At 33.5% G+C, this 72,089-nt stretch overlaps 5 protein-coding genes across 7 annotated transcripts in view; 1 reads left to right on the forward strand and 4 right to left on the reverse strand.

Annotated features, from left to right (window-relative positions):
• Window positions 1-3,408, reverse strand: part of LOC128177951 (neuromedin-U receptor 2-like) — an 11,991-nt gene extending 8,583 nt beyond the window's left edge. Inside the window, exon 1 of the mRNA XM_052844885.1 lies at window positions 3,366-3,408. Coding sequence (XP_052700845.1) covers window positions 3,366-3,405 — 40 coding nt within the window. The 5' untranslated portion in view covers window positions 3,406-3,408. The remainder of the gene's footprint in view (window positions 1-3,365) is intronic.
• Window positions 3,409-9,109: 5,701 nt separating this feature from the next.
• Window positions 9,110-38,820, reverse strand: LOC128176536 (ribosome quality control complex subunit NEMF-like). Of its 2 annotated transcripts, none has more exons than XM_052842945.1 (31): window positions 38,665-38,820; window positions 35,131-35,199; window positions 34,554-34,656; window positions 34,307-34,432; window positions 33,421-33,566; window positions 32,228-32,295; window positions 30,774-30,863; window positions 30,596-30,669; window positions 30,364-30,431; window positions 30,013-30,151; window positions 23,771-23,896; window positions 22,956-23,116; window positions 21,735-21,851; window positions 20,523-20,586; window positions 19,399-19,487; window positions 19,176-19,279; window positions 18,378-18,440; window positions 17,528-17,698; window positions 15,542-15,600; window positions 14,100-14,455; window positions 13,175-13,262; window positions 13,018-13,058; window positions 12,219-12,432; window positions 11,834-11,911; window positions 11,359-11,539; window positions 10,618-10,667; window positions 10,312-10,365; window positions 9,952-10,055; window positions 9,665-9,708; window positions 9,490-9,569; window positions 9,110-9,328 (listed from the first exon to the last, which is right to left on the reverse strand). In XM_052842945.1, the coding sequence occupies exons 1-31, from the start codon at window positions 38,718-38,720 to the stop codon at window positions 9,251-9,253; spliced, it is 3,261 nt and encodes a 1,086-aa protein (XP_052698905.1). In that variant the 5' UTR covers window positions 38,721-38,820; the 3' UTR covers window positions 9,110-9,250. The 2 variants fall into 2 exon arrangements, with proteins under 2 accessions (XP_052698905.1, XP_052698904.1); XM_052842944.1 differs by having other exon boundaries at window positions 10,618-10,691.
• A 15,910-nt stretch (window positions 38,821-54,730) lies between these two features.
• On the reverse strand, window positions 54,731-66,715 carry LOC128178406 (delta(3,5)-Delta(2,4)-dienoyl-CoA isomerase, mitochondrial-like). Its single transcript, XM_052845547.1, has 8 exons — window positions 66,579-66,715; window positions 65,387-65,546; window positions 64,356-64,444; window positions 58,185-58,312; window positions 57,615-57,728; window positions 56,940-57,082; window positions 55,159-55,309; window positions 54,731-54,994 (listed from the first exon to the last, which is right to left on the reverse strand). The coding sequence occupies exons 1-8, from the start codon at window positions 66,646-66,648 to the stop codon at window positions 54,899-54,901; spliced, it is 951 nt and encodes a 316-aa protein (XP_052701507.1). The 5' UTR covers window positions 66,649-66,715; the 3' UTR covers window positions 54,731-54,898.
• Window positions 66,716-66,869: 154 nt separating this feature from the next.
• On the forward strand, window positions 66,870-67,958 carry LOC128177044 (retinol dehydrogenase 14-like). The gene has a single exon (XM_052843559.1). It carries the CDS (start codon window positions 66,936-66,938, stop codon window positions 67,893-67,895), a length of 960 nt encoding a protein of 319 aa, XP_052699519.1. The 5' UTR covers window positions 66,870-66,935; the 3' UTR covers window positions 67,896-67,958.
• Window positions 67,959-70,878: 2,920 nt separating this feature from the next.
• The window catches only part of LOC128176435 (uncharacterized), a 2,507-nt gene continuing 1,296 nt past the window's right edge, over window positions 70,879-72,089 (reverse strand). The window contains exon 2 of one of the 2 annotated variants that reach the window (XM_052842758.1): window positions 70,879-71,805. In XM_052842758.1, the coding sequence (XP_052698718.1) occupies window positions 71,174-71,805 (632 nt within the window). In that variant the 3' untranslated portion in view covers window positions 70,879-71,173. The remainder of the gene's footprint in view (window positions 71,806-72,089) is intronic. The other variant, XM_052842759.1, reaches the window with a different exon arrangement.

The following is a 72,089-nucleotide window of genomic DNA, read 5'->3' on the forward strand; positions in this document are numbered from 1 at the left end:
TATAAAAGTCAGCTTTGTGGATTCATGTACAAAATACACGGACAATGTACATGTAGTAAAATAGATCCTGTATAAAAAGATTTTTTAATAACTTTTCCACGGATATTCTTATGTTGAAATTGAGCCAATTTTGTAAAAGGATAATTATATAGTCATGTCATATATAAAGCATTGCAGCTCTTAAGAATATATCAAACATATATACAAGACAGTGGGGCCCAAAAATTGTCCTAGGGCCTCTGTCATAGTATTTAAGAATCAACTATATGTCAAGATGCTTTCATAAAAGTAATTCCAGCTATCATAACATTTGAATTTGAAAATGAATTGTAAGTTATTCCTATTAAAATAGTATCCCTTCATGTCGCCCCAATCTACCCCCAAAGTTTATGATTTTGACTTCAGTCTAGTCTCTTCCTGATGATACTTTCACCCAAGTTACAGCTTTTCTAGTCAACTGCTTTTTAGGAGAAGACTTGAAAAGATTTCTTTTTATATATTCCTATTCAAAAATTCGATCCCAATTGTTGCCCAACCTTAACCCCGGGGATCATGATTTAAAATAAACTTCAATCTAGACTACCTGAGGAAGCTCCATACAAGTTAATTTTAAAAGCTTTTCTTGCGGTTTTTGAAAAATACAAACAATTTTTTCATAATTCCTTATTAACTACCCATGGAAGAGAGCATCGGTCCTTTTTATGGCAAATTTAAATCTTTATCCAATGTTGTTTTGTGCCAAGTTCGGTTAAAATTAAACCCGGTGGTTCTGAAGAAGTCAAAATATAACACGTTTACAGACGGACAGACGCCGGACAATCTAATGATCAGAAAAAAAAACCACTTCTGCTTTCAAATCAGATGAGCTAATATGATGACTTTTATTGAATAGTTTGGAAAGAAAATTACTTGCTATAGTCGAAAAAAGTTGTTTTTCAAGACATTTGCCAAAAGAAATGGTCGATAGGTTTAAAAAAATGTTAATGACATATTTTCTCACAAATGTATAAATGTAAGAGTGATACTAACATCCGCTCCAATTACACACCCAAAACGACTGAAAGCATCTCACTGAGTCCAATGCTTTTTATACAGGATCCATTCTTCTACATCGAAAAGCAGCTACATTAAAAAGCAACTTTAACCTTAAATGTTTATGTTCTAAATTTTTGCAGTTTATAGCTTTGAAGCGTTAAGTTTTTTTGCGACAAATGTGTTCAGTACTGTAGAAAACCTTCAAACAACTGTGAAGTTAAAGTGTCATATATCATATTAACTTAGATATGGGCTTTAATTTATATTTTAAAAAATCAACGTCTTTTACAACATAACGGATTTTTCTTCCTCATTCCAACTTCAACTATTGGCAAATTGCCAATTTTTAACCGCGTTTTCCAAAGGAAAAATCCGGTTATTGAAATGGTGAAAATGGCGGGTGGGTCGGAGGGCGGGCGGGCTGCCAAAAGGGAACCCCTATTGTACGGATGACTCCTCCGACAGTTTTAAAGAGAGGAAGTTGTTGTTTTGCAGATCAATTGTACATACACATGTATATCAGAGCTGTGCATATTATTTGAATTATGATATTTGATAATTTTTGGAAAAAATACCAGCTGTTGAACATAGTAATTTTCTCGCAGAATATTGCATAAAGGGTACCCCTATTGTACGCATAACTCCTCATATAGTTTTCAAGATAGGAAGTTGTTGTTTTACAGATCAATTTTACATATATCAGAGCTATGCATATTACTTGGATTTTGTTACTTTTAAAAACAAATACTAGCTGTTTAACCTAGTCATTTTCACGTAGAATATTGCATAAAGGGTACACCATTACTCTGGTTGGGTTGTGTTTATCAATTCAAGGTTGACAAATGGATTATGGATACTGTTCACAAAAAAGAAAACCCGGTTTGCTGTCACATTGACAGCTTTTCTCTTGTTCATTATTATGTGAAACATAAGTACCATAGTTCACATTGTTTTTTGATACTTTAATAAAGACAACTTTTTGTGATATTTACAAACATATGTTATCATTTTACTGTTTTTACCACTTTTACGTATATTTTATAAACATCGTATCGTATATCCCTGCCGCCATATCAACTCTATTCTATTTCAATATTCAATATTTACATTCACTTTCTTTCCCCTTATCAAATTGCATTGATTGGTTTGAGTGATATTTACGCATAACACAGAAGACCCAATCACAAAATCTGGCGCGTATGAATATATTCAGTCTTCCTTTATTATTTCCCGGAAAACATGACCGACTCTCTTCGCGACTTCAAACCGGATCACGACCTCATATTATACATACACTGATTGATATTTCATTGGTGTAAATATATTTTCACAGTTAAATGAATTCAATTGATTAATGTCTTTTTTTATATATGCCAAATGTAAATTCATAAAAATACATACTTAAAGTAAATCCACCCTCCTGTGACGTCATACATTTTACATAAACCATGAATTCATTAAAATTCTTGCAAGTAGATTGGTAATTTCTAAGTTATTATAGGTGCACATCAAAAACTGAAATCAGTGTTTACTTGGATATATTTCATAAGCGTTTTTCATCCTTATATTCGACATAATTCAATATGACAAAGGGAAATAACTCTTTTCTATTTTTCTCTAAGTGATATATCTAAATGCTATAATTTTTCTAATGTAAACAATTTTTTCTCTTTTTTAAATTAATTTTAGTTTTCTGGCATAGTAAGCAATAAAATTTAAATATATAAACAAGTATCCATCCACTTTTATTTAATTTTTAAACAAGAAAAAGTGTGATTTTCAGATGATAATTTCAGCCTTTGGTTTTTATTACCTTACATCTTAAATAGTATGGATACATATATATTTTATTTATTTTTTGATGAAATTCAAGTCCAATAAGTTAAAAAAAGTTAAGTTTTTAAACTTTGAACCTATAATTTTATAGGTACGGAGTAACCTTAAAAGTAGAATCGTGTAATTATAATTTAAAACGCTGTGGACTATTTTTGTCAGCATATTTCGGCTAGCTCTTCCGTTAATTGCGCATTACTCGTTGAAAAAGACAGAAACTTTTAAAAATAAATCATATTTGCGGGAAGGGAATAAATATTAAAAAACGTAAATATAAGCATTGAATCATTATTTTTTGAAAGTTGTGGTCTCATAACTGCAACGGTGTGTGCAAACAAATTTTCATAACGCGCTAGCGCGCGTTATTCAATTTTTATGCACACACCGTTGCAGTTATGAGACCACATCTTTCAAAAAATAATGATTCAATGCTTAAATAAACCGCGAGCAATACCGGTATGTAGTGAATATAAGGAGTGATAAAAACATCAACTTACCTGAGTAATGTCCAAGACAAATACATATGTGACTTGTCATTGACTAAAGGATTCTTCTTACAGAAGACGTAGAAGCAACGCATATATGCAAATTCTGGCTTTGTTCTTTTTCGACCGAAAAGTTTATTATTCGGGTATTGACACGGAACTGAATCGATGTTCATTTTCTCTGTTTTCAGATTTCCTGCAATCTATGCAATTACAAAGATAACGGCAACAATACATGTAGTAATGAGACATTTCGGACAGCGCCAGATTCTTTTGAAAGAAAGTCTTCAATCAAGCACAATTGTGCTATCCCAAAGAAAGATCGTGTAATGTGTATCAAAATGTGAAACTTGACATAAAAAAATCGGAATCGTAATAGAATAGATTTACTAACCTTTTTTTTAATACGTTCGCTCCTTTGATGACCATCATGTCATCATAGACTACAATTTCTGGTTATCAGTTCCGCCCTGATTATAATGTTTTTCCCGGAACAATATAAATTTATTGTTTCCCAAACAATGTTAAGTAACTCTCACAGATGGTATGTATAAAACAATAGACCGGTCGCCCATATCGCTCACTTGATAAAATTCGCATGTAATTTCTAATGTATTTCTTTCTAAAGTTTCTTATCATAGCAGAAAAATATAGACCAGTAATTTTCTCGATCTATATGAATCCAGAAAAGAATCAAGTCAGCATTTCTATGCTTTTTAATTACTTTTCAATCCCGAGATAAATGAGACAATGGTCATCCCCCCCCCACCCCCTACATACATACATTGCAACAAAAATATCGTAACCTTCAAATGGCCACAAAATGCAGCACGAAGATGAAAGTTTAACAAACTCTCCAAAAATACGCTATTATCGGATTATTATACTTTCATGTTAAATATTGAAATCTGATCGGTTTAGACGAAGTTTATATCCCGTTCTATTACCCTCAGCGTTAGCAACACAGTTTGCAACGGGTAACACAACGAATTGTTATATGCGCGTAACTTATGCGTGTACGGTTCGCCGTAGAATTCGCGTCATTCCTATATAAAAGCGGTAAAGTTTTCTTTAAAATTAAGACATTCAGTAAAATAAAATAAATAGTGCCTGTTTGGGAGGGTAACAGTTGAAACTGACACCCCCTCGAAAACGCTTCGCGTCGGTTGACAATGGTTTTCTCAGGGGTATCAATTTCAAATATTACCCTCCAAAACAGGCATTATTTTTATAATGTTTGCCCTTATACTTGATCAAATTATTCGTCTAAGAGTCACAGATTGAAAAAATCTTCATAAGAGGTGAGGAGACTATGACGTATGACTACATTTTGCTTAGATTATCGATGAAACTAGACTTTGACCCGTGCCTGCACGGGTTGGCATTGCATTTGATATCGGACATTTACGAAAAAGATACATCGACACACCGTATACTATTGTTGACATTTACATAACCAAGCCCTAAGCCTATAATAAATCTATTAATTTCACTATACTTTGCTTAGTGAGAATAATCTAACTGTGTCTCGGGACATGTCTTCCCATAGTTAAAATGCCTCCCATATACCCGTAATCTGTTGAAGGAGTTTTCGTGGATTATTAATTAGCGAAGCTTGATTGAGAAAAAATAAAAACAAATTGGTAATCTTCAAGTACCAAATGTGAATGATGTATAAAATATAAAACAAACGACAGTACTCTTCCGATTTCTCGGTATTAAAGCCCCAAAATTCGAGTCTATTATTTTAATATAGTAGTATAGATATTCGCAACCTTAGCAGCTTTGTTACAAAGGGTAAGACTGCATAAGGTTGATGTTATATACCATGGGAACATTAAACGTACATTAATCTTAATTAAAGCAAACATCCGCTGCATCTTATGATGTTGCTTTGTATCACTAAGCAATGCTTCATCAAATTAGATGTATCTCTACAGTACTAAATTTGATGGCTTTGTCTGACATTATGCATGAAGTTGACTTTTTTTGCTTAATAAAGTTCGTAATTAATTGAGAGAGGCTGAGCAAACCTACTTAAGATGACCTATAAACAACATGCAGTCTAAAGACATTGCAAGGACTAATAATGAGTATAACAAGCAACCCTTGTAGTATCATACTTTTTTGACACGGCACTAAAGGCTTTGTTTTTAATAACGTTCGAAAATAAGGTACACTGAGCATGTATAAGACACAGCTATACTGATCCTATAAATCGCTTCTCCTATCCAATATTTATCTAATGAGAAAAACCATGAAAGACACAATGAAGGTAAAACACATATGAAAGGAGAGATGTACCGATATTACAGTGTTTACTGGCATATCACGCAGACAACCAAGTTTTTATGCGGATTTGGTATTAAGAAACATTTTTCTTGATTATTACAATTTACTTTATTTTTACTTATAATCCCTACTGTATCTTAATTTGTTCAAGATGTTACAAGAATAACTGCTTAAATCCGTAAAGATAATGGTGACATACGGACGCAGCCCACGTTCTTAACACTCAGAACTTGACTTTAACTAGTAGACAAAATACGTATTGCAAGGAACAAAAATATTATCTTATATTAAGTTACGGTACGTTTGCTATTGCACAGGTCACAGGTAAACTTGCTGAATTTTGCACACTCCTACAGCTGTACCAATTTTGTATATTTACATTTAAGAAATAAACAGCAAGTTAAAAAGTTCACCGGGGTATGAACTTGGTTAGTCACGCGATCAAATCCTGTGAAACCCAAAGGACTTCTAATAAGATCTTTGTTCAAGTACTTATATTTACATGTACATTTGAAAAAGGCAAACCGTTTAGAACTGATAAAATTACCGAGACTTTATGTTTACAATAATCCAAGCGATAAGCGCGTGCAATGACCATTGTGGAGTAATAAAAAAGTTCACACAGATTTGAACGTTTTCGCTATTCAGTAGATTCTTAAAAGGAAACATATTTGCAAATGTAAATATTTGCAAATATGTTTCCATACCTATAGAATAGCGAAAGCGTTCAAATTTGTATGAACTTTTCCATGATTTCACAATGATCATAGTATGCGCTTATCGCATGTCTTATTGTAAACATAAAATCTCGGTAATTTGAACAATTCTGAATAAAAAGGATGCTTTGTTCCAAGGTTGGTTTAATTGAGGCCCAGTGGTTCTAGAGAGGAAGTCAAAAATGTGAAGTTTCAAGACGGAGGGAAGACGGACAACAGGTGATCAGAAAAGCGGTTCAGGTGAGCCAAAAAGATAAATATGTTATCTGAAATACACTATTCAATCATCAATACTCCAGCACACTAAACTCTTTATTGATTTCTTTTGACATCTCTCTGAAATTTAATTTCCCTACCGACATAAAAAGTTGCTAATTTGCACGGCAGTTGACGATTCAATCATAATATTTCAAAAACCAGGATCAGTTTTTTGAGGCAGACTTCCCAGATGCTTTCAACAAGTCTCAATGTTACCAATCAAATGATTAAAACAGAAACTTAAATATTATAAGGAACATTAAACTTATAACCAACTCGCTCAAAATTTGACCCAAGTGACAAAACAGTTCTTTAATGTACAATAAATACAAGAATAAAAACAAACATGGAAAAAGGTTGTGCAATTCACATACGATTCTCCCTAACCTGGAGCTGATAAAATGAATTAAAAAAGGGTTTTTTTTTTTTAGACCTAAACAAGGATTTTACTTTTTCGTTCACCAAGGTCACTCGGGTGACCTATTTTAATTGGTCTTCGTGCGTCATACGTTAACAATTTTACATTTTTAACTTCTTATAAACTACAAGGCCAATCGATACCATACATGTACTTGTTTGAAGCATCTCTAAAAGAAATAGCACTCAGGTCCTCATGGGCAGCCCAAATTAGCAACAAAAAGCCCAGTGGCCACACAGCTCACCTGAGCAACAACAGCCATAATTTAACTCTGATCAAATCAGCATTACAGTATCTAATTCAAATTATCTTGACAATAAAGTAAAGAGGATCAAAAAGTAAAAAAAAAAATCTTTTGATTTTTATCCACACATCTTAATGTTAGATATCAAGCCCCTTTCCTCATTTTAGTATTTTTGAGATGATTTTTCTCTATTCGTATTTAAAAATCCCCCTTTTGCGGCCCCACAATTCACAAGGGATCGAACCGTAAATTGATCAAACTTAAGGTACTTCACTACACCGAGACTTATACTTTTTAAGACACTACGTCACAAGATGGCGATTTAAATTTTTTGTTAAACTGTTTGTATCAATCGATTCAGATGTATATCGTAATAGCTCAGTGGTTAAAGTTTCAGGCTTGTGAACCACAGGTCATGAGTTCGAATCCGCCAGGGGCTCTTGTTAATGTTTACCGAATGAATTTTATGAAAATATCATTTTTTATCTAAAATAACACATTTTTTTCACCTATTTGACAATATACTTCTTATCCATCATGCTATCTATCATAATCGAGTAATTTTCTGCTGATCTGAGAAACTATCTCAAGGTGTAGTGAGGCACCTTAAATCTGCACAACCTGTGGTTTCACGATAATTTCAGCTTTTCTAGCTGAATGCTTTTCCAGAAGATTTAGGGTTTTCTATATATGTTCCTATGTAAAAATTCGACCCAACCCCCATTGTGGCTCAACCCTACCCCCTAGGATCATTATGATTCCCACAAGTTACAGCTTTTCTAGCTAACTGGTTTTAAAGATTTTAAAAGGTTTTTCTATTAATAATTTTATATAAAAATGTATCCCCCTATTGTAGCCTTAATCTATTCCTGGTGACCATGATTTGAATCAACTTGAATCTACACTTACCTAAGGATGCTTCCACACAAGTTACAGATTTTCTGGCCAGATGGTTTTTGAGATAATTTTGGAAAAATAACAAATTATTAATAACTCTTTTTAAAATTATCTTCCCTTTAAAGAGGATGTGGCCCTTCATTTGAACAAACTTGAATTCTCTTCACCAAATGATATTTTGTGCCAAGTTTGGTTGAAATTGGCCCAGTGTAGTTCACTTAGGTGAAATAAAAAAGGCTGAATTTTCAAAAATCTTTTCCCCTTTCACAGACATTGAAAATTTGTTTTCATATTTATGATGTCCATTAAGCCGTCTACTAAAGTTTTGAAATACATAGCCCCTGTATCAAGGGTTCAAGTCCTAGGCAGGGCGGATATGGCTATATAGTGAAACTGTATTAAATATTTTAAAGTCTTCTTCTCTACTCCAATTATATATGTCAATGAGAAAAACTAAATACAAAAGAACATAGTTTTAATGTTTATGAAGCCCTCAACCAGAATTGTGAAATTCATTGTCTCTGTATCAAGGAATCAAGCTCTAGGGCGGGGCCAATATTGCCATATTGCAAGATGATTATGAGGTAATCAAATGCAGTTCGGGGAAATTGAATCCAATAGAGTCCATCGAGCTGACTGTATTTGATCACCTCATAATATTCAGAGAATAATTCCTTATTACCTATATTTATATAATTTTCAGCAATTGTTCAATTAAACTATTTACATTTTTTCGTTATTTTCATTTTGTATGTTTAAGCAAACCCCGTCTCGCATCCCATTGACCCAACCGCGTCATTGATGAACTGTATTTAACTATTCGTTACAAAATCAATTTGTAGTGTTATCATAAAAACATTTGACAATGTAATTATTTTAAAATAAAAGGCAAACCAATCATAACAGGTTCATTGTAATATTAAGACAAAGACTTATTTTACCAGTTTAATAATATATGTAAACAGTTTCATCTTGTCCACATGTTTTCAGATAATCTAGTAGATGTACACATGAATTCTGTTTTTCCCCACTCAAACAAATTTCAGTAGAGTGTTTTTCCTAAGGAATCCTTTTATTTTCCCTTTGCCTTATGAAGATTAGGAGCAGAGACTTTCACTTTGCCCGGTATGTTACGGCTTGTATCAGCATCCTTGGAAAGAACGGAAAATGAGGTCAAAAGATGGTCAAGAAAATGTGTGATAATTTCAAATTAACTGCACATTGTAACATGATCTTTTTCTTGTTTGTAAATAACTGTTTAACATGGCTTTTGATGTATCATTCAGAGGATCCTAAATACCAGTTACTTACCTTTAAAATGCGTACAAGGTCACGCTCCCTTGGTGTCGTGGACTTTTCATGTGCAAACATATTAAGAGCAAGTTTGGCAGCTAAAATGAGAGACAATAATATGTACATGTACAGGTAAAGCTTCCTATTCTATAAAAACCTTTAACTGTATGTGAAATTGAATTATTGATCCTACCTTTTCCTCGTTTTGTGCTACCAGGCATAAGTTTCACTTTGAACCTGTGAAAACAAAACATGAAATAAAAATAAAGGAAAAAACTGTATCATATTATACTATATAATCTTCTAGTAGGTACACAACTTCTAAAACTGCACGATGACTCTTTTTTTTGTTGAAAGGTTAATTTACAATGATCATACAAATGGACATGTCGATTTTGGGTGTGACCATGTTTGAAAGGCCCTAGCCCATTACAATAAGTGAGAAAGTGATGAAAATAAAACAATGTAGTGAGTACTGACTTGTAGTTTAACATGGTGCTGTAGGGTGCACACACAGGAATGGCGTACAGTAACTCATCCTCCGCCACAGGGCAACCCGTCAGCGAGTCCAGCATCATCACGTCCTGCAAAAGTACCCCAACAATACAGAGGCATACGCCTAATGATGATTTGTCATGCATTTATTATCTATTACTTATTGATCAAATATAAACCCCACAAATCAACTTGTTTTCAAAATACCACACAAAATTTTGAGATTTTTAGGCATTAAATACAAGGGCTAAAGAATGTCCTTTTTCACATTAGGGATTTTAACCTTTTCTTGAAAATGTATTTTTTTTTAATAAATCAAAATACAATAAAATTTCTTTGACATACATCTGGTTTCAAATCCTCTTCCTGTTTTTCATCATCAGAGTCATTCTGGGCTTCCTGTGTTAATTAATGAAAAAAAGTTCTCTTAAAAAATAATTTTAAACAAAACCTTACATACATCCAATCAAAATTTGTTTTAAGACCATTTCAATAGACATATCATTTGATAGAATTCATTTGTCTTACAATATTTATACATAAATATAAATTAAGTGCATGCATATACCCTACTTACATCAACAACTTATACTAAATTGACAATGAAGAGGTCTCAGATACAGTTTACTTGTTTGCTTTATGAATAAATACCTGCTTCACTGTAACTACAGGTATTTTCTCTTTTTCTTCAATGTCTGCATCTTCAATGGAAAAAAAATCAGGAACTAAAAACAAACGTGAACTATGTTTACCCAATGCACATGTTCTTCAAACTCATAAAAGGACACACTCTTTTGGGATGTCCCTATGCCATGGACAAAGGGATGTTAAATAAAAAACAAAATCTAAAACATATTTTGAAACACATTATTTAATAAAATGTAATTTTCTGCCAGTTTATAAGTGTTCATATATTTCTTACCATCTATAATGTATATTTCTTACAACCAAAGATGATTTCCGCAGTGTATATTACATGTACTTGTATATTTCATACCATCAATGATGATTTTATTGGCAGCTTAATGCATGTAAATTTCTTATCATCAATAATGATGTGGACAGTATCTTTTTTCATGTATATTTCTGACTTTCAATGATGATTTCTGCAGTAGGTTTGTACATGTATATTATATTTTTTTTACCAGCAATGATGATTTCTGCAGTGGGTTTATACACAAGTTTTTTTTACCATCAATAATTATTTCTACGGTAGGTTTATACATGTACATGTATATTTCTTACTGCCAATGATGCTTCCTGCAGTAGGTTCATACAGGAGTATTTCTTACCGCCAAAGATGATTTCTGTGGTAGGTTTATACATGTACATGTTTATTTCTTACCGCCAATGATGATTTCTGCAGTAGGTTTATACATGAGTATTTCTTACCATCAATGATGATTTCTGCGGTCGGCTTCAGTATGAGCTCCACTGACTTGGCCTGGCCTGTGCCCCCCTGTTGCTGTAATTGCTGTTTACCACTGACCGGTCGCCCAGACTTTTGCTGACCCTGACTCTGTCCTTTCTTCCCCTTCTTCTTCTTCTTCTCCTCTTTCTTTGAACCTGCTGACTGCAGTTTTGGGTGGTTTTTTTAATAATTGCAAATTTTAAAAGATAAATGCATACATATACCCTTTTTTTAACTTCAGAAGAAAAATCTATATACACATGTTCATTTTACTTTCGTTGTGTCATTAAATTTTAAAAAAAACATAAGAATTTGAAGCACATAGTATTCCCACAGACAAAGAAATTTAACTCTGTTTGGTTTATATTTCACTGATTATATTATGCAGTTCTATTGTGATTTCAGATCTTAACATGCAAATTATGAAATAAAACAGAAGATTAAACACGTTCTTACAGCCAAGATTTCCATTCGCAGTTGTCTTTCTTCCTCATCTTGGTCTCCATATTTTTCTTTTATCTTTTTTAATTTATTCTAAAATCAAATTCAGATGGGAAATCTCAGTATATATAAAAAATTTAAAGCCTTTTAATAAATTACCAGAAAGCCCTGAATTTTTCCCGAAAATTTATACGCCATTTCCATTGTATATAAATCATCCATGACAACAATGTATATGATTACAAAATATATTCTGAATTATTAAAACTATTTTCTTTCTTCTTCCTTTTTTTAAAATCTATTTTCTTTCTCAAATTCTACATAAAATTTTATTTTACAAGGGTTTTCATTTATTTCTATATTATATACATGTAATATAGATAAAAATGCCTGGTCTTACTCTCTGTCCTCTCTTAAACTGAATCTGTGGCTGTTTATCTACACTTTCTTCATCATCAGGATCCTCCTGCTTTGGTTTCTGTTTAGACTGGTTCTCCCTTGAGTCCTTGACTGGTGGTTTGTCCTTATCTTGATGTAACCATGACACCCTGTCTTCTTCATCTGCATTGCTGTCTGTTTGCTGGTTTTGTGATTTTTTAGCCTTTTTCATTTCTCTATGTAAAAAATTATTTCAAACAAAAAAGTATTATTTCTGCACATAATTTATTCAAAAAAAGGGGAGGGGGTGAGGTGTTGTATAGGTAAATCATAAATGTTCTCCTTAGAAAATAAGATTCCCCCCCCCCCCCTCCAATAATTATTGGTCCCCAACTTTTATTTTTTACCCAATGAATAAAATGAAGAACTTAAGAAGGTATGGTACATCTGTCTCGATATTAATGAGGATAGTACAATATATTTAAAATACTTCCAAAATACATCCAACATTTTAAAGCATATTTTTTTGGTCAAATATTGAAAAATTTCAAATTTTACAGTCCTTGACCAAAAAATATGCTTTAAAATTTTTGGTAAACTTAAGGCAAAATTATAAAAATCCAAAACTTTAATACAGATTCGTAGTTGTCGCTCTGACCCATTGTGCTACACATTTAGGTAACTTTCAGGAAAGGAAAAGTTAATGAAATTATACTTCATTTTAATGTTTATTTCAATTGGAAGTATGTCACAATATGGAAGTGTTCTATACCACCTTAATTAAAATTTGAATACAAGACTCAATCTTGAAAAAAAGTTACCTTCTTTGTTTTGCAGAAAGTTTGGCTCCTCTCCCTCCAGTCTAAAATTTCAATTAAACCACAAAGTAGTAAATGTGCTGCATGATTTAATTCTTATTTTAAACCTGATCCTTTTCATACTTTGATATTTCAAAATTGTTTCTGAATGCATTGTTACCTTTCCATCTTGTTCTGCTGTTGTCTCCTTTATTTGGGGTTCTTCAACACTGCCACTTGTGCTGCTCCTTTCTCTCTGTAGCTCAAACCTAAAAAAACAAACCACATAAACTAAATGTACCCATTAAAATATCACCATTTAGCATTTTCATTTTGCAATTTTAAATCATTGAAAGAGGATGGTCATGATTTGAAGAGAAAAATGTTAGATTTATTTTTGTTTACATTGCTTTGCTTTGGTATTTGAATGCCAGTTGTTGAGTTATAAGTGAGATAAAAAATATAACGCCCAAAATTCTGTGTTAGGTAAACATGGATTGTTTCATGTTTTTTTAGGTTTACGTGGGTTGAATATTATTATGTTGGTAAATGTTCTGTTTGTCTATTTGCTGGAATACTGTTAGTTGTTATTCAAACTCAACTATTAAGACAATATCTAGTGTTTGTCACATTCAATTTTGTTTTTTATACCTGGTATTTTTCTTACTGCAGCACTGAATATGTAAACAAAAACATGGCCTGTCTAAAATTGTTTACATAACAAAGTACCTTGAGCTCTGTACAGTAAAATACGGTTATAGCGAACACGCTTATAATGAATTGACGCTTACAGCGAAGTGATTTCATTCCCAATGACTTTATTACATGTTGCAAACTTGACGGATATAACGAATTACGCCATAACGAAGTAAATTTGTCCGTCCCTAGGACTTCGTTATTAGCGTGTTTTACTGTATATCATTTATAACTCAACAACAATCACTCAAATTCAGTTGATTATTGAATACACCTAATATATAAAGCACTGCTAACAAAAACAACAAAACTAAGAAATCAAAATTTTTTGGCTCCAATTATAATGAGGATCCTTCAATTCTATTTGAAAATGTACAGTGCAATCTATGTTACAAGTTAAAGTTACATACTTGTCTCCCTTGACATGCTGTAATGATATTGATGTGTCTGGAAAAGAAACTTCTTCTTGATCTGACTCGTCTGTCTTCTCAGCATTTATCCCCTGAACACCATCACCATTGTCATTTTTACTTTCACTTTTATTGTTCTCACTGTCACTTTCTTGCAGTCTCTCATTGTCTTCATTGTTTTCACTTTTGCTGTCATTTTCACTGTCACTATCACTGTCGGTGTCTATGGTAACACTGTTTGTGTCAGCAGTGAGGTCACTCTCTGTTGCTACAGAATCTGTCACTGACATGGTGTCATCATCAACTCCATGGACTTTCCTTTCTCCCTTATGTCTCTCTATGCTATCATCTTCCAACTGATAAATTTTCAAAATAAATTCATAGGAATGATAAGTAAAAGGTATAAAACATAATATGTTATGAAATGCTCATTTCAAAGAGAAAACCTTTTCTATACTGCTATGAATTCATCAATGTCTTTGGTCATCATTTTTTGAACATTCAGAAAAATTCAGTTTCAATAATACATAAAACCATGAAAGGGAACAAAACAATACTTGCCATGTTTTTATGGCCAAAATTTTAAGATCAGAAGCAGCAAAATAATACCAGGAAAATTATGAAATCAGAATTTCGTGCAGATATGGCAGAAGGATGGGGGACAAATTGTGATCAGAAAAATTCACTTCAGCTTTCAGATCAGGTGAACTAAACATTGGTGTTAAACATATACTGGGGTAATAATGAAATCAGAGAAACCAAGTATCATTATCTTCTGTTTTTTGTTTGTTTTTGTTTTGCTTAACAACAGATATCAATTATATGTATATGCATGCATAAGGTTTGACATTGAACTCCCAATATTTACATTTTGCAGTGTCTTTTAATGTGATATCACAATTGTAAAGAATCAATTTTGCAACGTATATTCCAATATATTTCATCAATGACTATTATAATACTTAAACATACAATAATTGAATTATATAAATATAAGGAATCATTCTCTAAATATCATGAGGTGATCAAATCTCTCATTGAAGGGCTTTATTGAATTTGATCATCCCAGACTGTATTTGATCATCTCGTAATACATGTATTCAAAGAATGATTCCTTATCCATTAAATAATTTGCATGCAAGATAAATCATTCTTTCAAATCCATAAGGTGATCTCATACGATTGGGATTGATCAAAAATCATAAAGACCTTCAGGCTGTCATTGATTTTTGATCACCCCCAGACCACATTTGATTACCTCATAATACTCAAAGAATGATTCCTCATTCCTAAATTTAAAAACAATTCACAGATGTCATGTTGGCAGCTATCAACAAATAAATTATACAAAGGTTCATCCAGAGGTCTTCCTAGATTTGATTACCTTTTGTAAAGGTTTGATGACCTATGAATCAGGACATTCATTTTCATATAATATTTACCTTAAAGAGCAATCCGAATCCATACACCAGATGAGTGGGTGGAAGATAATTCTTTTTTCCTAATAATAAATGTACAGTTCTGTAAGATGTCACATCCACATACACCACTTTACATGTATGCACACAGTTTCTTTTCAAACTTTATTTTCTATAATTTCTATTAATGGTAAATACAGACAGGTATTTTTTTCATAAAGATTAAATACAATTATTTATTTATTATCAACATGCACTTATGTAGGACTCTAAATTAAAAGAAAATTAACAAATATGTTAAAAACCTTGTTTTTTTAATGTGTTAGAATAAATCAAATATGAAATAAGTACCGCCAGCCACCATATTTAACGTTTTGCAAGTTGAAACCTTCTGTATTATTGGGTACTTGAGAGTGGGAAATAAGAAAGGGTATTTATAGTCACTATCTATACAACAAATAGTCAAATACCCTGGTAACTGTTATAGGATAATTTTGACTACCCTGGTAAGCACATACAGACATCATTGAGATGGTGGCCATCTCAAAGGGCTCTCTTAAATAATGGAATTAGAATGAAAACATTTTCCAGTTGGCATTAAACTACAATTCAAGTTCATTGCAAACCCTATACCTACTGACATGATTCTTTTGGTTTAATCTGAGCAGCAAAATTTAGCCAATAGGAAATAATTTATGGACAACAATCACTGGATTTTAAAGAATCTAGGGCTAGGGGAAGAGTAGATAGAATGTTGTATCATTAAATAACAGATTTAACGATAGAATTCGTCCCATAAACTCACTTCGTAGCAAATAAAAAAATACATCGTGCTGTATCTTATTGCCTAAATTTTCATACCATTGGTCTTAAATACCTCGTATATTGTTGCTCTTTTATAGTCCCATTTTAACACATTAACTGATTTTGCAACGAAATCAATGTCATTTTCAACATCACGTTTGAAAATTCGCAGTTTATGGTTGCCATGTTAATGATAAAATCCAAGACATCCCGAGTGCGATTTCCGACAAAATGGCAGGCAAATTCAAACATGTATATTAACAAAATGCCTTGGTAGGACTCATTAAATGGATATTTTGTAGACTTAACTACATGTGCATGTTCAAAAAGGTTTGTAATGTAAAAAAAAATGTTTTTCCCTGCAGATTATTTTTAACAGACTAAAAACCTATGCGAAGCAGATCCGCTTCACGGCTGCTACATTGCATGTATATGGGACAAATTCTTACTGTGACCTTAGCATGCTGAGCGTAGCCTGGTTACGGTAAGATTATTCTTTCTACCGGAAGAGTATTTATGCCATGAACAAAGATTTTTTGCTCTGTCTGATATGACCTTGACCCTAGACTTAGAACTTCATTTAAGATCACTGCACACCCTTTGACCAAAGACACTCTGTGAGTGATCTATAATCCGAACTAGACCAACACAAAAATTATAAGATCCAGACAAGACTTTTTCACATAACTCTGCTATGACCTAAACATTTTACCTAGAAACTTGGTTCAAGGTCACTGCACACCCTTTACCCAATGGCACTCTGTGGGTAAAGTATGAGCCAGATTCGGCAAAGGGGTGAGAAGATATGCTTCAGACAAGTCATCTTGGACGGACAGACAAATTGATCATTATAGGTCAATAGCAGAGCAAGGCCCTAATAAGTACCCTATGATGTTACATGTAATATAAAACTTTACTTATTCATGTATAATTTATTTAAAATTCCAAAAATGTTTAATACTGGTTGTGCCAGCTTCAACCAATCTAGTACATGGTACCATAAACTATGACAAGATTTTACTACATGTACTTCTTTGATTGGAAAGAGTGTCTACTTCCAGATATGTTAAAAATTGAGATATTCATCATGGCAATGAAAACTTCTATGCAATGACTCCATTTAAATTGAAAGAACAGCTGTTTTTATGTTTATACCAGTAGCACAAGAACACAGTTATAGACTACAATCTGATACAAGTTACCTACCCCTGATCATGAAGCTTCCTGTTGTGAGGTATTCTCCAGAGGGCGCTGTTTTGGACACTTGATCATGATAGACCCACCAGGCACTTGTCACCACCTTAGCATCCCATGCTACACTGTTACAGATGGCCATAGTGCCTGCTTCATTCAGACTCTTTGGAGGAACAGGCTCACCTGCATCAAAATTAATGATAAATGGTTTAATTCTCTCTACCCTGAATGTACATGTACATCTATAAACTTAGTAAACTAAGAACCTCTGCAACTTTTACAAATCTTGGCAATATCTTGCAAAACAAAATTTTGGCTGTCAATTTCAAGTACTGTAAAATCTAATCTTGGAGGTATTCAACATTATTATCTCTTAATATATAAGCTTAAAAGTGAAATCATTAAGGTTTCATGAATAAACCTCTGAATGTTTCATCAAATTTGGTATTTGATTGCCTAGCATCGTAAATTATTTCACAACAAATATTTCATAATTTCTCTTAAAACAATCCCAATAAACTTAAGGAACATGGATTTATCAAGAACATTGAAAGAAACTTGAATGAAAGTGTGTGATGCTCTGGGCAGTAAACATGGCAAAGAGTAACTTGTCAGACAAATAAGTATCTGCTAGTCCCTGATACCGTAAGTCTAAAGCTTCATGACCCTAAAATTGATCAGCAGGTACAAGTATTGTGAAAATTGACGCGCAAAAAAAACTATATATGAACTTGTTTATTAAAAAACAAAAAAACTTTTTCTTAATGTTTAGAAATAGTCTCTGTCATAGGTAATTTCACAAATACATTTCTTTAAAATGACTTATATCAGAACAGGAAAGCGATGATGGTTAAAAACAGACCTGATGGATTTTTTAGGACACAACTACTGGCTCCATGAAGATCAGCATGAACATACAAGTCTCCTATTTACAGAAATAAATAGTTTTAATCAACTTTTCATTCATTCAAAATCAGGAAATGAAACATCCATATAATACTGTGGTTTCATTAATATTCAAGGGTATCGATTTTCGTGGATAAAGTGAAAATCACAGTTTCGAGGATATGTAAATTTGTGGCCAATGACCCCATCAATACAGAATGTTAATAGAAATTGCATTTCAATGAACATTTAATTTCATGGATCAACTTGAAAACGAAATCCACGAAAATCGGTATTCAACGAAAATTGGTGAAACCACAGTATGATATATTCGCCCACTTTGAACCCTGATTTATTATTTTTTCTTACTAATATTAACAAAGGTACTTACACTAAATAAAGATAGCAGGTCTGTCAATATTTGTTACATGAAGTAACATATTTACAGTGATCAGCATTACATTTTCAATGTATCAAATCAGACTGTGTACCAATATTTTCCTTCTTCTAAATCTGAATATTTTCCCACAGGTAGTGCAGACCTTACTAAATATAAAATTTTCCTTATAAAAATTTATTTACAATTTTATCATTGTCCAATTTATCTTTCATAACCACATGTGTATCTCCACCGAAATTGTGTATTATAAACTTAAAGGCAAAGTAAAACAAAGCTGGTCTTTGATGTAACATTTTTCTTTCTCAAATTCACAAATTGTCTATATATTTTCATCTTTTTTGTACTTGTAAACATTTACAGAAATTAAACACAGACCTGGTCTAAGATATCTTTTAACGATCATCTCGTTCTGTTGTTGATCCCTCCCACCGATGACTAAGTAGTTCTCCGACGTTATAAACCACAGAAACTTCTCAAACCTGCAAGGAGAAAACATCACTGTTTTTAGAATACATGTATTTCTATATGATTTTATGCATCATTTGACTATACATACCAACAGTTAAAAGTTCAAATGTTCATCTGATAAAATATGTACCAGTAAGTCTTCCTTGCTTTATTTATCGTGGCAGCTGTTGCAACTTCTTTCAAAGTCTCCTTTGTTTTTCTCTCTGCCGACTTCAATGCCTGAGTAATCAAAGTACTTTAAAATGCATTTAATCAATTTTCTCTCCCCTGCCCAACAAGTACCATAAATAGAAGTGTCTGATCATATTATTGAGACTTAATGAATATGGCCCTTTCTGGTATGCTCGAAAAAACACCTTGAATGTACTAACATTACCGGATGTAAGAATTTTATACAATGCCGTCATATTTTCCATTAAAATAAAATAAGTATCGGCAAGATAGCCTTGTATATCACTTCTGTGGTATACTTTAGGGTATATCATTGACTTTAATGAAGTCTAGCTTACATCTCAATGGATTGATAAATGTGTTAAATTTATATCAAGGTTTATAAAAAGGGGTGTTGTCATGGACGCCTATGTATTACGTTCGATGTATTTTTTCCAAGCTCTGCCAGAAAGGCCGGAGAATTTGCGATTGGGACATGGCCATATTATTGTATTTTTCTATTTCCAGTAAGGTGAGGTTTAATCATATATGTATATTTACATTTGCAATTATGTTGCCTTATACATGTATGAACCTACAGAATAGCGAAAACAATCAATTCTGTATGAACTTTTTCATGATGTCAAAAGGATCATAACACAAATTTATTGCTTGGTATTTTTAACAGTTCTGAACCATTTGTCTTTTTCAAACGTAAATATATGGTAAATCACAAGATTTGATCACGTGACCAACCAACTTCATATACCGGTGAACTTTTTAAATTGCTGTTTGTTTCTTAAACAATGTAGAATTGAATTAAAAATTCATTGATAAAAATTTGGCCTCGCCGACACCAAGTTTCCTCATGTTAATTCTAAGCCTCAAATCTGAGATTTTACCTCGGACTTATTCACTTGTCTGTGAAGGATTTCAGTTGAGAACTGAGATGAGTAATTTTAAAATGTGGATGATGGTGGGCTTTTATGCTACAAATGTAGCGAGAGCATTTCCATTACAACTATACAAAGCATACATATACAAACCATCAAAACAGAAAAAATTCTCGAATCAAAAGAAATGATTCCAGTACATGTGACTAACCTTTGCAGAAGCATCAATTGTTTTCTGCTCTTTTTTGGCAGCTGTTTTCTTTTTGTCAAAAAACCTATGAAAATGGTCAGTAAGAATATTAATTAATAAAGTTAATTCAGTAATCTTGACTTACATGTACCATTAAATTATATATATTAAAGGGGCATTGTCACCATTTTGGTCAAAAATTATTTTCTTGATCTTAATGTTTACAATACTTCACTTAGGCATTTTTAATAGTCATTTAAAACTGAGTGCCATTCGTTGACTTATAAGTGAGTTACAGAGCTTGCATTTTTTTGCTATGTAAACAAAGCTTTCGTTTACATTTTGAATGTTGAAGTAAAAATTCCAGTTTTAGACCTAAAATGAATGAGTTAAACGTGGGAACTGTTTATTTATGCTTAAAATGAGAAGTAGATAGAAAATCAACTTAAAAAAGATTTTTTACTGGTATATTGAACCTATGTAAACAAAAACAGGGCATGAGCCTTGTTTACATGACAAGGAATTCTGAGACCTGTATCTTGCTTATAACTCTACAACTGGCTCTCAAATTTCACTTGATAACTAGAAATGCATTCCTAAAGCATTATGAATAATAAAAACAGAAAAATAGAATTTGACCAAAATCGTGACCATGCCCCTTTACACTCATTTCCTGATAATTCATTATTACCATATTATATTGAATTCATTTATCAGGGAAAACTAATCTTTGGATGATTTCACTTACGTAATTGTCATCCATATACATGTATATATGTTTACTTGGACTTGAGCCAGATAATCATAATTATATAATTATGCATATAGCCAAGCCGTATCTCATGAGTATTATTTATAACCATTACATAAAAGAAATACACTTGTAAGTTTTAACAAATTACCAGTATTATTGCCGATAAATTACATTTGGTTAGTGTTTCACTGTATGTATGTTCCTAGTATCTGCCTCAAACTTAGATAATGCAAACTTAGACTAGTCTTTCTTAATATATACATGTATTTGTTTAACAAACAACATAACCACCTTAGTCTTGGTTCTTACATGTATATGTACGGTATATATGTTCCAAAACGCTCTCAACATAATGTAAAATTGAAGATAGGTAAATATTTGTAAATATTCATGCCTATTTATATATGCATCCAATGACATTTAGAAAATATTACAAGATATCAAAGAAATTTATAGAATGTAAAATATGATATACATACTTCCTAGAATTGCCATAAGCACTCATTGAAATATCAATGTCCACTTTAGTTGGTTTGAGTACATCATCATCATCATCATCATCATCATACTCATCATCGCTGTATCTGTATGGATCCCTGCAGAAGATAAACAGTTCAATTCAATATATTATCAATAATAGCATCTCAAGGAAATACTTTTTCAGATTCTGAATCAAAATTATTCTACAACTTGAAAGACTACACAGATTGGTGGATTGAAATTGGGTGAAAATGAGTACCAGGGTAAAGTCTTGTGTATAGTACACACTTTTTTCATCCCAAATTTGATTAAAAGTAGGGGGATTTATATCATTATATCTATTACAGTTGACACTCGATGGCTCGAACTTCGATCTCTCGAAGTTCTTGATCTCTCGAAGTGAACTCACGGTCCCAATTTTTTTCTCTATATACATGTAACTAAGCAAATTTACTCTTGATCTCTCGAACTCCGATCTCTCGAAGTTCTTGATCTCTCGAAGTAACACCTGGGTCCCGTTACACATATTTCATTGTTTTTCACTCTTGATTACTCGAAGTGGTTGCTGTGTTCACACGCGGCCGATCAAGCGTAAAATTATAGCTACCCGTGGACCTTACCTGGATGGTTGAGTGAACTCATGGGGGCTAGCGTGGTAGTGTTAATTGGTTGATTACGTAAATGACACTACCCCTTGCTTTCTTCAAAGGGTAGATAGGTAATTTGTAAGTGATCTATTAACTTCAACAACTTGTGAAAGTTACGGTAAATGCTCTTTATTTAAAATATTCTAACGTAATGATTAAGAGAACATAATATGCTTAAAAGATTTTTAACGTGAAAAAATGCACTTAATAACCACACAAGTAAGTTCTATATTGTTTAATTTGAAGTAATGTAGCAGAAAATACGATTGAAATCATGTAAGACTATCCTTCCATGTTATAAATATAAATTTCCAGCTACTATAATTCTAGAACCAAAATGACCGGAACAAAAATTTCCGGATTTTTTTAAACTTTCGATCTCTCGAACTCTTGATCTCTCGAAGTTTAATCATGGTCCCCTGAAGTTCAAGTTATCGAGATTCACCTGTATATAGAAACAAAATTGTTAATAATTTTTTTTTTTTAAATTATGCGACACCCTTTGTCTATTGATGTTGCATCATTCTAGGCAGAGGCAAAACAGACTTGGGTCCCAGACAAGGCCTAGCTCACCTGAGTAGCAGAGTGATCATGTTGGAGTCCAGCTTGAGGCTGGTGATACAGGATGCCACGGGGTCACCCTGTAGCTGGGCCTCATGCACCAGGTTCTCAATCTCCGTCCAGTCGATCTGATTGGCCAGGGCACTCCTCACAATCAACAGGGCCTGGTCCACCTACAATCAGGTACATCAGTAAGTGAAATAACTAGTGAAATAACTAATGAAATAACTAGTGAAAAATCAAAAATCAAATAATAACTGAAGTACACCTACAGTATTCAGTGTACTGTTTAATTCAAAATCGCAATCAACATCTGGATATTTGATATACATGTAAACATTGTACAATCATGTAAAAGTACAAGTAACAGGACCAAAATTAATTTTTTTCTTTCAAGTTGTACAGTGCCAGAATAGAATCCTACTGATGAATGATTTTAGTATTTTTTACACAGTACTGTAGATATACATGGTATGTGCAGAGAACGTGGTCAAAGCCTTGTTATCTGATAAATCTAAACTATAAAAAAGCAAGTTTTACAGAATAAGAGAGGTACAATGTATAAATAATGGTTAAAGAACAAGCTAATTGAATTTGCATATCACAAGTAATGTGTCACAGAATAAGAAATCTATGCATGACTGCACAATACCAAGTTTTTGTCACACATTTATAAACTGACATTGTTTTTTTTTTTAACAAGATATATTCTTCATGTTTGGTTTGTATCACATGATCAACAAACATTCAAAAGGTCTGAATAATGATATCATTAAGGAGTTCCACTAGTACTGTGATGCAATAGCTTAAATTACGGTATATCTTACCAGTGGTAGATTTAGTTCTATCAGACGACCCTTGTTAATGTCCGTTTCCTGTTCTTTCTGCAGCCCTTCTATCCTCTTTTCATGATCTTTTTTGATGTTATCCAGCTTTTTCAGGGCTGATTTTTCCTGGAAAAAATGAGGTTGGTGATTTAATATTAGTAAGAATAAAAACAAGAGGCCCATGGGCTACATCGTTCACCTGAGGAACAATAGGTATGATAAAGTCAGCTTAATGGAGTCATAATACAAACAATCTGGACAATGTACAATAATACATGTAGATCCTGTATTAATAAAATCCCTTTTTCCCCCTTGGAACTCGGATAGCCCTGATTGCTGCCAATATTTACAAGAGCAGACTTTAATCACCGCTCCTGCACATATATAGGGACTCAACATTACGCAGGCAGGGATGACCGCACACCTACGCAACTCAACAGGTACCAACGTTTACGCAAGCAGGGATGACCGCACACTTGCGCCAACAGCTCAACCTAACGCAAGCAGGGAGTGCCGCACACATGCGCTAGAGAGGCCTGAACACCAGCAGGGATGACCATACATTAGTGCTCCGCCGCAACCACCACCAATACAAGCAGGTATGACTGCACACTTGTCTTAATGCAATACAAGGCAGGAATGACCGCACACTTTGTATCGAAGGTTAGAAAACACGTAGATTAGATAGAGCAGGGATGTTCATACACTCAATCTTTCCATACCTGTTCAAGTTTAACCCCAAACAGTCGCTTCATGCAATAGACACTGTCCCTATATATGTGCCGGCCTAAAATAATTCATAGTATCTAAAAATTGGAAATCAAAAATAAGCACACTAATCCGGCCTAACCCCAAACTTCTTATGCAGAACAAATTATATACATTGAATATTTAATATTTATTATTGTATAAAAATAATCATCACAATAATTGGTTAACAGTGGATGCATTAATTAAAATAATCAAGAATCAATAAATCAAGGGCAATAACTCAATACAGTAATACAAAAAGATTCTAATGAAAAAATAGCTGCCTGCTTTAATTTTATAGTCATATCACATGTTGAGTATTGCAGTTCTCAAAAAGATCCTTTACAATTGTTTATATATGGGGTATTTAGCTACATCAAACTCTGAACCTTCTTGAGAGGCCGAAGAATTGTTCTGGAGCCAAAGTTTTAACAATTATAAAGAATCATCTTGCTGATTAGTTTCTGAGAAGAAGATTTTTAAAGATTTACTTTATATATTCCTATGTAAAACTTTAACACCCTCCCCTCCCATGTGGCCTCACCCTACCACCAGGGATCATGATTTTCACAACTTTGAATCTAAACTACCTGAGGATGCTTCCACACAAGTTTCAGCTTTCCTGGCTGTTTAGTTTCTGAGAAGAAGATTTTTAAAGATTTACTTTTTATATTCCTATGTAAAACTTCGATCCCCCATTGTGCCCAACCCTACCCCCAGGGATCATGATTTTCACAACTTTGAATCTACACTGCCTGAGGATGCTTCAACAAAAGTTTCACCTTTCTTGGCTGATTAGTTCCTGAGAAAAAGATTTTTAAAGATTTACTCTATTTATTTCTATGTAAAATTTTAACACCTCCCCCCCCCCAATGTGGCCTCACCCTACCCCCAGGGATCATGATTTTCACAACTTTGAATCTACACTACCTGAGGATGCTTCCACACAAGTTTCAGCTTTCCTGGCTGATTAGTTTCTGAGAAGAAGATTTTTAAAGATTTACTCTATATATTCATTTGTAAAACTTCGACCCCCCATTGTGCCCCACCCTACCCCCAGGGATCATGATTTTCACAACTTTGAATCTACACTACCTGAGGATGCCTCCACACAAGTTTCAGCTTTCCTGGCTGTTTAGTTTCTGAGAAGAAGATTTTTAAAGATTTACTCTATATATTCCTATGTAAAACTTCGACCCCCCATTGTGGCCCCACCCTACCCCGGGGTCATGAATTTCACAACTTTGAATCTACACTACCTGAGGATGCTTCCACACAAGTTTCAGCTTTCCTGGCTGATTAGTTTCTGAGCAGAAGATTTTTAAAGATTTACTCTATATATTCCTATGTAAAACTTCGACCCCCCATTGTGCCCCACCCTACCCCCAGGGATCATGATTTTCACAACTTTGAATCTACACTACCTGAGGATGCCTCCACACAAGTTTCAGCTTTCCTGGCTGTTTAGTTTCTGAGCAGAAGATTTTTAAAGATTTTCTCTATATATTCCTATGTAAAACTTTGACCCCCCATTGTGGCCCCACCCTACCCAGGGGGTTATGAATTTCACAACTTTGAATCTACACTACCTGAGGATGCTTCCACACAAGTTTCAGCTTTCCTGGCCGTTAGTTTCTGAGAAGAAGATTTTTAAAGATTTACTCTATATATTCCTATGTAAAACTTCGACCCCCCCATTGTGGCCCCACCCTACCATCGGGGGTTATGAATTTCACAACTTTGAATCTACACTACCTGAGGATGCTTCCACACAAGTTTCAGCTTTCCTGGCTGTTTAGTTTCTGAGAAGAAGATTTTTAAAGATTTACTCTATATATTCCTATGTAAAACTTCGACCCCCCATTGTGGCCCCACCCTACCCCCGGGGGTCATGAATTTCACAACTTTGAATCTACACTACCTGAGGATGCTTCCACACAAGTTTCAGCTTTCATTGCTTTCTGGTTCTTGAGAAGAAGATTTTTGAAAATTTCTCGAAATTGTTCATGAATTTCTAATTATCTCCCCTTGAAAACGGGTGTGACCCTTAATTTTCACAACTTTGAATCCCCTTTGCCTAAGGATGATTTGTGCCAAGTTTGGTTGAAATTGGCCCAGTGGTTCTTGAGAAGATGTTGAAAATGTAAAAAGTTTACGGACAGACGGACGGACGGACGGACAGACGGACGACAGACAAAATGTGATCAGAATAGCTCACTTGAGCTTTCAGCTCAGGTGAGCTAATAAAACTAATTATTATAATAATGAAGTCCTATATACATGTATGGACCTATGGACTTTTGGTTTTAATTGCTATAATTATCCAGAATTCATTATATATATCCAAACAATACGTTTCAGTAATTACAGATACAGTAAAATATGCTAATCACGAAGTGCCAGGGACATGCAATTTTGCTTTGTTATTATCGTTATTCACTATATCCAACAAGTTTACAATAAATAATAAAGTCATGGGGAATGAATATCACTTTGCTGTACGCGTCAATTCATTATGAGCGTGTTTGCTTTAACCGAATTTCACTGTAAAGTAAATTCACAATGACCTTAATTTCCTCCATATGGCTACCATATATCAGAATAAATTAATAAAACTTGCTTTCAATTTTAAATTCTCTATTAAAAATGTTTCTTCTTTAGAATTGTCGTAAAAAGAATGTAATAACTCCAAAGAAGAAAAATATTCCTGTCTGCATAATTATGTTGAATTGAAGTAAGTATATTTGTTCTCCCAAAGCCAACCAATAAAGAGTTTATTCCTACATGAACATGTAAAACAATTGTTAAAACAAGGGATAAGAAAATCTCCTAGAATTTTTGAAATAATGTTATTCAATGAGTTGATGATTTGTGTCTATCCCAAGACCTGGGGATAAAGAAACACATAACTATAGGGAGATCCTTATATTTATTCCAGTATGATGACACACTTGAACTAAAGATAACTGCACTGTATCATAATAATTGTATTAACATGTGCATTGCTATCATGCAGTATACATGTACAGACCCTGAAACGTACTACTACACCACACGCTCGCTGCACGCTCGCTACACGCTCGCTTAACGGTTCACAGGAAACGCTGAACGGTTTACACGAAACGCTGCACGCTTTGCCCGAAATGCTAAACGATATACACGAAACGCTGAACGGTTTACACGAAACGATTCTCGCACGAAATGATTTGCTCGCTTTTCACACGCTTTGGACACGCTTTTATCCTGATCGATTCGGTTTCTCTCGGATTTTTACCCTGACTCTGTTAGTAAGAATTAATTTGAAGAAAACATGAAATAATAGAAATACTGATATTAGAAACATATATGTACATAAGTGTTGAATTAATTAATTAAATTAATTTGGTACTTATATTTTACGCCAAAAATTATATATTCACAGAAATAGCCAAAAATATTACTTCTATAAATATATTTATTGCTCAAAAGAAATATCCATGATTCTTATTAGTGCCGTTAATAATAAAAATTCCAGAGAAAAAAGTTACGGTAACACAATATTCAATACCAAAAATAAAATCCGTATGATTACAAACTGAAATCGGGTTTTCAGCATTTGGCGGGATCTTTTTTTCTTCTCACATTAATATTTTTATTGGTTTCAGAGAATACGATGTAAAAATACTAACAGAAAATAAACCTGTAATTATTTACATTGATAATTTTGAAAGTTATGTAAAATAAAATTAGTCACATGAGTTAGAAAAATGCTATAAAACAACCGATTGATTATTTTCTTATGTCAAATCATTCGCGTAAATAAATGTTCTGTACATAATATCACAGAAAAAAATCAATCGATTGAACAATAAAGAAAGTTGTCATTACTGTTTTGGATAGAACAAAAAATAAAAAATGATTTAATTTTTTGTCTCAATATTCGTATACATAACGGGCGCCTCGCATAATGGTGTACAATATACATCTATCTATCATAATCTATTTGAATTTAGTACAGTGCATATAGATTCCCATAATAATTAATTGCATGTGTATATTTTAGGGAAATTTTAGTGTGTTAATTACTTGTTGTTTCCGTTATCAGTGTTTAAATAATTAAAATAATAACTTGTAGAAATATTTTTAATCGGGATTCAGAAGAATTTACTTTCCGCATTTGATCATAGAAATGAACAGAATATTTCCTTTCTATGTTTACATTTAATTTTGCTCAAATTAATGTTAAATAATCTATCATTGAAATTGTGTGCGTCATCAAATACTGATTCCGACTACCTTGAAGTCATTAAATTTCTATTGGCTATTGACAAAAAAAGATGGTCATCCAATGAAAACGATTACACAGAGTTTGATTGACAGGTTCAGTCAGGTGCAGGTCTTACCCCATGTCCGAGGTTATGTGTACTGGTTGTACACAGCCGAATAGTCTCAGTAACTAGCGTTGTTTCAATACGCGTACTTTTCTTTTGTTTGTTAAAAATTAATTCAATTTTGTAAAAAGATAAGTATATCATTTCTTATATTTTTTTTCACAAACAGTTTAAAGTAATGTTTACCATGAGCGCTATTTTGAAACAATTAAATTGTCAGCGAGTTCCGAATGAAATCTGATGAACGGTTCACACGGTTCTCGCACGCTTTGCCCGAAACGATTTACATGCTGTGCCCGAAACGCTGCACGCTTTGCCTGAAACGCTAAACGGTTTACACTAAACGCTTCACGATTCACACGAAACGCTAAACGGTTTACAAGAAACGCTAAACGGTTTACAAGAAACGCTAAATGGTTTACACGAAACGTTTCTCGCACGAAAGTCGCACGCTTTTTTGGTGTAGTAGTACGTTTCAGGGTCTGTACATTAAAACACGCTTAAAACGAAGTGCCAGGGATAGCGATTTTACTTCGTTATACGCATAATTCATTATATCCGTCAAGTTTACAACATGTTGTAAAGTCTCGGGGAATGAAATTCACTTTGCCGTAAGCGTCAATTCATTATAAGCGTGTTCACTATCACCGTGTTTGATTGTATATACTCATTAACATTTGGAAGAGTTACAGAACTTTGACTGGAAATAGAACACATTGAACAAATAAACTTTTACAATTACACTTCCTCTCCAAAATTATCCCACCCTATTTTAATTTTTAAAAATCATTTTTTATTTGCACAATGTCATTAATACTGTAGAAGCACATATTTTCGTTGGGTCAAAATTTTGTTGTTTTTGTACCAAATAAAATTTCGTTGGCATTTAATTTTGTCATATCGTAATGTCTTTGTATTCAGTAATACTTTGGTTAAAAATTCATCATGGATTTAATTTCATTTGCCATCAAAAATAACAAAATTAAATCCTCAATGAATATTTCTGCTTCTACAGTATGTTATTATCAAAATTAATTTCCTTTTCAAAAAATGTGATTAAAAACTTCATAGATATACCAGTACATGTCCAAGCATTCAACTGTCAATTGAAAAGATACACACCTGTTGCAAAGCTTTCATGTCTAATTTCTGGCTCTCTATCTGAGAGAAAAATTCATCCACCGATTTATTGAAGTTATCAAATATGCTGTGAGGTTTGTTCTCAAATTGTTTGAATAGCAATGGATGGAATTCTTCATACCTGCAATATATCAAGACACAATCTCCAGAATCTCAAATACATTTTATAACTGTACAAAATCCTTGCAAAAAAGGGGAAATTTAAATTAAATTTCTTGACATTAGCGCTTCACCTAGTAGTTCTCTTAAAATGCTTTTGTTACCAACAAAAATGGTGGACAGAGACAGTATCATAATGTTTTCATTCCTACCTACACAAGCTTTAAGACTTACGTTAACAACTCAGCATTCTCCCCTTCTTTCACTGCTGCTCGCTTTTCTTTCTTTTGGACAATAACACCCTGTAGAGCATATGATCACCAAGACAATGATAAACAGTATACAATTTTCCCCAATTCCTTATCATTTATAAAAAGCAAAAGTCGTTCTTAAATCATTTTTTAACATCAGATAATGGTTTAAATAAATGACAATGCACATTTTTATAAAAAAAAAAAAATCCTACCTGGCAAGGTTCCTCGGATAAAGTTTTCAATAGGGATTCTGCCAATTCTATTGCACTTGTAAGTTTATCCATATCTGTTTCACAAAAATATTAAAAACATTTAATCAAAAAGGAAGATCAATACAGCAATAAACATTTGAAGTTATATGTAACATCCATATCCATGATGCTCTCAGACCTTCTGTGACACTGAATCCTTTTCCGACCTTGACATTTTCCGGAAATCCAATACACTGTAAGCAATGCTCCGTCACTGCCGGTCCATAATCTATAATTAGAATAAATCCAATACATTTTTGGCCATAGTTCAGTAAGTCTTATAAAATTCAAGAAAGTCATCAATCAAACAGAATTGGAAACTTAATACTTCATAATTGTATTGCAAAGGCTAGATACTGAGTTCATGTACTTAACCCCCCCCCTCCCTTTTTGAATAATGGCATCCACATATGCCAAAATTACTAAGTATGTTCCATCTTTGCCGAAAATATTGCCTTGTTTATTTATCTATCATCTATTTTGCATTGTTAAGCTGTTGTATCTTAGTCTAAACATATAATGATTTGGGCCCAAATATGACACACAGTACTTGATGAAAATTGATTTTCAAAAAGTTTGCATAATTCAATTAAAATTTTCTTATTTCCAAATGTTTATACCAATAAACATGACTTTTCACATTGAATTAAATTGCTTTTTAATCGCTCCATTTACATCCCAATGAGTTTTTTTTTTTTCATTTTTCCATTGGCATAGTTATACGAAACCATTGTATGACAGGTTGTTGAGACGGAATAAAGGTGAAATCTCTACCTCCCTTAGCCATGCGTTAACTGAGAATGAAAAAATAATCTGAGAAGCGTTCAAAGATTTTCATTTCAGAGAAATCTTTGAGTTGTTTATCCACGAGTTGTCGTTCTGTAACATGTTGCATCAGTAAGTTATTCTTTCAATTAGATGACTTGTGATGAGTTGTCGCATTCGACGAGTTGTCTTTCTATGAGGTTTTCGGTACGGTATACCATTAATTTTGACTGATATAATTTTGGTGAATCATTTACCCTTCATTAAAAATCTACTGTCAGTTTATTTTTAATAGACAAGAATTTAATATACTTAAGCAAAAATCCTATTTGATGTCCAAACGTATAGCTTACTTCACACACTTCAATATTTTAAGAGAAATACAAGTAACTAAATTGTACTAAATACATGTATAGTCATGTAAAGTATTCCTTATTAATAATGGATTTACATTTCATCATTAGTAAAGAAACCATCAATCATACAATTATCTGCACCTGAGTCGTTAATGGATCACCTGTCTCCCATACAACTAACTAAGCTTATCAGAGAGTAAGTTGAAAGTTGAAAGACCTCTTTTTTTTATTAATGCAATTCTGTAATTTTTGGTACATGAAAAATACATAGAATACATTACTAACTTTATTATAAAACATGTACCCAATACTTAGTAATGAAAAACATTTGTTAAATAACATAGCATTTCATCATTAATTGATTCTTTTGCTTTTGTTGATTTTTTTTTTACAGGTCTATATAAAAAATACATGTATATGTTAAACATGTACTAATCATAATATGTCTATCCATCAAAGGATCTTTTCTTACCCAAATGCGGTAAAAGGACTTTCTTTAAAACATCTCCAACTTTTGCTGCCAGTATAACTTCTCGTAATCTGTAAGATATATAAAAAAAAACCTTTTCAACATGGATGGTTAAAGATCCACTCTACAGGCAATTAATAGCATTGTGCTTATCAAATTTCCATATTTTCAATAAATTGCTCATAAACTAAACAAGTATCTCAGTAAAAATAAAGTGAACAATTAAAGTATACCAGGTTTCTTTACTTATACAGTAAAACTCAATTGTAGAAAACACCTTAGGACCTTTAACTTTTAGCAATTTAAAGGTGCTTGGTCCGATTTTATATCAAATTTTGTGTACATTTTTAAACGATAGTTATGCTAAGTTTATGTATAATGATAGACATTGCAATAGTTTTCCTTAACAAATTCAGCCAAATTTCAATGAACAAAATTATGTACAAAATTTGTTAAAAAAAACAAACAACATAAATAGAGTATCGTGTTATTTTGCCTCATGTTAACATTCAACCCTGACGTCAAGACAGGTATGGTTGTATTAGGACTTTGACATCGCTATAAACAAATGTCTATTGTTCGGACAAATTACAGATAAACACGTGTATGTTTTGTTTGCTAATATTTCTGAAGTTTGCTTTGTTTACAATCAATGCATAGCATGGGAGTTGAATAACCTTAATCAGTTGTAACCAAACAGTTCCCTATTCTAAACATTCCATGATGCATTTTGGGGTTGTTTTTTTCGTTTGCCCAAAGAGAAATTTTTTTTATTTACTTTGAATATTTCTAACTTTGAAAGAGGACCGATTCTGCTGGTGTAAATAGGAGAAAGTCCATAACTTTCTAAGATAAAATGGTTTGTATGGAAAATTATTTGATATTACATGTATAATAACAAAAAAAACGGACCAAGCAGCTTTAAAATAATTTGTTATAAATAATGTGAATTTCATTATTTTTCACCTCTATTGGGTTCAAAATCAGTTCGCTTAATCCGTAAATTTGCATTTAATGGGTTCGTTTTAACCATAAAATTTTACAAGGATTTGTTCTGTATTTTACCAGGGACTCCAAAAAACTTTGCTATATCCAAGATTTGCTATATCTTTGTTCCTATTAAATGAGTTTTACAGTACAGGGGTTTTTTTTATACCCTGTATGTTGACTAAAAAGGTAAAAGTATACAGTATTACTTCTCATTGGAGGGTACAGAGTGTTGTTTAGCAGCACTGACTGGGTACGTCTCCCTGACGGCAAACTTTACATCCTGGCAAGTATCAGTACGCGGTCTCAGGATATTCAATATGGTGAATTCAAAATCTGTCAGGACCACATTTCCCTACATGAAAAATACCCTCCAAAAAATGTAGTTTAAATTTATTGTCTTTTTACAAGTTATAAAACTCAATAGAAATCAGAACTGACAATTAACTGAAATCAGATGCACAAAATTGATTATCAATTGATATTCATGGAGCCAATAGCTAAATACAATTTGAGCAAATATGATCAAAATCTTTTCAGTTGAGAGAATTTCAAAAACACCAAGATCCAAACATGAATTTTTAATTTTGTCCCATATGAAATCTTCTGAACCTTTTTTGTGCTATTTTACAAAATTTTAAACTTAACACAAAAAAAACACCTCGCATGCATTTCTAATTTTCACATGTCATAGTTTATATTCAATTAAAATTCACAAGAATTTTCTTTTCTACTCAACTGGAATTGTGATTGGAGCGTTATATAATTGCATGTGCAAGCAATATTACGGGTACATCATTTTGAGTTGTATTCATAGATACGGTAGATTCCTAATTAAAAGCAAGGAATTAATAGCCACATAAAAATAGCAAGAAGCACCCCTTGCGGTTTACAAAATCTCGCTATTACCCGGTATATTATGAGAGTTGAGAACTATAAGAGATAAGGTTAAAAATTCTGCATTCGCAATTTTCATATTCTCGTGATTTGATACAAAGCGACGGGATTATGGAATTTAGTACTTGCAAAAAATAAGGAATCTACAGTACACTCATGCTTGATAGAAGATTCCATGCTTTTAATAGAGAGCCTTACCCTATCATAGAGCTCCAGAATGACATGATAAGCTGCCTCTCCCGAACCAAACTGTAAATCCACTATTCTGTCCATACCTAACTGATTGATGTTCTCCAGTCGTCTCCCCTTAATGTGCTTTCTCAACTTCACAAAGTAAAGAAAGGACAATTACAGATGATTTGTGATTCTGTTTATACATATAGATATTTACATGTTGAAAAGCTTTTCATCCAGGTTTTATATGAAAAACAAAAAAGCCAACTACCTTCATGGAAAATCCAGATGGTGCCATATTTTTTGGCCAGTCATACTCTGTTCCATGTATCCGGATACCGGATTCAATCAAAATGACTGCTTTATCATCAGGTCTAAGTAAAAGAGAATAAATAATAAAAAGTTAAACACGGGATTTCGATCATACAGTATGTAAGGTGCCCAGCTTTGAACATGATATGAACAGGTTCAAAATCAGTGGTTGGTCAGATTTATCTCATTAAATATTTATATTTAAAAGATCGCTGTGACATGACCTTTAATTTAATTTCTTAAAACAATCTTTAACAGTTTAGTGATATACAAACTACAATAATGTAGCCCTCTCCGATTTTTTTTATATCTGATGTTTACTGGAGAGGGCTATAATTCCATAGGATCTCCGTAATGGTGCAAATGTACCAGTAGCCCTCTCCCCCCCCCCCCCCCCCCCCCCCCCCCCCCCCGAAAAAAAATCAGGAGAGGGCTACATTATTGCAGCTAGTGATATACATAAGCAGATAAAGCTAGGTTTTAACTTTAATCAGACTGACTCCATATCCTGTGCAGAAACTTGCAATGATACTTACTTTCCAAGTTTAATGAGGTAAGTTTTAGAGTCCACGTCGTACACATTAACAACTCGCATGCCATAGAACCTGGGATAGAAAGCAGAAAATAACATTTCTCATTCATACAAAAATCATTGGAGAAAATTGTACATGTCGTATACAAATAAATAGTTATTATTACGGGTACTTTTTTAGCAAGAAATCTTTGTAAGACATACATGGTATTCACATAATTATGACGACATCTTGATTGTTCATATTACAGCAAAACTCGAATATAACGAACACGGATATAGCGAATTTACGGCTATAACGAATTATTATTCATGTCCCGGCAAATTTCTTATACAAACCTATAAAAAATTGATGTATATAACGAACACGGCTATAACGAATTTACGGCTATAACGAAGTAATTTTAAGACCCCCGCTTGCAAAATTTTAACGTATTTTATCATTTGTATAACAAATTTTTTCCATTTCAAATTTCATTGAAGAAACATGCAATTTTAAGATGCATATATAAAATACTCAAATTAAAATAGTATATGGAATTTTTTTAAAAATTGAAATGAAATGGTTATATTGACATTTTTTGTAAATGACGGTAATACTTATCTTATATCTTACGATAGTTTAGAAAACTGTTAGCCGGAAAAACCCTTAATTATTTTATAACGAATTCGCTATAATATTTTTGATGAATTCGATATAAACGTATAGCGAATTACGGCTATAACGAAGTTTTTTCTACGGTCCCTTGAAATTCGTTATAAACGAGTTTTGCTGTAATTACTGTACTATATCTTATACGTATGACTAGTGGCGTAGCAAATACTGATTGCCCAAATGCCTTGGCTTTATACATATCATTTTCCAGAATTATCATTGAAGAGAGAGAGAGAGAGAGAGACCGAGAGAGAGAGAGAGAGTGTGTTTGAAATGTAAACAGACTTTTCATTCCTCTTTTATTCTCTATTATAGTCAACAAATTATCAATCTGATCTACCTTAAATATTAAAATATTATTAATGACCATATATAAATATTTTTTAGTAAACAAAAAATCCAAATCCAAGTCTGAAATGGGTATGACCATCTAGCCCTCATCAATTTCAGTAAATAACTTGAGATTTGTCCTCACAAGCCCTTAAATCAACAAGACTTTTATCACTATGCAATGATTAAGTATTCCATAGACATGATAGATTTGATTGAATATAATTGATAATTTGATATTCAATATTGATATCATTGATATTCAATCAAATCTATCATGTCTTAGTATGGATAAAAACAATTTCCCAAAACATTCAAATCACCATCATGTGAGAAAGTGTCATAAAAAGTATAAGCCTTGATGTAGTGAGGTAGCTTAAACCTTTAAAAAAGGGTACATAAATTGAAAAGATTTCAAAACGTCATGTTTTCCTGAGTGTGACTAAAATGGGTAGCGAAACCCGGGCCGGGCCGGAATTTTCGAAACTGATAACCGGGTTTTTGTTGATTTCTTTAAAAATACTTATTAGTTCTGCACGAAATTTGCAGAAATACTTTATTACAACTTGTTTTGTCTTCGCTGAAGTTTTTATTATCACAGAATGAGTTTTTCAATATTAATTATTCATTTTCATTTTCAGGTGACTAAAATGGGTAGCGAGCCCGGGTTACACATTTTGGCGATATTCAGCGAATTACATTGTTGAATTTGGAAACTTGTGTATCTTATCATTGCTATTTAAGTTTAAATACTTAGATAATTCAACATTTCCGTCAAAAAATATCATTTGATAGAATTATGGACAAATATTACAAACCCGGGACGGAACAAAACCGGACACGTTTACCCGGGACAAACCTTTTATTTCCGAAAAAAGCGACGAGAACAAAAACTGAATATATGATAACATAAAAAGAAAATTAATATGATAACCAGCAAGATTAGAACTAATCACTGAATTATTTTAAAACTCATTATTGAACATTTATTTTTTAAACCGATTAAAAGGATGAATCCTTCTCAGCTAGTTTCAGTAGTGTTATGGTTTTAATTAATCGTAATTACTTGTTAATACTGGCAAAATCTGCACTGCTAGCTTGGTACCTGCTCTAATTAGAATCATAATGTACCTATTAGTATGATGATATCACAATTCCTGGCTTGCTACACGAGTATTAAATATATGTTTCAATTAGTTTAATTATAGGAATTTGTGCTCATCATTCAGCTTCTATGAAGATGAAAGTGAATTCATTTATAAAATTATTGTAATTGACTGAGCTTATTTTACAGGTCTTCTATATATATAGTGCCTAATATTACAGATGCCTCATTTTAGTACCCGATCGTGTGATGTGCACACGTTGGCTATCTTAAGATTCTCACGAATCACATTTAGTAGGTATGCTGAATTGTTTTTTAATAAAATAAAATGCACAAAAAAATACATGTATGTTGACTTTCAACTCATCGCTCAGGAAACATCGAATTAATATGCTGTTATAATTTTTAATGATTGGGGTTCTATATAAAAAGTAAATTATTACAAATAAATTATATAGATGTATTAATGTTTGCGTGGTTTGAGCTGGGCAATGTCACATGAGTGATAGCTAACATCCTCTGGTCGCTTTTTCGGAAATAAAAGGTTTGTCCCGGGTAAACGTGTCCGGTTTTGTTCCGTCCCGGGTTTATAATATTAGGTCATAATTCTATTAAATGATATTTTTTGACGGAATTGTTGGATTATCTAAGTGTTTAAACTAAAAAAGCTATGATTAAACACAACAAATTACCAAATAATCAATGTGATTCTCTTAATATCGCCAAAATGTGTAACCCGGGTTCGCTACCCATTTCAGTCACCTGAAAAATGAGAATCGGTAATAAATATTGAAAAACTCATTTTGTGATAATAAAAATTTCAGCGAAGACAAAAAAAGATGTTTTAAAGTTGTCCTGCAAATTTCATACAGAACAAATGAGTATTTTGTAAGAAATCAACAAAACCCGGTTATCAGTTTCGAAAATCCCGGCCCGGCCTGGGTTTCGCTACCCATTTAAGTCACTCTCTGTTTTCCTAAATTCATTTTCAGCATTTTTTTCTTTTCAGAACTAGTACAACACATATGGAGCAAACCTTCTAATAAAAACAATTTTAATTAAAGAGACAGTACAGCTGAAAAACGTGTGTTTTACTACAGATTTACCCATTTTCGGTCGTTTTCTGGAATTTGATTTGAAAATATTTGTAAACAAAAGATTATAGAAGGGGTGTTAATTTTTCTAATATGATGATTGGTGTTAAGACATAAGTAACGGTCAGACATCAAAAACACACCTGATTCCTCCACGTGAAAATACACCACGTGTATATTATCGTGAAACTAACAAAACGTGATATTAAATAACACCTTGCATAAAGTGTGTGAGATGAACATAGCAAAATGTACATGTATTTACCACGTGAACAGGTGAACGCGTGAGAGGAAACAAACTAACCTTTTCAACTCTTTACATGTAATAACCACAGCAATATCAACTGTACTAACCTTTTCAACTCTTTAATAACCACAGCAATATCAACTGTACTAAATCTCGACTTCATATTTGATTTCTCTCTGTTTTTAATTAATGGTTTTCTATTCTTTCAGTCATTGATGAAATATTGCTGTTGAACCATTTGTCGTTTTGACTGATGTGTTGACATTTAGAGACTTCCGGTTACACTAAGCTGTAAAACTGAAAATAAAATAAAAATAATTCCGGAAAACGGTTTGCAACTTCGCCCCACTAAGAAATCACACAATTAATAGCTTTCCAAAAAGCTTGCCTGACGAAAGAAAATTATTCAGTGGAAGCATGCATAAATCAATTAGGCTATCTTATCAGAAATGAATTTCAATTTTCGCTGCTGATCATAAAGAACAAGGGACGTTATTAGCCGTATTTGGCCGCAAAATTTATCATATTTTCAACGTCTTAGTTTTGTTTTTTGATGTGGTGCATTGTACTAAGTTCGATACTGGCTAAATTCTACAGGCACCAAAATGACGTCATTTTTCATTATGACGTCACTAGTGTACGCTAAACATGGAATGATCTCCAAAAATCGTTATAATATATAGAAATATGAATAATCTTTGCTGAAATTAAAACCTTTCACATGCATTAACCACTTTTATATTTAACATACTTATTTTCTGTATCATAACAAATTCATATACTGAAAATGGTGACGGTTAATAACTGTGAACAATGTGAATTTTAGCAAAAAGGATTAGAAAATTGCACATTTTAACAACGTAATTCAAACAACGCGATCCGACATGGAGAGTTACTCGGCGTAACACACGGTTTTTACCGGTGAAAGAGGGTTTATCTTATAAAAATCTAAAATGATTTTTTGTATACGTAAGAGAAGCCAAAAGGAAAAAAGAAATAGAAATTGCAACCGAAAAAAAAAATAAATTTATAAATAAATAAATAGAAAATTACAACACACACACTATTTAGATGTAAACGATTATATACACATGTAGAATTTTTCCAGTGGATTTTTGTTGAGATCATAACACAAAATAATCGCCGACATATTGAAAGGATTGATTAAAGCACTAATAATTCCCTCTTTAAGTAAACAGTTTATGTTTAAGACCATTTGTATCCGTCATATGTGATCGAAGTAGTTTAATCAATCGTAAAATCAGAACAGACGTTAGACATACTGTCATATTTTCTTCCTCTTCCGTGATTTTTTTTTACTTTCGACTAGTTCCGATGGTTGGCCGATTAAATAGACAAGTTCGCAATTGCTGAGTATTCACCTGTAACTTCGTGGGCATTGCTTCAATTTATCGAGGAAAAGGGTTACGCTTATACATGTATATTAACCAATAGCCGGTAAATGTTAAACCTAATACGTATACGGTTGATCGTCAGTGCCTCAGCCGATTTGTCAAAATCGCCCCAAAGACCAGTTGACCCTCGATCGTCAGTCGGCCGACATTTAAGAAAATCCAAATGCCGAAATGTCGATCGACCGAGCGACGACAGACATAAGAACTGTCTTCCGAAGGTCGGAAGATGATCGAGAATTGCTCGATGGACTACTAGTATTGAACGACTGGTTTAACTGAAGGAATCGGCCACCGACGCAGAAAAAAAATGTGACTTGGCCCGATGGACACAAAATTGGTCGGCCGACGAAAAATGAATACGACATTGTCCAAGACAAATGCCGACTGTCACCAAATTAATCCCATCCCCAACCCCCCCCCCCCCCCCAAAAAAAAGTCCGCCGTTGCTCGTTTTTGGAAATGTGTCTCGGGTTTTACTCTATTCAGTGATATCAAATCTAAAATATTAATGAAAACAATTATATCTTCTCGATAAGAGCAATATTTGCAGTTAATTTCAACTTATATTTTCTTTCTGTAAAACATTTTTATATTTACTAGTATCTATTTTTCCCCCCTATAAAACATGCACATGTTTCATACACCGGTATATTAAAGGAATAAGGAATCATTCTTTGAGTATTACGAGGTGATAATTTAGGTCGGGGCGTGATCAAATCCAATAAAGCCCGACGGGCTTTATGATAGATTTAATCACGCCCCGACCGAAATTATCACCTCATAATACTCAAACAATGATTCCTTATTCCGTATATTCATATTATTTTCAGCAAATGTATGGTTAATTATTTGAATATAAATAATCAAACCCCACTTGCCCCCCAATTATACGTCATTTGAATTTATTGGACTGTACAGTACAAAATCGATACGTAGTGTTATCACAGGCAAAGACACTGAAAAATGTAAATACTAGTATTCATTTTTTTAAGCGCGCAGAATTAGTGAATCAGTAGATAAAGTGTCTTTCGTGACCTTTCTAAAACTTTAGACTTCATCTCTATCAAACCACTTAGAAACCTTTTGTTTATAGGCTACATCACTTGTTCCAAGAAACGAGAGAGAGAGTGTGTGATAGACTAAACTTTACGTACATTTAATTTTAAATCACTAATATAAGCTATTTATTTAATCTAGTTGTCATATATTAAATCCTTTAATCGATGAAATAATGCACAATAGCATATTATGATGAAATTCAACCAAGCAGTTTCAGAGTCCACATGCTATATATTATCAATATATACTCAGCCCGTTAGCTGCATCACATGCTCCTTCCGCGAGTCGACAACAAAAACATGTCGTTCCTTTGTTTTTCAAGTCCGAAGATAATAGAAGTATGATCAGCAATAACTTAGTCTTACATTGTTTGTTATGTTTGATGTGATTCTTACACTGCGAGTGTGAAGTTTAATTTGTATATATTCTATACGTTGAACAGAAATAAACTCTCAAACTCTCTCTCTCTCTCTCTCTCTCTCTCTCTCTGTATGTATGATTGTGCATACTTACAGTGACTGAACTACTAAAGTCTTATTTGAATAAATGTTATTTATTCTAGACTCACGGTTTAAACAACGATCTCCACACAATGACTAAAATTTGTAGACGATCTATGACCAGGTTTATAGGTTTCAAAGCACACGTAATTAGATTGAAAAGAAAGTGCATTGACCTGTGCTTGTTCTTAATACTTGCTTAAAGTTAAAATATATTATTCATCTGTTTAATTAATCAGTTTTCTTGTATATTATTGTACCGGTTGGTAAATGATTTTCTTTGTGAAATTCCCGCATTTATAAAGTTGCTAAATTGTTCTATCCACGCGCGTCGATTGTCTTAAATTACATGTAGTTGTTTGTGTATTAGAAAAAATCAAGAAACTAACAAAGAATAAGTAAGATATTAAGGTGGTATGGGACATCTGTCGAGATATTAGGTGGATTAAAGTACTATGTAATTGGAAAACTTTCATCGGTTTAGAATTTTCAAATTTTACAATATTTAACCAAAAACATAGCTTTTAAAACTATTTGAAAAGGTAAAAATTGGAAAAACCCCAGCGGAATTCGAACTCATGACTTACAGAATTATTATTTGTGATTATTTATTATTTATGATTATTTCGTGTTGTCCGGGATTTTTCTTAGGTTGCTGAAGGTTTCGACCGATCGATAAACTAGTGAGAACTGGATCGTTTATATTTCAGTTCTGTCAATTTCAACAGAGCTATGAATGTACAATCCATTTTCGTTATAAAAAAGAAGGGAATCATAGTTGGTGGATGTAAATAATATATTCATTTACCTCTTCTGGCTTTCGAGTATTTCTCTGCAGTACGGATTCCCTAACTATGTCGGGTTAGTTAATACGTAATTCTTATTCTAAACAAAGGGAATGGATAGTTTGGAAATAAATACTAATACAAAAAAAAAAAAAAATAAAAAAAAAAAGGAGAAATGTTTGTTTGTGTTAAAATCCAGTTAAGCCTGTCCGTCATGTTTATGACGCCGCGTTCAAGGCTTCGTAAAATGTCGACGTTTCGTTTTAAAAAGGCGCCGTGTTTAACGTAAAATGTTTCATACTTGCACTAAAGTTATATGAATAAATCATATACCATTGGGTTTTGTTTATTCTTGGCTTTTGAAAATGGTAGGTATCATTAGATTTTAAAACACGGCATTTTTTGGCCAATAACGTCCCTTGTTCTTTAAAAACGGAACGTGCAAATTTAAGACGAAATGTCAGCCAGTCTTTTCTTCGATCTAGAACATGTACATATCACTTGAAATTCAATTATTTTATTAATTCATTTTTTTAGGAATGTACACATATCATATAAGTGCAAGTAAGCTTGAAAGCTGGAGATAAAATAGTCATTTTTTAAAATTGTATTTGTTATATTAAGATGCAAAATTAACTAAAAGGCATTTTTAAAAATTTCCAACCATATGAAATATGAAAGGGGATACAAACACATTGTTTTTTAATGTGTGTGGGACAGCTTCATCAAAATCATCTTGACAATTAAGCTATTAAAAAACCTAACTGTAACTTCAATTCAATTAGAATTCCTTTTAAATTTACAGTTTGATTTCATTTATTACATGCTCCTACAAAAGTGGAGGGGGGGGGGGGGGGGCAAATCCATGATATTTCCATTTATCATATAAAGTTAAGAAAAGTGCCAGCTGCAAAAAAGTGAGGAGGGGGAAGCAGTCCCCTCACTCCAACCCCCGATTGAATTGAAGTTGCAGTTAGGTTTTTTTCATGAGTTTGAAAATTCACCCTTTTTTAATAGCTTGTCAAGATGAATACGTGTTTGTATCCCCTTTCATATTTCATATGGTTGGAAATTTTTAAAAATGCCTTTGGAGGAAGCGATTTTACTTTTATTCCTTCGCAAAGGAATAAAAACAAATTAGCTTACAATGGTTAATTTACATTTATGATCGGAAAAATGAAAAAAAAAAGTTACTGGAAAAAAAACCCAAAAAGATTTACTCGATCGTTTCAACATTCGGAGAACGAGTCGCGAATGGCAATTATTTACATACCTTGAAGGGTTAGCACACAATATAAGGTACAGTGTATTAATGTAAATGTTAATCAGTGCGAATACAATTAAAATTTTTGATACCTATATCAGTTTATGTGTTTTACTTTTCACTTTTAGTGTCTACTTTTTTCACTTTTATTTTTACTTTCGATGAGTTTTGATGAGTATCGATGTATTGTCGTATCCATGAGATTGATATTCCATAACTTGTCGTATCGATGATCTGTCCATTCGGTGAGTTGTCGCATCGATGAATTTTTTCGATGAGTTGTCTTTCGATGAGCTGTCATAGACCCGATCGAAGTTCAGAATGTGGAATGATTTATTGTCCGATTCATGATTTGTACGACGCCCGAGAAGTACATGAAACAGGTCGTTTTCTGAAAGAGCACATAATTCCGCGCATAATTCTATGTTGAAACAGTTTGTTATCATGTTCCACCAATTTTCACGTATTAATACCACAGTAGCTGGGCAGACACAAGAAGAATGTTGAAACACGTGTACAAAAGATTTACAGCACAGAATACATGAATAGGGATTTCCATTGAAACTTACACTTGTGCATAGTTTACAGATGAACTTGCAGAGTTTGATTTCCGAATAGTTTTCAGGTATATTCCAAAATCGAGAAGGGTTTTGACTCTCTGAAAATTTCTGTGAAAACTAGGAAGTCAGTGTCATGAGACATCCGCGCTTTTCGTTGATGAATAATGAAATGAAATGATGCAGCTTAGTATTTTACCTTATCTAGAGTGTGCTAAGTTTGAAAAAAAATTTGCTGGCCTTCCCCAAAAAGCGTTAATTAGGTCAACATGGCGATTCAAAATGGCAGATACCCAGATTTTTTAATTTTTTTCCTATAAAATTAAACTAGGGAAAACGCATAAAAACAATAATAATTCAGTCAAGCAAAGTTTTTTTGCATATTAATTAAGGCGTGCTTAGTCTGAAAAATATGCTTGCTATGACAAAAAATGGCGCTAATTAGGTCAAAATGGCGGTCAAAATGGTCGACAGGCAAATTCTATAATTCTCTTCAGTCTTAAAAATTGAGGTAACAAGCGATTATAAATTGGTTCAGCATAGCATTTTATCATAACTTAGGTGTGCTGAGTCCAACAAAATATGTTGATCACGATAAATATTTAACAAGTGAAAAGCTGTCAATATGACAGCAAACCGGGTTTTCTTTTATGTGATCTGTATCCATAATCCATGTCAACCGGTATCCAGTGAAATGGTGTACCCTATATGCAATATTTTGCCAAAAAATGACTAAGTTCAAAAGCTGGTATTTTTTTCATAAAGTATCGGAAATCAAAATCCTATCAATATGCACACTTCTGATATATGTACAATTGATCTGCAAAAGAACAACTTCCTATCTTGAAAACTGTAGGAGGAGTTATCCGTCCAATGAGGGTACCCTATATGCAATATTTTGCCAAAAAATGACTAAAGTTCAAAAGCTGGTATTTTTTTCATAAATTATCGGAAATCAAAATCCTAGCAATATGCACACCTCTGATATACCGGTATGTACAATCAATCTGCAGAAGAACAACTTCCTATCTTGAAAACTGTAGGAGGGTTATCCGTACAATGAGGGTACCCTTTTGGCAGCCGCCCGCCCGCCATTTTCACCATTTTAATAACCGGATTTTTCCGTTGGAAAACCCGGTTAAAATTGGTTGACAGCCAGATTTAATCATTTTTCGTCTCACAGTCTCTTTAATGGAAAAAAAATAACAATACAATATCACAAATTGCTCTAGCAAACATATTTATCATAATTAGGTTGTGCAAAGTTTAATGAAATGTGTTGGTCGTTATGAAAATGTCGTTGATTTTGTCAAAATGGCAATTCAAATTGGTGTATACTAATAGCCAATTTTCATTAATCTCTATATGTAGATTACTTAAGGCCTCTTAAATGGGGAAAATGTTTGAATATCATAATTTCAATACTATTGATGTAACTGACAATCTAACTTGTATTAATAGAAAAAACTCCACCAGCTTTTTTCTTTGGAAAAAAAATTTCTGTTTTCCCTTATGAAGCTACAGTACATGTATATAACTATGTTATTTATACAATCTTTTTTTGAATGATAAGATTGTGATTTGAAATTTGCAAATGTCTTTACCCGGAAGTAGGCACGTTTACATTCACACATAAAGGTTCTGCAACCTGTGGGGCAGTTGCAAGCTATCAAATCTAAGAAAGCTTTAGGTATAAGATCTTAAGGTCATTAGTTCCAGCAACAAACAACCATCACTTAATTTTTTTTATCACATCTCGGCTGGGCATGGTAATATGGGCATGGTTATATATGCCTGTCTCCCTATCATTACCTTGGTGTGTGTTTGTTTCATAAGCAACGTAAGGCAAATCCTTAGTTGGGACATATTCCCGGGCTTTGATTTTAGGAAGAAAGCAAATTAAACCGTGTCAGTGGGTAATGTGTCTTGATTATTCATATTACTAAAGAACTTCTATAACTCTTTGATTTTCTGGTCAGTAAATTCCCCTTTTCATACGTGTTAAGGTCTTCCGTTTCCAGCGGAAGACCTTATTGTTTTCGTACTGTTTATTATTTTTTTTCCCAAATTTTGTGCACCCAAATTTCTCGAAAATTATTCGACCGATCTCAACAATTTTTTCACACATGATGAGACACTATCTGCATTTTATATGTTTTCGAATGTTTTGTTGTCGTCACTTCTGGTCCTGAATTACGGCCGATTTTGTCATTTTTGACGACCTCTTTTGTGCAGAGTTGATCTCATAAACTATCAGAATTATGACTTTAAAATTTTCAAGATAGGTAGACCATAGTTTGAAGTTGTGCACTATTATTTTGTTTAATGCCAGTGGCGCCATTTTTTGGAGCTAGGATTGGCACAAAAATTGGGTAATAATTTTGAATAAAATTTTTTGCACGTTTCGTTCGGTATCTTTTTATCAGTTGATATTTTGTTTAGACATATATAACAAAAGTGGTAGAGTATAAAAAGTTCTTTCTAACAAAATCTAAAAATTTATTTATGGGCCAATAGACTCGTAAAGTCTATTACAAATAACTTTAAAACGACCAAGATACTCATTATAGAAGCAAAGTTGTTGATCGTAACAATATCTATCTGGAAAACTTATTGTTACATCCATTCATTAAGTAATAAAGGATTTTTGTAAATTATCTGAAAGAGGGGGAGAGGGGGTTAATTTTGAAATTGTATCGATATTCATGGTATCATTTAAAACAGAAATCGAGCGGAAGACCTACTCGTTACTCGTAACGAGATCGTATCTAGAAAGAAATTTTGTCACACCATATCAGTGAATGAAAAGAGCGAAGTGCTAATTCAAAGTTCTATACAAGGGGAACATTTTCTCTTCAACAACATTGGCAGGGGTGTTTATCGGCTTTAAAGAGGTTCATACATCCATCAGCAAACTTAGTTGTGAGGATTTTTTGCAAATTAACACTGGCATAGTCTAGCATAAAAAAGCCTCAACTTTCCCTCTGAATATGGACACGCATTGCTATACTTTCCTCAGCACATAAAGGGGCATGGTCTAGATTTTGGCCAAATTCCATTTTCCTGTTTTTGTTAGGAATGCAGTTCTAATGATCACACGGAATTTGAGAGTCAGTCGTAGAGCTATAAGTAAGATACAGGGGTCACAATTCTTTGTCATGTAAACAAGGCTCGTGTCCTGTTTTTGTTTACATAGGTTCAATATACCAGTAAGAATTCTTTTTTAAGCTAATTTGTCTAAATTTTTATTCATTTCATGCATAAATAAACGGTTCCTATCGTTTAACACATTCATTTTAGGTCTAAAACTGGAATTTTCACTTCAACATTCAAAATGTAAAAAAAAAAAGCTTTGTTTACATAGCAAAGAAATGCAAGCTCTGTAACTCGCTTAAAACTCCAAGAATGACACTGAAATGACACTCAAACTTTGGTTGCCTATTAGAAATGCCTTACTGAAGCATACTACTAGTAACTTAAAGAATTGGAAAAATAATTTTCGACCAAAATCGTGACCATGCCCCTTTAAGATTCAGCATGTCTTAGTTATATTGATAAACTTTGCTGGACCAAATTAAACTTGTTGGTCTCATGCTTTTTTCCGTTTTAAGAAACTTAAAAGAAAAAGATATGAAATCTGGCTGTCCGCCATTTTGACATAAAAAGCATCGCTTTAGTGGAAACCAGCATGATTCCTCAGACTTAGCACATCTTATTTGTGATTTGAAAATTTATTTGAAAAATTATAATATTCCTCGCTTTTTCACCATTTAAGAAACTAAAGGGAAAAAAATATAAAATCTGGATGTCCACCATTATGAATCGCCATTTTTTTTTTTAGATAATTAACGACATTTTCGTGAAAATGGCATATTATTCCTGACTATCCACACCAAAGTTGTGATTAAAAACTTAGCTGGACTGAATATTCATTGTTTGTCTCACGCTTTACGTCCATTTCAGAAATATAAGACGAATTAACAAAATTTTGTGTATCCGCCATTTTAAATCGCCACTTTGACCTAATTAACCACATTTGTGGAAAGGCAGCATAAATTGTAAGTCTCAGCACACACTGGATATGATGAAATACTATTTTGGATCAATTCATTAGTGTTTGTCATTATTTTTTCCCATTGAAGAGACTTTAAGAGAAAAATTTGAAGATTGGCTGTCCGCCATTTTGACCTACTTAACGCCATTTTCATGAAGGCCAGCATATTTTTTCAGACACAGCTTACTTTAATTATGATAAAAAAAAAAACCTATGCTGGATCAAATAATAATTATTTGCCGTTAAAACGCATTTCTGTGACTCTTTTTAGAAATTAGGACTAGACTACAAGATCAATTTATTCAAAAGTGGCATACTGATATAAATAATTCATCAAAAGAAGTTATATAAAAAAAATTTAAACAAATTCTGGATATGAAAAATATTTAGATATTTTACCCCTGAAAATCAGAAAAATTCTTGTAAAATTTCATATTTCAAATCACCATCTACCAGCTAGTTGAACTGGGAAGATGGGAAGGTATCCCATTTAATGAACGATTTTGTCCCCTCTGTAACACAAAACGTATAGCTGAAGAATTTCATTATATTTTAGAATGTGATGCAATATCACAAGTCGGGAAAAAGTTTATAGAGAAAAAAAATTCGGCTTGACCAAATGTGCTAAAATTTTCGTATACCTTATGAAAACATGTAACATGAAATTGTTGAGAAAATTGTGTATGTTTATAACAAAGATATACGAGGTAGTCTTTCCTCCATGAGGTTCATTTTGTATAACTTTTCGTAACTTTATAACCCTTATATTTATATATGTTTACCTCTGACCAATTTATATCTATATTTTAATGTTAATTTTGTCCTCATGTACCATATGTTTTAAATGGTTTTGAGAGAATAAATGAACTGAAATGAACTGAAAAAGTGCCTCCCCCTCCCTGAGGGTACGTGCCTATGTACTATCATAACGGATGAACGAAATGAGTCAATGACTAATATGTCACCGGATAAACATGTACAAGGTGTTCCACACATGTTTGTGATCAACAAAGACAATAAATAACACCTCCAGTGGACTGACAATGAAGTATTGTCTTCTCTGATTTGAACAAAATTAATCAAACAACATGTTGTATTTTAAACCCACCCAGTAAATTCAAAGTTTTAAACAGGACATTTCGACTAATCGATAAACGGGTCATGTAGATTTCAGTCCTGGTTATGAATTACAATAAGTCTCTGTAAAAAAAAAAAAGGGAATCATACTCGGTAGCAGGCTTGGGGTAATGCTAAATGTAATGGTAATGCATTGCAATGCATTACATGTTTTCAAAGTAATGCTAGTAATGTGTAATGCCACAAATTTAGCATTACAAGTAATGCTAATGTAATGCATTACTTTCCAAAATCTAGTGTAATGCTGGCATTACATGGCATTACTTTGCATTACTATGCATATTTATTCATGTTCACTTTTAAAAATGTGATGAATAAATGAATAGTTGAAATTGAATTTGATTAAATTTATTTTTAAAGAAGAAAGAAATTAATACTAATAAAGAAAAAAACGTTTAAATTGTACATGTTTTATTAAAAAGGGTTTTTTAAAATTCATTTTTGAATTGTTTATATTACTAAAGATAACAGCACAATTTCATAACATTTTAAAGAGTGTTGTTATTAAGAGTTTTTAATCATTTAAACAATTTACTCCAATTAGTTTGCACTTCAATAAGAAATGTGTCAACAACACACTATGCCCCCAGGATAATCTAAGTATCAAAACAATCTATTATTATAAGAAGTGCTAAACACCCAAATCCCCTTCCCTTCGCTATGTCACAATAGAATAGGAGACAGACATGCACATTTAAAAGCAAAATGAATGCACTGTCCATCCATGATGAAAATCAATATCACTTCCAATATTATAACCTATTTGAAAAAAATCTTACTTATTTTCTCTCTCTTTCTCTCTGTCTGTCTGTCTGTCTGTCTCTCTTGTATATTAAATTTTACACTGTACATTAGTTTGGACTGATAGAAAATACAAGATTTATGTATTTAATCTATTATTGCACTTAATATATCCCAAGATAAAGATCGTCAAACAGTATTTTCCAGTCCAAGCTTTGACTGCTCCTGCAAAACATTTATTTAGTATAGCCCGGTAGATGGATGCATTCAAAAGATGAACCCTTTGAAACTTCGATCATCAATTGCAACAGCAATCTTTTGTCTGAAAGTGTCCTCCGTAAAAAGAAATACAATTAAAATATATTAAGAAATATAACTGGGAAAAATCATCTGTTTATACATTAATAAAATTAAGTGTCCAAAATTATAAAGATTTGTGTAATCTGGGGATATATCTAATAATATTAAGCTTTTAAAAAACGCAACATTATTTCATAAATTGTTTTTGTTACGCATGTTATCCGGTGTCTCTATTTCATATCTGATATTGTATCATGCCAAATGTCTATAAATATCATTTTACTTATGAAATATGTTTGTTCATATTGCCACAATATGATTATATATTGAGCAAATAAAGAATGACTCTTGTTTATTCATTGAATTTGAACCTGATACTGAGCATGAAGCTGTAGATATGTTAAAGAGTGTTGTATATTTGAAACATTTGCAAAAACTCTTTATTAGCTTTACTTTAAAGAAAAAAGTAATGGTAATGGTAATGCATTACTTTACTCATGTAATGGTAATGTAATGCATTACTTCAAGAAAATCAAGTAATGGTAATGGTAATTTAATGCCCAAATTCATGAAGTAATGGTAATGTAATGCATTACTTTACAATGTAATTCGCCCCAAGCCTGCTCGGTAGACGTAAATATTTAAACAATATAATGCTTTTGTTGGTAATTCATGCGGGGTATGATCTCAGGCGACACTGTAGAAAAAATTCATAACCCGCGGTAGCGGGTTATGTAATTTTTTCTGCCATGATTGCAACCTTCATAACCCGCATGAATCATCAGAGAAAGCATTTTATTGTTTATATTAAGAAATTAATGAATTGATTGTAAAAAGTAAGTAAAATTTACTAAATTACTATTAATGCTCATCAGCACGTTAGCTAAAAGAGAGAGCAAAATTGTCTCCTATGGGTATTTGAATCTAACATCTTCATTTTTATTTCGTGCAGTGCGTTATTTTTTTTTAGGTCGCTGTAGGTTTCGACCAATCGATAAACGGGGCATGTAGATTTCAGTCCTGTCAGTTTGTATTGAGCTATATATGAATTAACAATAAGTTTCCGTAAGAAATAGAGAGAATCATACTCGGTAGATGTAAATATGAAATATAAAAATTAAAATTGGGATAGTAGTCATGAAGTACATGACCCTGACTTAAACAAATATTTCTTTATATATTAATTAACAAATCCAGTCTCTTGTACATTTATTTTCGTTGTTTTTGATTTTTCATTTCACTACCTGTTTTATATAATTCACTTTTCGCAAAGACAGAAAAAGGTTTGGGGGAGGGATGATATATTTATCAGATTTATTACGAACAATAATGAGTCCTGAAGTCCTGTTCGAAACAACATGTATTAATGAAAGCATAGGGATAGAAATTGGAAGCCATACCTGTAGTTATTTTCTATGTTGCGTGTATCGACCCCAAAATTCCGATGGAAATTTTTAGACCAGTCTTTTTTGGAGCATTGAAAAGGTCGGGGTAATCAAAGACAATATCATTATAATAGGCGATCTGATCTTGTTAAGTATTCCACAAACACATGTAATTTACGATATTATGTCCAACGGAAACTTTGTAAACAATATCAATGAACCCACCCGTGTCACAAACACTTCGAGCACACTCATTGACCTAGTTTTGTCAACTCCGGCTGTAAAGGTATACGAGTCCGGCGTACTTAACATAGACTCGTCCGTTAGCGACCACAAGGCTGTTTATATTTCCTTCTCTATCGACATTGAACTTAATCGTGCATACGGGCGTAAATTTGCATGGGTATAATTTTATAAAGATGCAGATTTTGAAAAATTAAACTCTCTAATTTCCAACTGCGATTGGGATATTACAATTAACAGCGCTCCAAATATTGATGTGGCAGTTGCACAGTCTACTTCGACATTTATGTCATATGTTCGTGAATGTGAACCATGCAGAAAAAAACTATTATTATACGCCCCCCGCGATAAACCGCGGTACGACTCGCTGCTTCGTAAAACTATGAGGATTAGCATACGAAACAAAGCTTTAAGAACCAATAATGATGCCGACTGGATAAAATTTCGACACGTTCGCAATGAAGTTAATAATATGGAAAAATACGCTTTAACTAATTATTACGATAATATCGAATCTGCATTGCATGACAGTAGTAGGAATGGTAAAATATATTTGAAGTTGATGAAAGATTTATTCAAAGTTAAAGCAACAACTGAAATACCCCCATTGCAATTCTTTGAAAATGGACAATCTACATTAGCTTTCTCAGATAATGATAAAATAGAAACTTTGAACAAATACTTTTCATCAATTTCAAATATTGAATCTGCGAATCGTACATTACCCAATTTATACTATATGTGCAATAAAAAAATTTCAGATATTCACATAGAGGTTCAAGAAGTTTTTGACATTATATCAATCTTGCCTGTTAATAAGGCTATATTGGCCTTGATACTATAAGTCATAGAATGTTGAAATATATAAAATTTCCAATTTCAAAACCTTTATGTATGCTTTTTAACAAATCACTTGTTGAAAATTCATTTCCAAATTATTGGAAAATAGCTCATGTTTTAGCACTCTTTAAGAAAGATGATCCATCTGTTGCAAGTAACTGCAGACCGGTGTCCCTGCTAAGCTGTGTCAGCAAAATTATGGAAAGGATATTAATTTTTAAGTATATTTACAATTTCTTTCACGAAAATTAGTATTCTATAAATACCAAGCAGGTTTTCTGCCTGCCCATTCCACGGTATTCCAACAATTAGAAACATATAATAGCATTGTCAAAAGTAAAGAAGATGGGAAAACGTGTTATATGATTTTTTGTGATTTGTCGAAAGCTTTTGACAGGGTGTGGCACGAAGCCCTAATTTTTAAACTTCAAACTTATGGTATATAAGTGGGCATCTTTTACAATGGTTTAACAGTTACTTATTAATAAGTGATAGAACACAAAGGGTAATGTACAAAAAAAGTTATCATCAACGTTATGTATCAATGCTGGTGTTCCACACGGGTCAATACTAGGACCACTATTATTTCTTATTTACATTAATGTTGTAGCAACGAATATGTCATCATTCTGAATATGTTATCATCAGACTTTATGCTGATGATAATTCATTACAGCATTGCGATTTATATAATAAAACATTGAAATAGTATTGAACCATGATCTGAAAATTCTAAGCGACTGGTCTCAATGGTTATTGAAATTTAATCCGTCTAAAACAAAAGCTGGTTTTTTTTAAAAAAAGAAACATGTAGAAAAATTTCCTAAGTTATTTTTTCAAGGGTGTCAACTGGACTGTGTTTCAACCCACAGACATATATTAATAATATAGTAAACAGTGCATACAAAAAAAATTAGGACTTTTGAAAAAACTGAAGTTTACTCTAGGTAGAACTAATTTATCAAAAATGTATATCACGTTTATTAGACCAGTTTTTGATTATGCTTCTGTAGTATGGGACGGTTGTAATATGTATGACATGGAGAGATTAGAAAACGTTCAATTAAGTGCTGCAAGGATTGTTACCGGTTTAGCATCTACAGAATCTCGCTACACAGAAACTGGCTGGGACCCTCTTGTCAGTCGACGTAATAAAGCTAAATTAATAACCATGTTTAAAATTCATACAAATCAAGTACTTAAGCAACATTATTCCTCCTGTAACAAAAAAATGTCTCAATATATCACACAAGAAATAGCGAAAATCATAGTGTTCCAATCAGCAGATTAGAACTTTACAATCTGTCACCATTTGGAAATGGAATTCTATCAAATTAGAAATAAGGGAAGCAACATCTCTCAAAATATTCAAGAAAAACATTACTGAAAGTATTCCTCAACATCCAAAATATTTTTCATTTGGTAAACGCACTATTAATATTTTACATACCAAGTTGAGACAAATGCAAGAAACAATCTTTTTGAATTACTTTTTAATAGGCTTGAAGAAACAATTTTAATTTACTCACATTTAATTTGTCTTAGTACAATAAAAACTGTTTTATTTTTTCAGCAGTTCAAAAGTTCATTTAAGGGTCTGGTAGATTTAATAATTAAATTCCTTTTTGCTATTGCTTTTTATACTGTATATTAACATTACTGGTAATTATCTACTATATATTTGCAATTACTTTGTAAATGCATGTTTATGAGTTTAATTATTATTAAGTCAATAGCTACATATATAAGTAACATGTAACGGTAATATTACTATGACAATTGTATATATTGTATATATTATCATTAGGAGAGGAAGATGTAAGTTGTAAGAACTTGTTTCCAATCCTTTTGTGTAATTTACACAATAAAATATGTTCAAGTCAAGTCAACAAATCATTTTTCACATCATATTGTTAATTAAAGTACAGGAATTATCTTATAATGAAAAGAAGTATTATACAAAAGAATTCAACAATATGTTCATGTATATGAAATATTAGATGACATTCAATCAGTGAAATCAAACTTCATGAAGTTGTCATCACAACTGTATTAATTAATTCAAAGCTTTGAAAATGTTGGTTGTTTCTTCTCCATGGAAGCCATAACAGATTTCATAACATCTTCACTTTGAAGCATTGACTGGTTCCATAATCCCTAAAAATACAATTCTCAATTAAACATGATCCAGGATCTCTCTCTCTCTCTCTCTCTCTCTCTCTCTCTCTCTCTCTCTCTCTCTCTCTCTCTCTCTCTCTCTCTCTCTCTCTCTCCCCTGATCAAGTTACCCAAACTTGAAATATCTTGCAAAAGACTCTTACCACATGATCCAATCCTTCCTGCACAGCATGGTCTCGAGAGTACACCAGGCTTATTTTGGAACCCTGTACAGCCACTGGTGATTTTGATGCAATCAGAGATGCTACATCTAATGCTCCTCCCATCATGGCCTCTTTGTCTTGAAATATTCGGCTGACAAACAAATGTAAAAAGGTGTTTTCAAGTAATGGGTATATTCATGTACAAAATATGAGGGATGATCTATGAGTAATGTCACTGTTAAAATTACAAGCAGGTGGCACATAACAAAATTCATGATTCTAAAATAGGAAACGACAGAGCCATAATTCATACAGATTTCATTCCACTTAAGGTCAAGATCTTGTAATTGATTCCAGAGTCTGTTTTTGGTGCTAGAACCATTATGATGTCATAATTGATTTGAAGAATCTTTTTCTCATACTTAAAACAATTTCTTGACATTCTATATTAAATCATTGGAAAAGTAGCCCCGATACCTGTATTTAATTTGACATCATTTTAAAGAGGAGGTCAAGAGCTTATTTAATTCCATTTTTGGAGAGACTGTAGGCATTCTAGATATACCCGGTATCTGATTAGTCAAAAATGGACAAAACTCTGAAATTTGTTCCTTATTTCCTTCATATTTCATTGAAAATGACAGTTCAAAGCATGATTTTTCATCTTGTTTACCAATTAAATATTTTAGCCCCGGTACACCCTATCAAACAAAGATTTTGTTATGAAGCATCATTGAAAGAATTTATATCTTAAATCTTATAAACCTGTCGGCACCTTTCATTTACTAGATCTTGACCTTAATGCTAAAAACAACTTGTAAAAGGCTTTGTCTGGCATGTTTCTCTTTCCTCGCCCAATCTCTATAACTCCTAAGTATTACTGTGGAATCATTTATTTTCGTGGGGACCAATTTTCGTGGATTGTGGGGTTTTTGCTTATTCGTGGGGATCTAATTTCGTGGATGCCCCGGTTATCAATTTCAGTAGGAAAACTAAATCTTTTAAGATTAATTTTCGTGGGGGATGTAAATTCATGGGCGAGGGCTACCCACGAATACCACGAAAATCGAGCCACCTCGAATTCTAATGATTCCACAGTACCCACATATTCTGAATAGTTCAAATTGTTTCCCTTTGCTGTGTGGGCATACATCTTACATTGCCATTGTTACTCAATTGCGATGAAATTACCAAATTTTATGCTTTTATGATAAATTAGGGGAAAAATAACATCTTACATTCAGGTCAATGGATTACATGTACAAACACTGTGAAAATACACATAAAACACTCAAAATCTAAAACTATATGCAAGGAACACTAAACCTTGGCTATGATTTTGAGCTGTCCAATGTGTAAAGAAATTAATAAAAAATGGGTTTAAATGCTATTGCACTGGGATCAAAGATCGGGAAATAAAATGGTGGGTGCTTATTTATGAGTTAATTGTTTCAAAACCAATCATCATATTCATGTACATTAACAAGTTTCAAAGAAGTTTTACTAAATCTCAAATGAATTTTTTAAGATGACTAAAATCACGTACTTCTTCTTTTTTTCCGTGTGTCAAATGCTATATCATTAAAACAATTCATCAAATATGTACCACACATCCAGGCGTGGTCACAAAAATTTACAAACATTTTATTTTGGATAAAAAATTCAAGATGGTTGTAACAATGATTTAGAGATACATGCATGTCTGTCCTATATATCAACATGGTTGTAACAATGATTTATGCATGTTTATAAATATATTGTTCCTTCCCTACATGCTTTACCTGACAAATCCCATTTGTTTAGCTTCATCACTGTAGAATTTTCTTGCAGTGAAACACAGTTCCCTGACTAAACTGTCATTTCCCACAATTTTTGGAAATCTCTGTAGAGTTCCCACATCAGCTGCTAATCCTACATCCACCTCCTGTAATAGACATAAAATTGATTTAAAAAATTTATCTGTCCAATACAACTATTAAAACTACATTGAGTATTAGTAAACACACAAAACGTCTCAATAGAAACAGGCTTGTTATTTTTCAAAACAAAGATCATACTATCTCTGATCTCAGCTGCACATATACATGTATTACCATATCAAAAAACAAAAAATGGTGGGTGTCTACTTATCATTTATCAGCAGCTGACTGATTTTACTGTTCCTAAGTGGTTGCGATTGATTATATTCAATTATATACAGAAGCAAACTACTGGTACATGTACTATCCAAACTGTGTGGTGGTTAGATCAAATTTTTAAAGCAATTTCCCAGGATAAGTACAAACTAGATACATGTATTATCTTTTCGAAAAGGAAAACTGTACATTGAACTTTATTTTCTATGCAAAAAATTCAGTAACCTATGTAACATTAATAATAAAAAGTCTTCATAAATGAATGAGTTTTTTTTTTTCCTTCTCAGTATTGTACTATCAATACAGATTTGATGTCATTACCTTGATCTGGAACCAGGCATCCCCCGTACAGTATCGTATATCACAGGCTGAAGTCATATCCACTCCTCCCCCTACACAGGCACTGTGTATGGCTGCTATCACTGGTTTGGAACACTGCCAAAAAAATAGCATTTGTTTAAGATTTTTACATTCCATTAATTTTTGTAGATTTGGTAGATGCCTCTCACCCAAAAATTTACAGCCCTTATGAAAAATGGAATGTATAGCTTTCATCCTCAATGAATAATGGTATCCACCATATTAATCAAACTCAAATTCAATTGCTAGATGGCAAGAGCCAAATTCAGGTTCCATTATTCATGGGTCTATTATAGCATAGTTAGCATGAATAAATATTAAGAAAAATTGTCTGGTTTAATTAAACTCAAACAAAAATTAAAAAGATTAACATTCAAATGATCTCTCCATGATCCTTTTTACAAATTATTATCATTACAGAGTGTGGAAAGCTTAAAGATAAAACATTATTTGAGTATTGGAATGTGTTTAGAAGAAATTTGTTAAAACAGCACTGCATATATATTATAGAAATATACTACCGGTACTTGCTTTTTCAATCACTGTAAACGTCTCTTGGTAGTCTTTGATTGTATTGCGGACCATGAAAGCCTTTCTACTGGCATCTAGCTCCGGATTAGATATGATGGCTATTTCGGACATATCAGTCAAGTCCAAACCTGTAACCAAAATAAAATAAAGACAAGTGAAAAGCTGTCAATGTGACAGCAAACCAGGTTTTCTTTTATGTGAACTGTATCCATAATCCATGTCAACCCTGGATTGATAAACGCTACCTACCATAATCAGTGAAATGGACTATATTAAAAAACAAGAGGCCCATGGGCCACATCGCTCACCTGAGGAACGATAGGTATGATAAAGTCTGTTTAATGGAGTCATAATACAAACAATCTGGACAATGAACAATAATACATGTAGATCCTGTATAAATAAAATCCATTTTTCCCCCTTGGAACTCGGATAGCCCTGATTGCTGCCAATATTTACAAGAGCAGACTTTAATCACCGCTCCTGCACATATATAGGGACTCAACGTTACGCAGGCAGGGATGATCGCACACCTACGCAACTCAACAGGTACCAACGTTAACGCAAGCAGGGATAATGCAAGCAGGGATGACCGCACAGTTACGCCAACAGCTCAACCTCACGTAAGCAGGGAGTGCGCACTGCGCTAGAGAGGCCAGAACACCAGCAGGGATGACCATACACTAGTGCTCCGCCGCAACCACCACAAGCAGGTATGACCGCACACTTGTATTAATGCGATACAGGGCAGGAATGACCGCATACTCTGTATATATACAGAAAACACGAAGATTAGATAGAGCAGGGGTGTCCACACACTCAATCTGTCCGTATTTGTTCAAGTTTAACCCTACACAGTCGCTCATCATAATGCAATAGACACTGTCCCTATACGGTAAATGTGCCGGCCTACAATAATTCATAGTATCTAAAAATTGGAAATCAAAAATAAACAAACTAATCCGGCCTAACCCAAAACTTCTTATGCAGAACAACTTATATACATTGAATATTTATTATTGTATAAAAATAATCATCACAATAATTGGTTAGCAGTGGATGCATTAATTAAAATAATCAAGAATCAATAAATCAAGGGCAATAACTCAATACAGTAATACAAAAAGATTGTAATGAAAAAATACTTGCCTGCTTCAATTTTATAGTCATATCACATGTTGAGTATTACAGTTCTCAAAAAGATCCTTTACAATTGTTTATATATGGGATATTTAGCTGCATCAAACTCTGAACCTTCTTGTGCGGCCAAAGAATTGTCCTGGAGCCAAAGTCTTAACAATTATAAAGAATCATCTTGCTGATTAGTTTCTGAGAAGAAGATTTTTAAAGATTTACTCTATATATTCCTATGTAAAACTTACACCCCCCCCCCATTGTGGCCCCACCCTACATCCGGGGGTCATGAATTTCACAACTTTGAATCTACACTGCCTGAGGATGCTTCCACAAAAATTTCAGCTTTCCTGGCTGATTAGTTTCTGAGAAGAAGATTTTTAAAGATTTACTCTATATATTTCTATGTAAAATTTTAACACCCCCCCCCCAATGTGGCCTCACCCTACCCCCAGGGATCATGATTTTCACAACTTTGAATCTACACTGCCTGAGGATGCTTCCACACAAATTTCAGCTTTCCTGGCTGATTAGTTTCTGAGAAGAAGATTTTTAAAGATTTACTCTAGATATTCCTATGTAAAACTTTGACCCCCCATTGTTGCCCCACCCTACATCCGGGGGTCATGATTTTCACAACTTTGAATCTACACTACCTGAGGATGCTTCCACACAAGTTTCATCTTTCCTGGCTGTTTAGTTTCTGAGAAGAAGATTTTTAAAGATTTACTCTATATATTCCTATGTAAAACTTACATCGACCCCCCATTGTGGTCCCATCCTACATCCAGGGGTCATGATTTTCACAACTTTGAATCTACACTACCTGAGGATGCTTCCACACAAGTTTCATCTTTCCTGGCTGTTTAGTTTCTGAGAAGAAGATTTTTAAAGATTTACTCTATATATTCCTATGTAAAACTTACACCCCCCCCATTGTGGCCCCATCCTACATCCAGGGGTCATGATTTTCACAACTTTGAATCTACACTACCTGAGGATGCTTCCACACAAGTTTCAGCTTTCCTGGCTGTTTAGTTTCTGAGAAGAAGATTTTTAAAGATTTACTCTATATATTCCTATGTAAAACTTACACCCCCCCCCCAATGTGGCCCCACCCTACATCCGTGGGTCATGAATTTCACAACTTTGAATCTACACTGCCTGAGGATGCTTCCACAAAAATTTCAGCTTTCCTGGCTAATTAGTTTCTGAGAAGAAGATTTTTAAAGATTTACTCTATATATTTCTATGTAAAATTTTAACACCCCCTCCCCAATGTGGCCTCACCCTACCCCCAGGGATCATGATTTTCACAACTTTGAATCTACACTGCCTGAGGATGCTTCCACACAAGTTTCAGCTTTCCTGGCTGATTAGTTTCTGAGAAGAAGATTTTTAAAGATTTACTCTAGATATTCCTATGTAAAACTTCGACCCCCCATTGTGGCCCCACCCTACATCCAGGGGTCATGATTTTCACAACTTTGAATCTACACTACCTGAGGATGCTTCCACACAAGTTTCAGCTTTCCTGTCTGTTTAGTTTCTGAGAAGAAGATTTTTAAAGATTTACTCTATATATTCCTATGTAAAACTTACACCCCCCCCCCCATTGTGGCCCCACCCTACATCCGGGGGTCATGATTTTCACAACTTTGAATCTACACTACCTGAGGATGCTTCCACACAAGTTTCATCTTTCCTGGCTGTTTAGTTTCTGAGAAGAAGATTTTTAAAGATTTACTCTATATATTCCTATGTAAAACTTCGACCCCCCTAATGTGGCCCCACCCCACATACGGGGGTCATGATTTTCACAACTTTGAATCTACACTGCCTGAGGATGCTTCCACACAAGTTTCAGCTTTCCTGGCTGTTTAGTTTCTGAGAAGAAGATTTTTAAAGATTTACTCTATATATTCCTATGTAAAACTTACACCCCCCTCCCCCATTGTGGCCCCACCCTACCCCCCAGGGTCATGAATTTCACAACTTTGAATCTACACTACCTGAGGATGCTTCCACACAAGTTTCAGCTTTCCTGGCTATTAAGTTTCTGAGAAGAAGATTTTCTGAGAAGAAGATTTTTAAAGATTTACTCTATATATTCCTATGTAAAACTTACACCCCCCCCCCCCATTGTGGCCCCACCCTACCCTCATGGGTCATGAATTTCACAACTTTGAATCTACACTACCTGAGGATGCTTCCACACAAGTTTCAGCTTTCCTGGCTGATTAGTTTCTGAGAAGAAGATTTTTAAAGATTAACTCTATATATTCCTATGTAAAACTTACACCCCCCCCCCATTGTGGCCCCATCCTACATCCAGGGGTCATGATTTTCACAACTTTGAATCTACACTACCTGAGGATGCTTCCACACAAGTTTCAGCTTTCCTGGCTGTTTAGTTTCTGAGAAGAAGATTTTTAAAGATTTACTCTATATATTCCTATGTAAAACTTACACCCCCCCCCCAATGTGGCCCCACCCTACATCCGTGGGTCATGAATTTCACAACTTTGAATCTACACTGCCTGAGGATGCTTCCACAAAAATTTCAGCTTTCCTGGCTAATTAGTTTCTGAGAAGAAGATTTTTAAAGATTTACTCTATATATTTCTATGTAAAATTTTAACACCCCCTCCCCAATGTGGCCTCACCCTACCCCCAGGGATCATGATTTTCACAACTTTGAATCTACACTGCCTGAGGATGCTTCCACACAAGTTTCAGCTTTCCTGGCTGATTAGTTTCTGAGAAGAAGATTTTTAAAGATTTACTCTAGATATTCCTATGTAAAACTTCGACCCCCCATTGTGGCCCCACCCTACATCCAGGGGTCATGATTTTCACAACTTTGAATCTACACTACCTGAGGATGCTTCCACACAAGTTTCAGCTTTCCTGTCTGTTTAGTTTCTGAGAAGAAGATTTTTAAAGATTTACTCTATATATTCCTATGTAAAACTTACACCCCCCCCCCATTGTGGCCCCACCCTACATCCGGGGGTCATGATTTTCACAACTTTGAATCTACACTACCTGAGGATGCTTCCACACAAGTTTCATCTTTCCTGGCTGTTTAGTTTCTGAGAAGAAGATTTTTAAAGATTTACTCTATATATTCCTATGTAAAACTTCGACCCCCCCAATGTGGCCCCACCCCACATACGGGGGTCATGATTTTCACAACTTTGAATCTACACTGCCTGAGGATGCTTCCACACAAGTTTCAGCTTTCCTGGCTGTTTAGTTTCTGAGAAGAAGATTTTTAAAGATTTACTCTATATATTCCTATGTAAAACTTACACCCCCCTCCCCCATTGTGGCCCCACCCTACCCCCCAGGGTCATGAATTTCACAACTTTGAATCTACACTACCTGAGGATGCTTCCACACAAGTTTCAGCTTTCCTGGCTATTAAGTTTCTGAGAAGAAGATTTTCTGAGAAGAAGATTTTTAAAGATTTACTCTATATATTCCTATGTAAAACTTACACCCCCCCCCCATTGTGGCCCCACCCTACCCTCATGGGTCATGAATTTCACAACTTTGAATCTACACTACCTGAGGATGCTTCCACACAAGTTTCAGCTTTCCTGGCTGATTAGTTTCTGAGAAGAAGATTTTTAAAGATTAACTCTATATATTCCTATGTAAAACTTCGACCCCCCATTGTGGCCCCATCCTACATCCGGGGGTCATGAATTTCACAACTTTGAATCTACACTACCTGAGGATGCTTCCACACAAGTTTCAGCTTTCCTGGCTTTCTGGTTCTTGAGAAGAAGATTTTTGAAAATTTCTCAAAATTTTTCATTAATTTCTAATTATCTCCCCTTGAAAATGGGTGTGGCCCTTAATTTTCACAACTTTGAATCCCCTTTGACTAAGGATGATTTGTGCCAAGTTTTGTTGAAATTGGCCTTGTAGTTCTTGAGTAGATGTTGAAAATGTGAAAAGTTTACGGACAGACGGACGGACAGACGGACGACAGACAAAATGTGATCAGAATAGCTCACTTGAGCTTTCAGCTCAGGTGAGCTAAAAAATGCAAAAATATGCAATATTTTGCCAAAAAATGACTAGGTTCCAAAGCTGGTATTTTTTTTTTAATTATCAGAAATCAAAATCCTAGCAATATGCACACCTCTGATATATGTACAATCGATCTGCAAATTAACAACTTCCTATTTTGAAAACTGTAGGAGGAGTTTTCTGTACAATGAGGGTATCCTATATGCAATATTTTGCCAAAAAAAGACTACGTTCAAAAGCTGGTATTTTTTTCATAAATTATCAGAAATAAAAATCCTAGCAATATGCACACCTCTGATATATGTACAATCGATCTGCAAAAGAACAACTTCCTATTTTGAAAACTGTAGGAGGAGTTTTCTGTACAATGAGGGTATCCTATATGCAATATTTTGCCAAAAAAAGACTAAGTTCAAAAGCTGGTATTTTTTTCATAAATTATCAGAAATCAAAATCCTAGTTATATGCACAACTCTGATATATGCACAATTGATCTGCAAAAGAACAACTTCCTATCTTGAAAACTGTAGGAGACGTTATCTGTACAATGAGGGTACCCTTTTGGCAGCCGCCCACCTGCCCGCCATTTTCACCATCTTAATAACGGGATTTTTCCGTTGGAAAACCCGGTTAAAAAAAACACTAGCTGACATCTGACATGTTGAACTTTCATATAAGTATATCATTCAAATCACAAAAAACAATCTCTGATATAATGTTAATATATGTACATGTACTGTGTATATATACTAAGCTTCACTTTTTTCAAATTCTGATAAATAAAAATAAAGTAAATCAACTTTAATTTTGTAGTAGAAATTTTTAAAAGAAAGTTCAGAGCACTTAATTTTTGTTTGCAAAAATTTGTTTTGAGAACCACAATAGTCATGAAAATGTGTTGTTGTGTATCACTTTGATATAAGCAGTTATCACTTGACGACAAATGAAACCTTTATTTTGCAGAACCCATACATCCATGACAGTGTCTTGTACCTGCAGTAAATACTTTTCCAGCTGCCGACAGGACCACTACTCTGCAGTCCTTATCTGTGGACAATTTCTGGAAACATTCTCTGCACTCTCTGAAATGAACTCTAACTTAATACATACTGTAAAAGCACATGCAATCAATCATTTGAAATACCATAAACTAACTTTAATTCGGGAGCGAGAATATAATTGTGAGGTTTGCGAGAGCCTCATCGTTACAAATATCAGCTCTCACAATGAACAAGTCCTTTTTGTATAGTTGTTAAAACAACAAGGGTCTGGAAGGACTTAGTTGCGAAAATTAGTTGTTGCAAACTAATTATTCCCCAGTAAATTGCAAAATGAAGTTGATGCAAATAAAAGTTGGTTTACGGTTAATTTAAAAGTTTTCAATCAAGACTAAACAGATAATTACTTTTTTCTTTTGATTAGTATTAGAACCAGTTTAACAAGAGCTTGGACTTTGGGTAGTTGTGTTAAACAGCATTGTGACGTAGGCCTGTCTATTTCATTGCTGGCCATTCAGCCATGGCTCTTTGAAATTAACACGATTTGTCTGGCTTTTGAGATAAGACTACGCAATCGTGTTTATTTTGCTTATTTAACTTGTCTTGACGCAAGAAATAGATGGTTACATCCTACTGAAAGTCCAAATGTTAAAATGGTTCTAGAAATTGATGAACCTCCCACAGCCTTCCATTAAAAAAAATATTTCAATGATGGTTTTAAAGTTGTATGAGCAGAGTATAAGGGTTTTCTCTCTCTCTCTCTCTCTCTCTCTCTCTCTCTCTCTCTCTCTCTCTCTGTTCCACAAGTAAACCTATTTATTAGATCTACTGAGTCTATCTTTGCCAGAAATTTTAAGCAAAATTGATTTGAATCCGAGTTGGGATGGGGTATCATTTGACAGTTCTTTCAGGTAAGACAGTAGAAGCAGATTCACAGGAAAAATTGGTGTATTTCGTAAACTCTACAGTGATTTTCAATCATGTATGAGTACTTTAATTATATATAATTATAATGGCTGATTTTACCTCCAGAATGCTCGATTCATAGCATTCAGCTTCTTCGGTCTGTTCATCTCCACTTGTACAACAAACTCTCTTGGTCGTGTCACATTTAAGGTCTCAAACTTGTATTGCTCAGCTGTATCCGACATTTTCCTGGCTTCACTCATAAGTAATTGTATATGACCTTGTAATAAATCAAATTCATGATTTTGAATTAACAAGAACCTGAGAGCCAACTGAGTACATATATAATTATATATAAAGTGTACATATTAAATGGAGTAAAAGATATACATGGAGGTAAAAATTAACAGCTCTAGATCATCATAATACCGTATATGCCATATAAGTGAGATTGAAAGTCATTAACTCTTTATGGGAAAGAAACTTTTCATATTAAAAGAATCTTTGTCAATTTATGGGACATGCACTAATGGAATGATATCTTGTCAGTTGGCTAAAGGAATTCGACCCTTTCGTACCTCCCCAATACTTTTGGGTGAATATTGGCATAGATTCAAGCTTTGATTTAGCTAGGTGATCATGCAACTGTGACAGATGTGTACATTGGCTCAGTACTGTGACACTTCTACTAGCACTAGCTTATGGGTTAACCCTTTGGCTCAGTCGGTAGAGCGTTGGTTTTTAAACGAAAGGGTCTTGGGTTTGAGCCTTGTTGTGGTCATTCCCAACCTCTTCTATAATTACATAATCATGCAATATGGTATGAAGAGGCTGAATTCTACAGACTTTGTTTTGATTGTATTACACTTTGTAAAGACATTGTGAAAACCATGTACATATAACAGTGACATTCATCACCTACATTATTCTCTTTTGAGAAGTGGACAGGCATAGTCCACTTCTCAAAGAGAATACACCTACATGTGACCTAGTTTTACATTTGCAAATATTAAACAATAAAGGTACACCAAACATGTAAAATACAGGTACATGGTCTACAGTACGTGAACTCAATTGCATGCTTTCCTGCTGATTGAAAACTTGCACAAGTTTTATGTGACGTAAAATGCATCTTTTTAACACATATTTATAGAGAACTGTAGCATCTAGGACGTTTATGCTCATTTTTTTTTTCAGACCAGGAGCTACAATTAAGCAGCTACTGGTTGCTGTAGTATGAAACATGCAAACACCTATGTTGAAGATGTTTCTATAATTCTATACAAAACACACAACATAAATTATAACGTACCACCGACTTTTCTTTGAAGAATGTTTCTTGAACGTAGAAACCGAAACGGCCACGAGTGAACTTTGGACATGTTGTAAAAAATAAAACAAAGTGAAAATGAAAGTAGGGTCACATTTATGAATGGTCGTACATAGTTGACAATGGTTTTTCTAAGACCACGTTTATTTTCATTCAAAATTAAGATAAGTTTATGTTCGTATTTTTATGACATTTCATTGCAGAATATTCTTTTTCTTTTCATTTTTTGTTATCAACAACTATGTGTAAGAGTTAACAAACAAACAAATCAAAATGAAAGTAGACTACAAAACAATAACATAACGGATTGGTTATAAAACTTTTTGGTGTAAAAAAACAATGAGTGTATGGAAATACGTCACAGCAGGTTGTGTTGTCGCTCTTTCAATAATGGCTATGAGAAAATTGTCAAAGGTTTACCAGGTTTACAAGCGCGGAATGGCTCTTTGTGGTGGAGAATTGAAGGGCAAAACTGCAATTATAACCGGGGCAAACTGTGGTATAGGAAGAGCCACGGCTTTGGAGTTGGCAAAAAGACAAGCTCGTGTCATTTTAGCTTGCAGGAGTGAAGAAAAAGGCAAAGCGGCTATATCAGACATTAAGAGATTCACAAAGAATGGCGATTTAGTCTACAAACATCTTGATCTAGAATCATTGAAATCGGTCAGGGAATTTTGCAGTGACATAATTGAAAATGAGCCGCAGTTAGATATTTTGATTAATAATGCAGCTGTTATGAATCATCCCTATGTTCAAACGGAAGATAAGATAGAAATTAACATGAGTGTCAACCATTTTGGACCCTTCTTGCTCACAAACCTTCTCCTCGAATTGCTGAAAAAATCATCACCAAGTAGGATCATTTTTGTCTCTTCTGCTCTGCATAAATATGGAACAGTTGATTTAGAAAATTTCCAGAACCAGCAGAAAAAGCCATATGCAGATAGCAAGCTTGCAAATGTGTATTTTGCACGAGAGCTTGCGGAGAGGCTGAAGAATACAGAAGTAGCTGTGCATACAATACACCCTGGCATGGTGAATACAGAACTATCAAGACACTCTGTTCCGCAGGCCTTGAACTTTATAGTGAATCCCATTAAGTTTCTTTTACTTCCTTCTGCTATAGAAGGCTCGCAAGGTATTGTTCATCTTGCGACTGCTAATCTAGGAAAGGACACTGGAAAATATTATGGTAAAACTGGTCAGGAGGAAAAATGGCCCGATATTTCTGCTGATACTGCTGTTTGGAAAAAGCTTTGGGATGTCAGTGAGAAAATTACTAACCAAAATTCTCAATAAATAATGCAATATTTTACTTCTTTCTATGTATAAATAAAACATTTCAATTTTTTGTTGAAATTGTTTGATTTTAGTCATTTATTATCCCCTCGCGCAACTTGTTGCGAAGAAGATATTGCATCGCTGCTGTGCGTGTGTGTGTGTATGTATTATGTGTGTCCACTTCAGCCTTGTGAGCAAAATTTAAAAAAAAAAACCCTCGCATGTATGATAATTAAAGTTCGTACTCTTCGTAAGCATAGTTAAATGACAAACCCTATTCATATTCAAGGAATTCTGTTAAAAATAGTTAATATTAAAATATCATTAAAATTATGTAGAAATTTTGTAATGATTGATTTGACAATAGACATATCCGGTTCATCAAAGTAAACATTTCAAATCAACTGGGTGTTTTGTTTTAGATTTAGGCTTTCTAAAGGATACAAGCGTTTTGAAGAAATGGGGAGTTGGAAGGATGTCCAAAGTGAAAAACTGATGCGAGAAGGATAAAAACAAGCAGCGGTCCGAGTCGAATTTCAGGCTATATTTCCCGAATTACTAAAAGATGAATATCGTCAACATTATTAACCAGTAATTCATTTCATTTTAATCGCTGTAGATACGTTACTCTTTTTTTTTAATGAGGGATGGAAATTATACGTATAACTATTATGTAAACCCGAATTTTTCCATAGAGCAGACTGTAAATTGCTAGATCTTTGGCTACGTTTCATATTCATTATGAAACTTAAATTTGTCTATACACTTACCGTTTGAATGCGTAATGTATGTCATCGAATAAAGAGAATAAAACTATATTACTAAAGTTTAAAACATTTCTGGTGTGTTTTCGCTGGTAAATGGAGGAATTGCACAACCATGTAAATGTAACACCCCCCCCCCCCCCCTTCCATGGATACACCACAGAGCGTTCATGGGGATAGGAAAAAAATATTTTCATTCAAAATGGTCTTAAGAAGAGAGATATTTGGTCTCTTCAACTACATGCATGTTCGTAAAAAAATGCATATCCCCGCGCAATATTTCATCTCGCGAGCGGATGCTCCGATTTGCAGCAAAACGGGCTTGGCCCCTGAAAGCAAATCGATCAAAATTTTGAATAAATAAAACCATATTCTAATAAGGGGAAGTAATTCAACTCATGGTGACGGGTTTTTCGACATATACTTCTCAAACTCATAATTAAATTTGGTTGGGGGATCTCTACAGGCATCAACGGTACAATGTATATTGAAAAACTTTTTGTAAATATAACACTAACGACGAGATAAAATAATCACAGTATAGGGCGTTCTTGCATTGGTCATAAGCAAGAACTTATTATTCATTACGAAAACGTTGATTGAGAATTTCACAATTAATTTATTTTTGTAGAGATTTTCGCACACGTTTTTACTCACCATATGTAAACACAAAATAATTAATAAATTGATTTTCATTTACTTTAGCATCTTCGCTAGCCATGGGTTTCCGATACGTACGTAGTGTATATCTGAAACATTTGACTACCAGAGATGTTACTTTAGAAATCACACCAGGAATCATTCTCTAGTAACATGAAGTGGACATTATGGTATTATGAGGCGAACAAACCTCAATCAAATCCATTAGAGTCCGAAGTGCTTTATGTTAAATTTGACACACCCCGGCCGTATATAATGGTTACCACATAATACTCAAAGAACGATTTCTTATATATGGGTTACTTGCATGTCTGTGAATACACTACAAATCGATTATGGATTCGATCACACCTCGACCAAAATTATCTCCTCTTAATACTCAAAGAGTGATTCCTTATTCCTTAAATAATTTTCAGCATATGTACGATTAAACATTGAATTATTTACATTTTTACGTTATTGTCGTTTCCTATAATAATGCTAACCATGCTATTGTCCCAATTGTAAGTCTTTTGCGCCATTGATAAATTGCATGAATTTAACTACATGTACATGTATATACATGTACATGTATTTGCTTCAAATTTGATTCGAAATATTATCAAAGTCATGGAAAATTTAAATATGGATTAATATCAGTGAGCCCAGTCGTAACCAGGGTTATGAACTGCACAACCTATGTGAATACATAATAAATTGTTCGCTTATCCTTACCATTATTTAAAACTTAGAATGCATAGGTTAAAAAAAGGAACTTTGAAAATCTAAACTTATTGAATTCACGAACATGTAGTTAAATAAACAAAGAAAAAAGGCTCGGAGGAAGAGGAAATATAATCAAGAAGTAAAGTGAGAGTTTTAATGAACGTTGCAGAATAATCTCCGAGGTCGAAAAATGTTGTTTTGAGTATAAAAGCTGAGGCGTTAGCCGAAATTTTAAATATTCAAACAACAGTTCGAGAGATTATCCTGCAACATTCACGACAAAAGAACTATATTTCGAAGTCTATTCAACTAGCAGTTCAGATTTTCCACTGATCGTTTCTCCAACAGAAAAAAATCTTTAAAGCTGGCACCATTCAGTAAAATATCTGAGCTGTTAGCAGAATAGAAATAAACCTCCTCGATGTTGTTTGAAATATAAAATTTATATTGGTTTAATAACGCCTCGGCTTTTATATTCAAAACAATATTTTTCGACATCGGATGTCATTCTGCGATATTCATATACAAACCCGTACTTTATTTTTTTCCTCAATATTTTGTCTTTAAAATCTTAACATTCTCCTTTAGCTCTGCGTCTCATAAAAGCAAAAATAATTACAGAAATGCTTGGGATCGACGAGAACTCCCTACCATTTCCGATATTTCAAGAAGTTATAATGTGTATGCTTCTCTTTAAAGTCAACGAATGAATGCCTTAGTTGCTTTGTTTTTTTGTACATGTGTATTTAATTTTTTGTTACATAGATGTATTTATAAGGAATCTACCTTTTCTTCTATGGTTGAATCAATGTAGCGATGTGTCTACAATTCGTTAACATGCTCCACCTAACTCCAAAGGTGAAATGGATACTTTGATATACTTCTTACCTGATCGAAAAAAATAATATACGATCCAAATACATATTTCAACTCTATTCCATGATTGACGTTTACACATATAATGCAACAACGGTTAACAAGAACATAACAGACTTTTAAAAAAATGATCAACATAGTCATTAATGTCCAGACAAATTTGCATTCAAATGCATTTTACATAAATACATGTATATGATAAATAGTTATATATAATAAATAAAGAAGATCTCATATCAACAAGTTAAAACAACAGTAGTAACAACACCACGGTCCTGCCAATAACATAGCCTACTCTTCCATGTAAAAATCGGGTACAACATGGTCAGAGTCGGAGCATGGACTGTACAGGATCCTTTCCTCGTCGGAATCATACAACGACCCATTTAAATCTGGAACGCGTCTGTCGCGGTTCTGTTCACTGTTCCGTGGGAACATACCATCAAAATATGCTGGATTTCTTCTGGCAACACTCTGGCCCTCACCACCTCTCCGAAGTTCAGCGTGCTCTTCCATTGGTATGTCCTCCGCGTCACTCTCCGATTGACTCAGCTCTCCGTCCGAGATGCGCCGATTCAAATCTTCGTTTTCGTTGAAAACCGGCGGTGATACAATGTCGACTTGGGGATACACTAAGCCTCCCAATATTTCCTCGGGATCCTGTGAACTAATGGAAGAAATAGAGGAAAATGGAACACTGTAGTCAGCTTCGTCTGAGAGAGATTCTGGACAAAACAGATCACAGCCCTCTATATCCGGGACTTGGTCGCCATCTTCGTTAAACACATCGAACATTTCATGAAGATTAAACTCAACATTGCCCGAGTCTTGACATATATCTTTGATCCGTTGGGTTTGATCATCTCTGATGTTAGCATCTCCAAATTGCAAAGGAAGTATTTTCATTGTTGCTTTTATAGTACCTATGAATACATCAAAATCAAATAAAGCATACCTTTTAACTCATACAAAAATGAGAAAAAAAAACATTTACCGATTAATTAAAAAAAAAATGGATAATTTTAGAAAACATACCCATTTAGCCTTTACTGGAAAATATATAAAAAAATTATAGCATGTAGCGTCGTTTTTTGAAAGGTGGATCAGAAATTAGGGATGGGGGGGGGGGCTTTTCCTAACATCTCTTGAACCTTACTTGCCTGTCTTCAAAATCCCAAAGCCGCGTTCGTGAGTGGGGGGAGGGGGG

The sequence above is a fragment of the Crassostrea angulata genome, chromosome 3 (genome assembly GCF_025612915.1).
Source record: "Crassostrea angulata isolate pt1a10 chromosome 3, ASM2561291v2, whole genome shotgun sequence".
Taxonomy (NCBI): domain Eukaryota; kingdom Metazoa; phylum Mollusca; class Bivalvia; order Ostreida; family Ostreidae; genus Magallana; species Magallana angulata.

Bases quoted from the DNA above. Each gene is read 5' to 3' on its own strand.
- LOC128178406 (XM_052845547.1), bottom strand. From the start codon at position 66,648: ATGTCCAAAGTTCACTCGTGGCCGTTTCGGTTTCTACGTTCAAGAAAC. The intron at 55,310-56,939 runs GTAAAGCATGTA...TTTGTTTGTCAG, and splicing joins AAACAAATGGGATTTGTCAG to CCGAATATTTCAAGACAAAG. The intron at 54,995-55,158 runs GTAAGAGTCTTT...TTGTATTTTTAG, and splicing joins AGGAAGGATTGGATCATGTG to GGATTATGGAACCAGTCAAT.
- LOC128176536 (XM_052842944.1), bottom strand. From the start codon at position 38,720: ATGAAGTCGAGATTTAGTACAGTTGATATTGCTGTGGTTATTAAAGAG. The intron at 33,567-34,306 runs GTAAGGCTCTCT...TTTTTCATGTAG, and splicing joins TTCTGGAGCTCTATGATAGG to GGAAATGTGGTCCTGACAGA. The intron at 11,540-11,833 runs GTAAGAACGTGT...CCAAAACTGCAG, and splicing joins TGCGAATGGAAATCTTGGCT to TCAGCAGGTTCAAAGAAAGA.
- LOC128177044 (XM_052843559.1), top strand. From the start codon at position 66,936: ATGAGTGTATGGAAATACGTCACAGCAGGTTGTGTTGTCGCTCTTTCA.